At 32.3% G+C, this 72,089-nt stretch overlaps 4 protein-coding genes and 1 long non-coding RNA gene across 5 annotated transcripts; 1 reads left to right on the forward strand and 4 right to left on the reverse strand.

Annotated features, from left to right (window-relative positions):
* Positions 1 to 2,120: 2,120 nt before the first annotated feature.
* Positions 2,121 to 6,156, reverse strand: LOC127700151 (histone-lysine N-methyltransferase, H3 lysine-79 specific-like). The gene is made up of 2 exons (XM_052203569.1): positions 6,070 to 6,156; positions 2,121 to 4,789 (listed from the first exon to the last, which is right to left on the reverse strand). Exon 2 carries the CDS (start codon positions 4,718 to 4,720, stop codon positions 2,381 to 2,383), a length of 2,340 nt encoding a protein of 779 aa, XP_052059529.1. The 5' UTR covers positions 4,721 to 4,789; positions 6,070 to 6,156; the 3' UTR covers positions 2,121 to 2,380.
* A 13,998-nt stretch (positions 6,157 to 20,154) lies between these two features.
* Positions 20,155 to 24,724, reverse strand: LOC127700152 (TNF receptor-associated factor 3-like). Its single transcript, XM_052203571.1, has 3 exons — positions 24,192 to 24,724; positions 22,495 to 23,097; positions 20,155 to 21,617 (listed from the first exon to the last, which is right to left on the reverse strand). The coding sequence occupies exons 1-3, from the start codon at positions 24,284 to 24,286 to the stop codon at positions 21,308 to 21,310; spliced, it is 1,008 nt and encodes a 335-aa protein (XP_052059531.1). The 5' UTR covers positions 24,287 to 24,724; the 3' UTR covers positions 20,155 to 21,307.
* A 1,272-nt stretch (positions 24,725 to 25,996) lies between these two features.
* On the forward strand, positions 25,997 to 44,670 carry LOC127700153 (plancitoxin-1-like). Its single transcript, XM_052203572.1, has 7 exons — positions 25,997 to 26,163; positions 26,695 to 26,869; positions 36,199 to 36,277; positions 37,080 to 37,241; positions 39,966 to 40,297; positions 42,777 to 42,905; positions 44,452 to 44,670. Exons 1-7 carry the CDS (start codon positions 26,066 to 26,068, stop codon positions 44,548 to 44,550), a joined length of 1,074 nt encoding a protein of 357 aa, XP_052059532.1. The 5' UTR covers positions 25,997 to 26,065; the 3' UTR covers positions 44,551 to 44,670.
* A 9,040-nt stretch (positions 44,671 to 53,710) lies between these two features.
* Positions 53,711 to 58,425, reverse strand: LOC127700154 (uncharacterized). Its single transcript, XM_052203573.1, has one exon. It carries the CDS (start codon positions 58,304 to 58,306, stop codon positions 56,462 to 56,464), a length of 1,845 nt encoding a protein of 614 aa, XP_052059533.1. The 5' UTR covers positions 58,307 to 58,425; the 3' UTR covers positions 53,711 to 56,461.
* A 6,809-nt stretch (positions 58,426 to 65,234) lies between these two features.
* Positions 65,235 to 67,558, reverse strand: LOC127700155 (uncharacterized). Its single transcript, XR_007981475.1, has 3 exons — positions 67,053 to 67,558; positions 66,049 to 66,222; positions 65,235 to 65,611 (listed from the first exon to the last, which is right to left on the reverse strand). It is a non-coding gene; the product is annotated as an uncharacterized LOC127700155 (long non-coding RNA).
* Between the last annotated feature and the right edge of the window lie 4,531 nt (positions 67,559 to 72,089).

A 72,089-nucleotide genomic window follows, 5' to 3' on the forward strand; every position in this document is an offset into this window, starting at 1 on the left:
TGAATAACAATGTCCTTATTCTTTTCTAATATATTTTCGCAAATTGATAGATAATAACAGACAAACTTGGGTAAATTTGACATACTGTTTTAGAGCATTTTATTTTAACACTTGAGCTTTAGTATGGTCAGAAATACGTTACAGAAATGTCACATTCTAACAATAAGGCTGTGATACTGAAGACTTTAGTGAGAGTTTACTATACTACATGTAACAAGTAGAAATCATATAATGATATGACCAAAAGAAACCCATCAAAGATACCAGGCTTTGATCAAGCAATCAAATACGGTTTTATCGACATTTCCAATATACTGTTACTGGTGGTGTTAAGGTTAAATTTTGTTAACCCACATGACAATACAGAAAAAGTTGTACTCGACCAATTTTATAACTCTGGTGGCGCTTAATGAATGCCTAAACAAAATGCATGATATATTTTGAATCTACATGAACTATCCCACAGAGGTCGAATTATTCACTAGCAAGTGAACAACGGTGTTTCTTAGCTGATTTTGACAAAATTGAACTAAACTGGATACTAAAAGCAAAGCGAATTATCATTTCACTTTTTCACTTTCATTAATGATTGAACATTAAAAAATCATTTTGTTTTCATATATCTTATATCTAGTGCCCATTTTAACAATAAAGACATATCTTCAATGCAACGCCACTAGTCCATATAAAGATAGATTTGCTATTCATGCTATTATGTTTGTTTGTTTTGTTCCCACATTGTTGTCAATATTATGGAATATTATGCAACTGTCATGCAAGTAAGAGATTAAGCTAGTTTTAAACCCAGGTTTTATCCACCATTTTCTACTTAAGAAAATGTCTGTACCAAGTCAGGAATATGACAGTTGGAATGCATGCGTTTGATGTGTTTGAGCTTTTGATTTTGCCATTATATTAGAGACTTTTCTTTTTGAATTTTCCTCTTAATTCGGTATTTTTGTTATTGAATTTTGTACCTGCTTAACGGTAAGTTTTTTTAACTTCTGTAGTTTGTTGTCATTAACTAAACAAAATAATCCACAATAGTTTATATCTAAATCGTCCAGTGTTTAAAAATGCAGTAAATACATTCGACATAAAGTATGAAAGATCTGACATATATGCAAAAAACGAAAAAAAACCGTCATCATATTGACTAAAACCCATTATTGCCAAGACTTGTAATTAATTTTGGCAACGCGGACCGCTAACATTGGTACCTGTAATGTTTCAAGTAAATAGTCCTCCTCTATATCCTGCATTTACTGTTATTTGAAAACCTTAAAGTCCTGTTATTGATCTAGTTTTTGTATGGACTCAATTGATATTCAGATTGTTGGTATCTGATTTGCTCTTTCATCGGTATTGTTAAGACATAATTTCAGAAGATTGGTTCCTTTTGTGCATTATTAGATACTCAGAGGTATAGTGTCAAATTTCTCAATAATCTGTTTTACTACAAAACCTGCAAAAAACTCATCAATAAGCTTTTGCATTGCATTGGAGACCAGTAGTGTTTGCTTTTTTATTAATAACTGTTATAATGGCTTATTCTCTATTTTTCTTTCGAAATACGTAGAAAAATCTCATCAAAAGTCTTGGCTTATATTAAAGGTTTTGAACGCTCATTTCGACTCTTCATGACTTACTAGTGGTGTTCAATGGAAAACAAATAGATAAATAACGAATTTGAAGAGCTTACACTAAATATTCTATCCATATTTTTGTATTTTAGATGATTTTGATATTTTTATTGTTACTAGTTTTGATATTTTAAATTAAGTAAGTTAGTAAATACTGTAATTGTTAGATGTTGATCAATTAAATTAATTTACTCGAATCCAAAAAATTGAAATCCTAAGAGGTATAATTACTTGAAGAAATTCATGACAAAAATAATTAGCTTAATGTTTGATGAAGATTTTTTGAAGGGTTTTTAAAAAGTACAGAAATGGAGTAACCAGTTCCACCTAAGGTCAACTTTGTCTGAGAACGTTTGAATCTTAGTGTCGGAAAAAGCAGTCCACCAGCAGTAGTACTTACCAATTGCTAGAAAGTGATGAAATCGTTCTTAATATTGTGCATCCAAAATATGTTATGATCAACGTAATAAGATGGAATTAAAATCTAAGTTTTATTACAGGTATATCATTTACATAGTGAACAAAATAATACATACAGTAATTTTAATGAATTTATTTAGAAAATCTTATGAAAAAATCTGTATTCCTTTGACAGCTTAGTAGAATACATGTTATTTTAAAACTATAAGTTTATATATTATAACAATCTAATACCGCTATTCCTCTAGCTAAACGTGAGAAAATAAAAGTATAAAGATAAGTAAAAACTAGAACAAGGATTAAAATACTTGAGAAAATTATGCTACTGATATGTCTGTACTGCTAGTCTTCATCATTTTATCTATCCTTCGTTGTACCTCTGATATTCTTTGATCCACTAGAAACATGCTGGGATAACTATTTACAGAGAGATTTGTTCTTGGTTTTATTGGAACAGTTAGTTTTTGTCTCCTTTCACGACGGTCTTCTATGGTGGAACGCTTAACATTCTCCATTTCGTTATTTTGCAACGTAACTCTCGTTATTTGTTCTACAGTGGTTGTTTTTGGATCCTCTTTTGTGTTAGGATTCCGAAAACCTTCTTCTACTTCAGCCGATTTACCAAAGCGATGTTCTGTTTTGGTGTCATTTTCAAGTTCTTTTATTCTAGTCTTTAGTGACACTTTTGTATTGACTGCCCCTGTTCCCATCTCCGGTGGTTTAACCTGAGTTTTGTCTACAAGAAGTACATTTTTAGTAGTGGGGAGGTTCGGTACATAATCATTCGTTGTCTTTTTATCTGTTTTCTCCTTGTTTTTACTCTCGGTTTCATCGTCTCCCGTTCGTTTCGGCTTTTTAACTGTAGAAAATAGAAACTCGTAACGTTCTTTCTGATCGTTACTCTTTAAAATTTGCCCTTCTTTCATTTTTGAACATTGATTGTTAAATTTTGCATTTTCCTCGTTATATTTGTCACTCTTCGGTTCTATACCTGTCGTTAGTGATTGTTTGCTCTCTGTAAACTTGTTTTCGAAATGGACAGTTTTATTTGTTATACTATCTTTCGCGATTGAGAGAGGCTTAATACCCATAATTTCCTCAACTTCCGGTTGTCTGAGTTCAAGACTTTTTGGAATCAGCGGGTCAGATAATGTGATAATTTGTTTCCTCTCTTGTAAACGGTTTAGTGAGTTGAAATTACCAGTAGGTGTTTGAGTTAAATTTGGTTTAATTTGTCCAGGTTTTGATGTGTCCGTTCGACGTGAATTGTTTGTACGGACGGCATGATTGTACATTTGAATTGGGTTTTCGTTTAATTTCGTTGGTTTTTCTGCAATATCCTCTATTTTTGTTGCTTCTGATTTCTGTTCAAATTCTACTTTGGGATTCTTCGTTTGTTTCATAGAAGTATTTTGATCGGAATGATTGTTTATTCTGTTATCTTTACGGAGATTGTTGGTATTATTACTACTTTTTTGTCTTTGCGTTTCTGTGTTTTGTTGTGTTTTACCAAATTCCGCTTTGTTTGTAACGCTATCGACTTTGTTGAGATGAAAAGTTGTACTGACGTCCGTATCGGTTTTTCTAAAGGTGTTTAGGGTTGTTTGTTTTACTGCATAATTATTCTTTTGTGGAACATAAAAACGTTGAAACCGTTCTGAGTTGGAACGTCGCACTATATCTGTCTGTGACGTAAATTGTTCTGATTTTACAACGGGTTTAGTAATACGTTGTTTTTTTGCGCCTATTCTAGGTGTAATTTTCTTTTTGCCTACGTCAAGTAAAATAGGATCTTCTTCGTTTACAGTGGACAAAATCGTCTTGACAACGCGATTATTTATTGCCTTTTTGTTCATGTTTTTATGCAATTGATCTTTTCCACTAAGATATGTCTTGTTTTCCCATTCTACCTCAACCTTTCGTTGAGATTTATAAACTTTATTGCCCTCTCCTTGTTTTGACTTTTCAAGCGACTGTTTTTTCTTCTCAACTGTCTTTCGTCCAATTTCCCAAAGCTTTTTACCAGATACTTTCTTCCCACTTTCAATTCGTCTTGCGGCCAGAAGTTTGTGTTGCCAAATCATACGCTCCTGTACAATCTTCTTCTCAATGTATGATATTCTGCGTTCAGCTTTTACAATATCTTTATTTCTTTCCTGTTCAGCGGTTGTAACTCTGCGCATAAACAGCTTCCGGTCCTCCGCGTGTTTCTTTTCTATTGTTTTAATTCGTTTTTTCGTCTCCTCTTTTGACTTTTCCGCTCTTTTTTCGATATTCTCTATATTTTTGGCAATTATCTTTGATTCCTTTTTAATGTGTTCTTCCATCTGTCTTGTGCTCCTATTAGAAAGAGAAGAACTCAGTCTTTTCCTTTCCTCAATTTTTCGTTCTCTTAACTTCAATTTTTTCTTGTTTGATATTTTCTCTTTTTCGATATTTTGAACATACATTTCCATCAGTTCTTCGTCTTTTTTCATTCTCTCCTTCTCTTGCTCTTTCCAAGCTTTTTCTTTTCTTTCAGCAATTTCTCTTTTATGTAGTTCCTCTTGTCTGATATTCCAGGCTATACAAGCTTGGAAAATTTGTCGTTCCTTCTCTGTCTGTTTTTTGCGCTCTTCAATTTTCTTACGGTACAAAATGTCAACAGCATTACCCATGGCAGCTTTTCTATCCACTCCATTTCCTTGTCATAACGATTAGTATGCAGTTGTTCTCGATGTGTTCATCTGTCGAAAAGAAAACATTATACACAAAATGTATTTTTCTCTTTGATGATTTAGAAAACTACAATCCATGCTGCACACATGTGTTGGTTTATGACATACTTAGTTATAATAACAGTCTGTAACTACAAGATCTGAATCTAGTAAAGGTATCCAACGCAATAAGCTGAATGAGATGTGAAACATATCATATATAAAATGTGTGGCCTAAACGTGTTTGCTACAGAAATTACTTTATTTACATACTAGTAGCTCTTTTAAATCATTTGACTTGACTTATTGTGTATATATACGTAATATGGTTTTCAAAATAACGATGATTTAACCACATAAGATCAAATACCTTGATGTCTATAATCTGTTTTTAAAGAAATGCGTCTCATCCTCTTTGTCATCATTTCAAAATTTGTAGGGCAGTGGATATGTGAGGGTCCTGATCTGATCTCTTATGTCTTTATTCTTTATTTTTTTAGACCTTTCTTCCATATTTTTTCTATAATTATTTTGCCCAATATTCTCAAGTCTTCATTATTAAGCAACCTAGTATTGTTAATTTGCTTTTCGCTATTCTTCTCTATAATTCAATCTGTGTTTGACCTTCAATCTGCACTGTTAGACCATAACCATTATTCTTTAAACCCAATACAGACCCTTAGAAAAAAGTGATTGTTTGGTTGTCCTTAATTTGAATCTGAACTGTGTTTTAAAGTTCAACAAAAATAATTATTTCAGTTCAAAGCTTCACAAAATCTTCAGTACTTAATAATATTGTGAAGCTCTTGTATTATTTCTTTGTCTACTTGATAAAGATACCCGTAAAGAAAGATGTCTTTCGACATAAAGACAGCATTTGCGGGGTTTTTGTTGTTTTTTTTAGCGGGGGATCTCGTGTGAAATTGATTGTTAAGCAATAACACAATTAAAACGGATTACATATTTGAAACTAACAATTTTTTTTGGGCTCAATATTAACCAAGAATCGTGTCAAAAAAGATTTCAATTGTTTTACATTCTATACTTACACATACTCATGATTTCATGTTTAAATAGATATAGAATGAGCAATGTCATATCAGCTTTGAATATGCGCAATATGTGTTTGTGTTAATGCTTGCATTTCTAAGCTTGATAGAAAAGAGAGAATTCCATTTGTTTACATTTTTTCATTCAATATTTCAACATTTGGACAATGTTATATTTTGATATCAAAGAAAATGCTAGATTTTAATATTTAAAAAATATCTTTATAGATCTTTTACATCCATGAAATTTTTTTTTCTTACCATATTTCCACAAGTTCATAATCTTCCCCCGTATGATAATAATTGCATGTTATTATGCATATGATATTATTGTCCGCCATCTTGTAAACAAAACTAATTTAAACAATGGTTGAACATAAATGCTTACTCACCCTAAACAATCAAACGAAACTTTAAATTAAAATAATTGAGACAATATTTAAAATATGTTGTTTAAAAAATTGTTAATAATACATGAATATTCGAGCTTACACTGCAGTATTTTCAAATACTGCTATTGTTATCTTTGAAATGATTTTGTTTTGTTCATAAAATAGAAGATTATTGGTAATTAGACACTTAATTTTATAATAACTGTGTTTATGACTTTGATAAAATGTCGACAAATTGATGTTTTTATTAATAAGGACAAACAAATTATCTCGCCTTTATGCGATCATGAGTAAATAGTCTGCAGAATATTTTTATGAAATAGTTGTAACGGTTGTTTTTAATTAAATCGGATGGTTACTTACTTTTATTAGCTTTAAAGTCAATATGAGACTATATAATTGCAAGTGATTTGGCTGCATAAATTCATATAGATGAGGGTCTGGATGGAGGTTTACAGAAACGAAAATATTAGGCAAAAAGTGAAGAATAGATGACAAAATAAATTACAGAATAAAAAATATAGAAAAATGGCAAACTAGTAAAGAAACAGTAATGTGCTTGCAAAGTTGCCACGTCAAAACTATGATCGTTAATTAAATTTCGTACAATATTTGCACCTGAAGTTAAAATCATCAAGTATATTTGAAGCATTGAAGACCCATTGGTGGCCATAGGCTGTTGTCGGCTCTTTGGTCGGGTTGTTGTCTCTTTGACACATTCCTCATTTCATTTCTCAATTTTATTTGACAAATATAATCAAGTCTTAAAAATTTCCTATTATTTTAATTTGTTTGTAAATTTATTACGTTGTGTTCGTAATAGTTGCAGCTTCATGGATATGAGAATCTATATGATTTGTACAAACTAGACTAGAGACGTATAATGCAAGACGTTATATAATATATTTCTATATTTTAAATCGCAATATACCCGGTATGTGTCTATTGATGGCCAAACATAGGAAACATATGTATCAAATGTTTAATATCTTGAATTTCAGATTAATACAAAAATATTGATATCTTCAATGCCACGTTTTATCAACTTAGGTGAAGAGCTTTCCCTATAATCATTCAATATAAGTACGTTTATTTATTTTATTATATTTCATTAGGACACGTTAAACATATCATAATTCATAATTCAAGAAAACCAAAAAAAAAATATTCAAAAAGTAAGTGTATTAAGAGCCAATCCGCCAGAAAACCATGCAATATTCAGAAAATCGTCCAAATCGACAATCACAACTAGACAAATTTTTATACATCATCTTAATCCTTGACATAAAATAAAAGAATTTGACCACTTAATTTTTCCCAGAATCGTATCTATTTTTAGTAACAGCCTCATTTGCATAATTCTGTAAATTCATAATGAAACCAAGGAAAAATCCAACTTTTTTATCCCTTTTAAGAATGACTCAGAAGCATATTAAATGGGGTAGTTGAGTTTTTAGAGTAATGTCAGCTGAAACTCATCCATTTTACTATGTTATGATCAAAACAAATGAAAATTTAAACGATTTGGCACATTGCCAGGAGCAGGGACACAAAGGCGGGGTTTTTCATACATGAATTTACGTGGTTTACATTCGCTTCTATCTTGCAAGACCCATTCCGGATTTGTTTGCAACTTATATCGGTTTTAACTATGGGGTATGTTTTATATCAAAACAAAATATTAAGCTTTTCAAATGACTATTATATGTTAGTTTATGCCTTGGAAGAATGGTGATTTTAGTCCCAAATTGACACATTTTGATTTTGATTTTAATTAAATTCTAAACACAATTGGTACTAAAATGGCTCATAAAATCATTCGAACAAGTAAAATCAATTTGTCTGAAAAATTAAATAAGACGTATGTGTACTGCAAGTCCAAAAATCAATAAATTGTCTGAAACCAGGGAGTCCATCTTTTATGCTCTTCCATTGACTTATCTCCCTTGGGTAAGATCTCAAACATGTCAGCTCCCAGTGATGGTTTGGCAGACAAATGTTTACAGTGAAGTTTGTGACTTAAATAATCTAGGATGAGCATGTGGGCTATCCCAGCCTTATACATCTACATATTACAAACTATTTAAGATATCTGAATGCACTAAAGACCAAAATAGCATTTCCAAAAAAAATAATTACTGCCAAGAAATTTGACAATCATGACAATAATTTAGTGAATAAACATGATAAATATTGATTGGAAAGTCCATGAACAGCAAAAATGTTTTTAGATTTCAACGAGCAAAACAAAAGTATTCTAAATCATTCTTCTTAAAAAAAAAGTGAGCGAGTGGAACCACCTTGCTCGCACCAAAATTGAAATTGAGAGTGTCAAAACTGCTCTGGCGCACCATCAATAAATCAACGACACTCTCTCTGCCGTGGTATTGAAACCAGCATTGGTAACCAAACATATTCATACAGATACAGACTACCATTCTTCTACATTTAGGAAGTCTGAATAATACTGAAAACTATGGTGTAGAATTTCCAACAGGACTCCTTATTTTATATAAGACAAGGAGTGGTTTATTTTCCCATGGTTGTTACATCATCTTGTCTTTGAATATGCTCGAAGTACAGGGACTTTTATGGAATTCATTGACATGATAGTCAAGCAAGATGTCAACATCTCGTCCAACCCTCTTCCAGCAAAGCCAAAGCTGACCAAGGATCTTCACCCTTTCAAAACAGGCTGTATACAGGACGAGTTATTCCAGTAGGAACAGGTACAAATCTTACAATCAATTTTCATTTGTTCCATATAGTCAATCTGAAATTAGGGGACCAACAATTGATACATTAGCTAGATTAAAAAAAGGGGGGTGCTGAAGGGGCATGTGAATATTCTTTTACACCTGACCTGTTTCTAAGACATCTTATTTATTTCCTATAGCAAAGTGCAAGCAAATAATATATATCCGTATATACATTGTTCTGTCTTGGGACCATTTGGTTAAAAAAGCAAGGGGGAGGGTTAGAATGGTCAAAATATTTATGTCCTTGTCAGCTTAGGACAGAATTTTAATTTTCAAGCTATTAACCAGGGTACAATATATAATTATTTTCTGCTTTAAAAAATCAATTTATAGACCAGAATCATGATAATAATCAAAATCTATTTCAACATATTCAACGTTTAGCAGGTCATATTTATATTTTCAGTTCTTACTGGAAGTTGTTCAGCTCTTTGTCTACTAAAAAAAACTTTTATCTCGTGGAAAAGACTCCTACAAATACATGTTTTACATACAACATACTGTACATGTAACACTAGACAACTTTATCCAGAGAATAATATTTTTTTAATGAACTAATAGGCCATGGAGACTAAAAAAATCAAAAGCATTGCAAACTTTTGTAAAGTTCAATTTTAGGACCCTACATGTACATGTATGTAGATTACTTATAGAGCCCTTTTTAAAAGAAAAAACATACATTTAAACTACATGCACAGTGATGCTACACTACCCTACATTTCCTGTCTGATATATTTTATTTCATGTAAAACAAAATTGAAGAATTATTTTATAGTTTAACACTTTTTATTTGTAGGGCTATATATATGCAAGCAATGCTCAATTAAGATGAATTTTTGTAAAAGTGACAATAGCCAGATCAAACTAAATACATGTATAGAAGAAGATATTGGTAAGTTATTATTAACTTATATATTAATTTAACTGTTTGTATAACATGGTAATCATACAAAGTATATGTAATCTCTTATATAATAACATAATTATACAATTACATATTATACATTTGTACATCAGTTTCATTAAACAGGTCTTTGTTAACTTGGTTTTCCCATTGAAAAATCACTTTGCTAATTTTAATTTGTAGTACTATATTGGGCGGCTCCTTTAGTTTCCATTCAATAACTAACAATGACTAATGAACTGTTCATATATTCCATTTCAATTATTTTATTTATTAATACGTATTACTTTTACTGTTAAGTCTGTTTTTTGTGACTCTGTATTTATGTATCCCGTCATACTTTGAACGACAAAATTATTTTATGTCTACATTGTATCTGTGCGAATTTCGAACGCGCGATTTTACGCCAGTACTTAAAACCTTCCATCCTTTATGGGTGGATTTTACATAGATATAAAAAAAATCGTATAATATAAGCAAAATGAGGATGTTAAATTTGATGTATGCCTTTTTGTGCTTCTTCGTCACATTTGTTTGTTTTTATAGTGATTAAGATGATAACACAATGTTGACTGCTGTACCCTTATTTTTGACAATTTTACCTATTGTGTCTGTTTGTTTTGTTCACGCATCGTTGTCAATATAATGGAATTTGATGCGACTGTCATACAAGTGAGAGGTTTATTATCTAGCTATAAAACCAGGTTCAATCCACCATTTTCTACATAAGAAAATGTCTGAACCAAGTCAGGAATATGATAGTTGTTATCCATTCGTTTGATGTGTTTGAACTTTTGATTTTGCCATTTGATTGGAGACTTTCCTTTTTGAATTTTCCTCAGAGTCCAGTATTTTTGTGATTTTACTTTTTCAAATATAAAAGGGGGAGATTTTTATTGGTACTTTTGAAGATATTTCACCTGTTCGATTAATTGATTGGTTGTTGGTAATGCTAATGTCCAATGGCAAATGGTTCATGCATGTTTAGGACAAGAACAAATTAAAATAAATACATTATTTGGGTTCTTAATATGCTAAATCTAACAATGTATTTAAATAATTTAAGATGTTGCAAATGGGCCACATTTTAAATTGGTTCTCATTGATTTCAAAATGGTCCAAAATTTTTTTCTTATTTCTACACAACTTGAATTCTTGAGGTTCTTTTGATATACAAAATGCAAATGTTTTATATTTATATTTTTTATTTTGGTCCGGTTTTCAAATTTGTCCACATTTTAAAGTCCAAAGGGTCCAAATTTTAACTTAGTTTAATTTTAACAAAACTTGAACTCTAATTACAATGAATTAGGGTTCTTTGAATGATAAACAGAAATAATCAAATATCCTGAATATAAATATGTACTTAGATTTATGATTTTGGTCCAAGTTTTCAAGTTGGTTCAAATGGGGTCCATAATTTAACTGTGTTTGATTTCAACAATAATTTTAAAGATGCTGATTCAGCATGAATCTAACCTGTATTTAGTTTTTGGGTCCTATTATGAAATTGGTTTACATTGTAGTCCAAAGGGTCCAAAATTAAACTAAATTTTAAATCTTAATTTGATCTTGGGGTTCTCTGATATGCTGAATCTATTAAACTTTATCTTTATACCATATTTATTCTGTGTTAGAAACCTATTCTTTGTCAAATATTTAATCCCATTACAAATTTAGAGCTGTTATAGCTTGAATGTTCTGTCCAAACTTGCATTTTTTCTTCATCTTCCACAAAATTTGTCCTTTTCTGAGATAACTGGTGTTATCTTTTTAAATGAAACTTTAGTGAAAAGAAAAGCACAATATGTGGATGATTATCTGATGTCAAACATTTTCAAGATGGCCACCAATGATGGCACAAATTTCAACACTGGTTAATTTAATGAAAATTGTTAATTAGGGATAGTCGTGGTAGTTTGACTTGCTAAACAAAGTAAGGTTGTTTTTTCTTCCAAAATGGCAAACATTTTTAAGATGGCCTTATATGAAAATTGACATTAAGGAATTATACTTTTGACATGCCAACAAAACAATGAAATTTTTTTTAAAGATGGACACAGCAAATAAAGGGTAAAATTTTCAATTTTGTTGAGTTTGATTTTAAAGAATATTGATATTTAGCTGTACTTTGACACAGAGAACAGATATAAAGATGGCCACCATTTCAAAGATTGTCACTAAAAGCGGTCAAATTATCACCATTGTCTGTTTTCAATGTAAAACTATATTGAGAGGTAATTTGACGTGCCAAACCAAATGGAGGCAATTTTTATTGTTGTAAAGATGTTAAAGGCTATTTGGACATGCTTAAAAGGAATGGATAATAACTATTCTGCAAAAATGATTTAGCTTTAGTTGGGAGAATTTTGTAACTGTATCCACTTACAGTAAAAGTTGTCAATTTTATTTCCTGTCAGTGGTATATATGAAATTAAAAAATGTGGTATGATTGCCAATGAGAACAAATGACATAGAAGTAAAGCTATAGGTCTTCATATGCCATATGGCCTTCAACAATGAGCAAGACCTATACTGCATATATATTCAGCCATAAAAGGCCCCAAAATAAGAAAATGAAAAAATATGAAAACTAACAGCTTGATTTATGTATGTATGTTTTGTGGTTTTCATATCTAGACTCGCAGCTCACCTTTCTGTCAGTGTCAACAACAACTGAACTTTCACAGCAGTCAACATCAGATTGGGAGACTGATAATGCTTCTAACAGAAACAATTTCAACCAACCAAACAAGCAACAGAAAATTTCTAACTTTAAAACATCAGTTAAATCTTCCATGGGATGATGTCTCAAAAAAATAACAGTTCATCATTTATGGAGATTTTAATGTTATGGTTTTTCCTTTACAAGAAAGTTAATGTACACTTGTTTTATAGTAAAACCTATAGCCATTCAAATATAAAAAAACACATTCAACTTTATTGAAATTTGAAGATTCATATGACTTATTTTAATTCTGTTATCTCCGAGGATGTGATGTAGAGCATTATAGGTACAGTAATCTTAACAGCTATCCAATTTCATTCAAAATTCTTTATAAATTTTGCACTGGTATATATAGACTAAGTAATTTGTTTTTCGTCTAGTTATGGGATTTTTTTTTTAGAAGCATTTATGATTTTCATGTTTGTATTGACCACATTGCAGCAACATAGATATAGGTACCTGGCAAATCTTGCCTTGTTAGCATACTAGGCTCAAAGGGTCATAAAAAAATTTCCATCACTAAGTGTCTGTTAAAATCATCTGTTTACAGTTTTCACTTTTAAACCATCATCTTAATAACTTTAGAAGAAGTGTCATACATATATATATGTATACAAAATTTAAAAACTTTTCAATATATATATATATATATATATATATATATAGATTGCCTAACAATGTAATTTTAACACACTATTTAGTATGTAAATATAAGAATGTTTAAAATATTTACAAAATGATGAAAATAAACGCAATATTTCGCTAGACTAACTAGCTTTATCAAGCGTGCATCTATCAAGGTGAAATCGGATGTAGATGATAAGAAACTTTTGCAGCTCAATGTATATGTTGCACTTGAATTTAGCTGCCTTGAAAATAATACATAATTTGGATGAAGTTCAAGATTTTTACAAAATTGGTAGTTGAAGTTAGCAACGTCCATTGGCCAATATTACAGGATAAAAAGGACGATGCTGTGTACTAAATTATTCTTTATCTTTCCTGTATCTTTTCTCATCTTTTTCGTTAAGACCATCAGGTTCTAAAGTGTGGAGTTGGTGGATCCAAAAATTTTCTCTTCTCCTTCTCGCCGTGGTGTCCCACTCGGTATTGACTTCTATGATTTGGAAGGTAACATTATCAAAAGAATGTTTCGTTGAACGAAGATGTCTTGTGAGAGGACAGTTTTTGTTGGTTTTGTACCATGAACGATGGTTATTGAGCCGAATATTAAATTTGTCCATTGTTTCTCCCACATACTGAATGCCACATGTGTCACATGTTAATATATAAATTGAGTTCTCCGTTTTACAGTTGGAATTTGAGTAGATGGTATAATTTTGTTTAGTAACGGAGCTGATGAAAGAACTGCTTGTATTGGCAGCTTTACAACACAAGCAGTTCCTTCGACCACATTGTTTGTAGCAACCGGGAGATGGAGTAGGCTGCTTTGCTAATACAGATGATCTAAATACAGCTTGATAAAGCTAGTTAGTCTAGCGAAATATTGCGTTTATTTTCATCATTTTGTAAATATTTTAAACATTCTTATATTTACATACTAAATAGTGTGTTAAAATTACATTGTTAGGCAATCTATAATTTTATTTGTGTAATTGAATTAATCTCTGTACTGATTAATCCACACTCCCATAGATTTGTATGTCATGTGCTGCTATTTATAGGCACTTATATATATATATATATATATATATATATATATATATATATATAACATCTATGAGCTATTGTCCCTGAAATGTGTAAATTTACAAATTTTCACAGTTTTCTGCTACTATCCGACAACTATATCAATATATTATAAGAAAAAATTGCAAAATTGGTCAGAAGAAACCTTTTTTTTTTACAGTCTGAACTTATTCTGAATTGTTTAACTTCTAATTTAAATTGATTGCGTTTGAAATATGTGTTTTTTATCGTTTTAGGTGCACAATTTGTCAATACGATCTATTTCGGCTCCTGGGAGCCTCTAGATTTATAATGAATAATTTGTATTTATGTATGATTATTTTCTTAATGTTTTAAATGAAACATTAATTATTCTTTTCCATTTGTTGTTAAACTTATTTATAAGTCCAGATCCTATCATATGTCAGTAGTTACAAATTAGACGGCAAAATTGAGAAAATTTGAATATGCAGGTTACCCCATTTTGTTGTGGCATTTACTAGACACCAACATTATTTGCCGAGCTTGATATTCTTTTTGATTGGGTATATATAGTTATACTTTGCAAGTAGATATGTTGTTTTACAATAATATACGGGTCTTGGAGTATTTTGGCTCTGAAAGATGACCAAAATCAGCCATTTTGGACATGTAGCTAAATAAGACATATTGAAACAGTTAGATTATACATACACTTAATAGACAGCATTGTTAATTCTATGCATTCTTACACTTAAAGTGATGTATTACTAGGAACAACTATCAAAAAATTATAAATGTTACCATATTTTTTTATTTAAACCCGCGAAATATGCCAAAAAAGGCTTATTTTTGCTGTTTTCGAGCAATTTCATCTGTTAAAACATGGCGCTCAAAAAATATCCAGATCGGTTCAATATTTTCCCAAAAAAATTTGTGTGGTTATTTACATTACTAAGGTGCACCAATATGCCAAATATGAACTCATTTGGAAAAAGTGACATTCGGACAGTTTTGCATGGTTTTCTGGCAGATTGGCTCTTAAGAAAAATAAACAAGATAAAACTTTATAGTGATGGTTTTTCTTGTTTAGACTTTGTTATGCTGTCCAGCCACATGATTTATGTTTCTGGATTTCCACATACTGGTAATTTTTTGGAGTTATTCTAAAGAAACATTTCGCGTTCATAGAAATCATATCGAACGTTTTTCGCTTCCAGTTGGTCATTACTGATGATAGTATCGTAATTTAAAATAATATTTGCCTTCAAGCCCGTGCTTTAGTATCGGCATAATGCAAATAAATAATGGTCTGTAATTTTTTATTCATAACATCATTTCGGTATATAATATTAAGTCCCCCATTCCCTTAAGAAAAGATGGTTCCGGACACTTTTGGTGTTTTGTGTTCCCTTAAGGAATTAGTGCTTTCAAACATTTACTATATTTCTATCAAAATGTTTGATTCCAGCTTACCTGATGCAAGTTATTCTATAATCACTTGATTCGTGGTATCTTTGATGAGTTAAGTAAACAATTGTATTCCAAACAAAAATGTTTGGCACCTTCGGGTTGATTGTTATATAAGACAAAAACCACAAGACACAACTAGAGATAAAAATACACAAACATGACAAAAGACACGTGACTGTGCAATATGTCTAACCCTATCTCATCTGAGTCCAGAAAAGCCGATAGCTTTTGCATAAGTATCTTTGACTATATGTTAAATATAGGATTCTACACATAACAATAAAATATTACCTTTTACAGTACTGTGTTTGCATACATTGTTCTTGCCAAATGTTTGATTCATTGGACTCGATATGTTCTATAGTAACACAAATGGGTCTGCATGGTTAAGTACCTTTTCTTTCTTCTACAAATTCCACAGAAGAATATAACTTATAAAGACATTGAAATTTGTATAAATGTCTGTTAGAGAATTTGTATTGATTGATTGATTGTTGTTAAAGACCACTTTAAGCACTGTTGTACAGGACGCGACAAGAGAGCTGCTGAAGACTAGTAACCAGTTAACCCAGTGCTATATCGTGGCGGTTAGTTTTTTAATGGTGGAGGAAGCCGGAGTACCCGGATATAACCAATAAACTTCGGTAGGAAAACTGACAATACTAGCATATTAAGAATGGAGTCGAACATAACTGTATCGTGCCGGATTCGAATTCACAACCTCAGTATTGACAGGCTGTGATATACTCTGTATTGATCATATGTGGTACACTTTTAATATCATTGTATATAATATATAGTAGGTTACCTCGATGACAAAATTATTTTTGTTAAATGTAAAAATAGAGAGAAGATACCAAGTAGAAAAATCCTTTTCAACAGACACCGTGGCCAAAATAAACGACGAAAAGACAAACAACATTAAGGATGTTCGCTCCTTTTGTTTTAGATTTTTTGCCAGATATTCGGAATCCTCTGGTTTTATCCATGTAGTGCCATTAAAAATTTTGCCCACTAACCCATACTTTTCTTTTTCATAATTTTATTACATATAGTTTAAAAAGCCATATTTGAAAATACTATAAAATCCTTGTTATGTTCTCATCATTTTTTAAAGAAAACAGGTGCCAATGTTAAATGTACGAAAAGTCTAGAGAGGATTATTTCCCGCCAAATTTTCAATGGCTTTTATCTCGAAAACAAGCACACGGACCCTTCATTTTTTTCTGCTTTTTTAGTTCCTTTATTTATATACTCCCAATTTATAACAGTCTTTTAAAAAGCTTGTTATTTTGAAACAGAGTAGCGAACATCCTTAACAAGACGTTTCACGGAAAATTAAGTATGAGCAACACAAACCCGAATACAACCATTTCAATGATTGAATAGAATATGTTCTATACTACCAAGCATTCAATACCGTTTAATAATTATAGATACTTATTGTCGTGAATACTCTTATTGAGGTTTCTATCCCTTCAAGTTAATCCTACAGCTCTTGTATTGCTCCTTTACGTTAATGTCAACCAAACAAGATGTTGAAAGACTAAATTGAGACAAAATATGTTAGAAACTTCTGCAACGCATATTATTTTATATTATAGTTTAATGATTAAAATTACATTCCTCAAATAAACATTGATATGACTAAAAAGTTATAAGGGGTACATACAAAACACAAAATCATCATAGTTGATTTATTGGTAATTACTATATGTACACATATAACATTTTTAATGTTTATGGTATGATGTGGAGTCTAGAAACGTAAATTCAATTTGATACTGTGACATTTTGTCTTAAATCTTCAGTATTATCTTGTATGCTTCCACTATGTAAAGACTTCTCAGTTGCTGTAACACTTAAATCGCCATAATCTTTTTCCTTTTTCTTTCTTGATTTTGCTCCATCCGTTTTAACCTTACCTATCAGACCTCGTTTTTGGTATTTTAGGAAGCGTTAAGGCACGTGGTGTGATTCGATTACTAACATTTTCCATGACTCTTGCTTGGTCCTTCACGTTCTTAACGATGTTCTGATTATGTAATACTTCTTGGTCACGTGATTGTTCAAATGTATCTGTTGTTCTGGGTTCGCCGTCTAAGGGCTGGACAGACCTCTTGAAAACTTCCTTCTTTAATCCTTCTATCTTTTGAACATGTAAAAGCCAAGCTTTTCTTTCGTTATATTTGCGTTTTTCAATTTCTTGAAAACGTTTTTGTGACGCTTCGAACTCCTCTTCTCTTTTGTGTTCCAATTCTTGCATGCGATGAAGAAATGCTTCCTGTTCTTGTTGTTTCCTCTCTTCAAGGTGACTTACTCTGGTTTTTAATTTTTCAACGTTCTTCTGTTTTTGTTTCTCGATTTCAAGAATTCTTTGTTGTAAAGCATCATTTTCTATTTGGAATTCTTTATCCTTTCTCTGAAGCATTCGACAAAAAGCAAAATTGTTCGCTCTTCGTCTCTTTTCAAATTCAACCATTCTCCTTTTAAGCATTAGATTATCAGTCTTTTTCTTTTTCTCTATTTTTCTTATTTGTGTTTGAATTTCTTCCCTATAAGTTTGTTCTAGTTCCCTTTCGTCATTTTTTCTTGTCAACTTCCGTTCCAATAGCCTCTGCCACTGAATTTCTTCCATTCGGATATGGGACGTGATTGGTTCAAGATTACGTATTGTCCCCACTATCCGACTTTTTTGTTGTTCAAATGGTTCATGCTTCCAAGTGTAAGGTAATATTCTACTATCAGTGTCAGTGTTTTCTTGGTCATCATTTTTTGCGCGAATCATTTCCTTTGCCTTAGTAAGCTTATTTTTGTATGTTAGCTACGTTCATCGCGCGGGTCTTTCTCTTGTTCGTGAACAGCTGGTATTGCAGAGCTACTGTATACTGATTCCTTTCTGTATTGGTTGTTCTTCTCGTTTATGTTTTCCTTAATTTCTTCGTCTTTGACGTTCTTATTTTCGTCTTGTCTTCCCGCCACTTGATGAGCTCCTTTTGCAGAGCCACTATATACAAAATCGTTTCTTTCTCGATTAATCTTTTCATTTACATTTTCTTTCAATGCCTCGTCTTTTTTTATCGGTATTTTCGTCTTTTCGTACTGCCTGTTGGTGTCCAAATTCTTGCTCATCAATAATCGCGCTTATTGAATTGATAGCATTCATTTGTTCTGTAGTAACGTCTCGTAAATTCATTGAACTAACTTTCTTATCACGTGCTTCTTCTTTCTTTCCATTTACCACGTTTCTTGTTTCACTTTGATCGCTAATTTTGTTTACATAATGACTTTCATATTATTCGGTTAAAATAATGTGTATTCTCTGGAAAAAATAAGTCCTTTGTTAATAACTTCGATACATTCTTTGAGATAGGATTTGTTTAATTTAAAAAAAAAAAAGTTTTCTGTATTGTCTTTAGGGTTGGTTTTCAAATTAATTTGCCTGATGCTATTTGTTGTTTACGGAGAAATGACATTTGTATCTACTTTTTAATATACTATTAGCATCTGTCTAGCTCAGGTTGTCCTAAGTATACATGAAATATTTGCCACTGGGCAATAAGCCAACAACAAAAAAGTATCTTACAACTGGTTATCTTTAATTATGTTGATGATTTTGTTATTAAAGGAATTTGGCTTTGATGAAGATATTTTGCACAGGGGCATCGGGCATGGACCTCATTTTTCTAATGTGTTTACATTAAAGAGATTTTCTTATTAAATTTTCTTACTGTCCCTTATTTTATGTCTTCTTGATCTTATTTATACACTCTTACTATAGCTGTAGTTTGTACGTGCTGTCACTCTACTATTACTTTCCAGGATTAGAGGAGCATAACGTATAAATCACGGTTATTGTAAGAATGCACGGATAAAAGCAAAAACAAGTAAAGTAAGAGGAAATAAGTATAGATATAAAGAAAATAAGATAAAAATTAACTTGAAAAGAAACAGAAACGACAACAAAAAAGTAGAAATTTAAAGAGAGGTCGATATCCCAAGCGCATGTGATCTTAGGAAGTCACTGTTAAACTTTTCGACACTCCGAACGATTGAGATGTTGAAATATTATGTAGAGGAATGTTTGCTGACTTTCAAATGTCTTTTATTTCTTGTGTCGTTGGGATGCTGTCTAATTGACGTATACCAGTATCTCCTAATAATCTTTTAGTGTTAATCCAGGTATCATTAATTTTGCAAAACTGTTACTGTAAAAGGTTGTTAAACAACTTGTACTGTATCAGATTTGAAAACAAAGAGGATTGTTCAAAGCGTATTTTTCTTATCCCAAAACACATACGATAAATTTCTGATTTTAAATTTAATTGCTATCCCAAATTTGATTACATTCTGAACTAAATATAATACTTTAAAATTCGCAAAATAACACACAAAAAAAGATGAATAAAGAATAAATCTTCAGGACACGAATAGAAAAACATATAGTTTATTATCATATTATCGTCATAAATAACAGCTGATTACCTCTTACATCAAGTCCATATTTATATAGTCTTTGATAAGATTCATTGATAGTGAAAATATTCAACACAAAGCTACAATGATTACATTTTGTCATACATTTCGTAACATAAGCAACATAATTTCATGTATAATTGAAATGCATGAATAATGAATTACCGAATCGATCTTACAGTTATAATAGGGTATAATTACAAAAACCAATAACTTTCCTTAGTCAAAAAGATAATTATAGTTTAAATTAAAAAAAAAATTGTTTTTAACAGCTGCTCACAAGGAAGCTATTAAACCAAGAGTTCCAAATGGTGAAGTTGAAGTCATCCCTTCGTAAATTTTACGGACGCCATCACGAGTTGGTTGACCGTTATGGAATTACCGTTTCACAGATGATATCGGATATGTTCCTTATGTCGTAACTACAATACCCTTCCCTTTTCACGAATGTGACTTACCGAATTAGACTATTTACCGGATTTGTAATAACATAAGCAACTCGACGGGTGCCACATGTGGAGCAGGATCTGCTTACCCTTCCGGAGCACCTGAGATCACCCCCAGTTTTTGGTGGGGTTCGTGTTGCTTAGTCTTTAGTTTTCTATGTTGTGTCATCTGTACTATTATTTGTCTGTTTGTCTTTTTATTTTTGGCCATGACGTTGTCAGTTTGTTTTCGATCTATGAGTTTGACTGTCCCTCTGGTATCTTTCGTCCCTCTCTTTTAAAGCAATCTGAAACTAAATATTATATATTTGTCGAATATTGTTTTTAAATAAAAGCACTTATAACTGACTAGATATTTCAAAAGTACTTTTGAGTCTTCAACATATTTTCCTCCATACTATTGTGTCCATGACTATTCTATTCAGGTGTGCTTGAGACCAAAGGTTGTATAAATCAATAGCCGTTTGCTTTACGTCAAGTGACAAGTATTACACGCATATTATGGACGACAATGCATTCACTAATAAATCGAAAGTATAAATTCTGCAAAAGCGTTGAAGTTAGAAGATAGGCAATTACAATAAGAAGGACCGTGACTTTTTCTGGAGACGGATTCATCCAAAAACGAAAAACAAAGATTTTCCAGTTTTTTATTACGGTTTGATGGTACTTTTCATATTATGAGGGGTCATTTTATCATTTTTCATTTTGACCTTGATCACACTTATATGTCTCTGCCATGTTGCGTGTCCATCTTTGTTTTTCTTTTCTTTTTCTGAAAGTTTCCTTTGAAAAGCATCTTTTTCCTCCCTCATTTTTCTCTCTATTTGCAAAATTCTTTGTTCAGAGTTATATCTATTTTCCTGTTGTTTTTGTTCAATGTCTTGTATTTTTCTGTATAAACTGTGCCTTTCTGCAACTTTTCGACTTTCGATTTGTTCCAGTTTTTTTCGTGTTATTTCCCTGAAATACGTAATATAAGGTATTTAAAGTATTAGTAACTGTTTTATCTTTATGTATAGGAGTATACACAATTTGAATACTTTTTTCCCAAGTCTTCTCGAAATGGGGTGTTAAATCGGAGGATTCGTGTTGTGAGAGTGTCACCTTGCTAGACGTTAAGGGACCTCAGTGGCCTAGTGGTCTAAGTCGTTCATATCCTTAAACCATAGCCTGTCAACATTACATATATCGAGTCAATTACCAATCCTCCATTGTGTGATACCTAATCACTTGATATAACTAAACAACGCAATTTATAAGACTAACACATCGCTTGTCACATGTGAAGCAGGATCTGAAGTGGGGTTGCTCAGTCTTTAGTTTTCTATGTTGTGTTTTGCAGAGTGCTTTTTGTCTTTTGGTAGTTTTTCGTTTTTTTGCTATGGCTTTGTTAATATAAAAAAGAAGATGTGGTATGATTGCCAATGATACAACTCTCCACAAGAGACCAAATGACACAGCAATTAACAACTATAGGTCACCGTACGGCCTTCAACAATGAGCAAAGCCCATACCGCATGTAAGTTTATCTTCGAATTATGAGTTTGAATATCCCTTTATTATCTCATGCCTCTCTTTTAATTAACCGATTCATTGTTTTATTTTTTCGATTCCTAAATAAACAAGAAATATTTGTCCCTGAACGTTATGCACGAAACTTGCAATCGCAATCGTCTAAGAAAATTAATATACCAATGATCAATAGTTCTTCAAAGGAATAGCATTTGATCATATACTTTTGTAAGATCGCCGTATGATTTAATGTTGCTTTTCATACACGTTTTTATCAAATCATAAACTATAATACGATGAAGTAACCATGGTAAATAAATCTGACCTTTTTTTCTGCTTGACATTTTCAATATCTTCCAGTTTTTGATAGAAGTTCCCTCTGTTAGTATGTGCTTGTTGCAATGCAATCGCAGGCAATTTGTCCGTTTTCCTGTCGGTTATATCCGTAAGTGGTCGGTAATAGTCGGAACGAGAAGTGTTTGATTCTAAAGGAGGTAACGTCTGTGCGCTTTGCCTATCTAACACATTTTGTCTCTTAATCTTTTCCATCTTTTTTATCCGACGTTGGACAACCTCCTTTTTCAAATGGTGTATTTTGTCAACCTCCTTAGCTACTTTGTGATATTCTATTCGGTCGTCAGTTGATAACGTGTCTCTCTCGGTACTAACGCTGGATTCTGACGAATGGTGAGAATCGGCAACATGATGTTTAAGCCTTTCAAGTCTACCTTTCCATGCACACATAGAAGACTCGCATCGTACATATTTGCTCTCTATTTTATTTCTCAAATCAGTATTATCACTGTACGTAGCCTGTGCTCCACAGGTAGGGCACGTTTTGTTCCCCCGTCTAGTCCATTCTTTGACGCATGACAAGCAATATACATGTCCGTTACAACATTGTTGGGGTTGATTCAGAATTAATCGACTGAAAATAAACAAAATGTATACAAGTTATGCTATTAAAAAAAAACTTCATAGATTTTCATTTAACTTTCCTTAAAAAAATATTATAAGGCTTAGTTTAATTTTGTGTTGTTGTATTTATTTATATATTAATAAATTATTTTGTGAAAACTTCTTCCAAAATCAAGGAAAATAGAAAAATAATCACCTTTTTTTGTTTACTCTTTTTTCATTTTTTTTTTTTTTACAATAATGGCATTGATACAAATTCAGAACCACGAATGTCAGTATTTTGCCAAAATTAACGCATTTCTTCAATTTTTTTTGTATTTTTCTTTCAAAAACAAGTTGATTTATTTGTTATTTGTTTAAGGATGTCCTTCGATACGAAATTTCAGACAAAAGACATGTAATTTTATAAAAAGTATATTAAATATGTTTTCAACATTACTGTAAAACGCTATTGAACAGTTTCATTTCATGGACATATGCCAAATAGTTGACACTCTTTTCAGTGTATTTTAAAGACTCTTTTTAAAATCAAGTCGGTCACACAAACTTGTTTATTCTAACCCTGCAAGTGAAACAAGTAATGAGTATATTGGCCCTATCTCTTTGTACTGCAATTTTTTATCATTGTAAACTTACTCAAACAAAGCAGATTACAATGGATTCTCTAGATTCGTTTGGATATTACATAAAACATTAAACGTATTTGCTTGTCTCGTCCGTTCGTTTTTCGTTGACAGGAGAAGGCTTATATAAAATGAACTAGTACTTAGATATATCTTTAAAATTTAACACGCTGTTTAATTAAAAAAAACAACAAAGACACGGAGAGCGCTTTGCAATTTCATAAGTTGTATCAACAGTAAAATAATTCCTCCTACACAATCTTGATTTGAACATATTCATGCACTTTAACTATTTCTTTAGAAAAAATTATTAACTTGACTGTGTAAGTATATTTTTCATATGTTATCTCATCTCACCCTTTTTATGCATGTTAATTCTTATTTGAATTTCTCTTTAATCTTTGTTCCTGCGTGTTTTATGAGAATGAACTATCTATCTATCATATAATTTTGTTTATATAAAGTCTAATAATATTCTTACCAAATAGAACACGTATATTCTAGTCTTTCTCTTTTAGAGAGGTCCAGGAATATTTCATTATCATGTCCGCCTACGTCAACCAGTGTTTCATCCATTTATATCATGAACTCTGAGCGAATTATATCCCATGTATACTAAAAGCAAATCGGTCTTCAATTCATACGAACTCTCTTAATTATAACATTTTGTTTTGTAGAATCATCGAAGAACAGCAAGTCAAATAGCACTCCAATGGTGAAATAAATTATTATTCCATCATTTTTTATGGATGCTGCACATAAAAATAAACTTAATGCACTTGCTTGACCTTTAGACGAACCGAAAATTCAATAAAAATCAAAGTATTAACTGATTTAATTTAGAAATAATCTCCAGAAATACAAAACTAAATTCAGATGAATTTTTTTGTCAAATCGAAACACAAAACTGAAACAAACGAAACAAAATACTAGTATAAATCGTGAATTCTACTTTTTTTCAAATATTTTAGAACACACAATGACAAATTAAAAAGTCCTCATAGATAGTTTTAAACAATAATAGAACGATTATTTGAATATAAACATTAAATACCTTAAGGGTTCAAAATATAATAAATGACTATCAATTTCAGTTTAAAAAGTGTAAAATGTAATTTGATATTTAAAATTATATGCACCGTTTCATCTCGATACCTCTTATTATTATAAACAAATTGAACATAAGGTCAAAATAGTGTTAATAATTCAGTTGAACATAAAGGTGTGCACACAATTCTAAGCCTGTTTTTTCCCTTAAATACGTCATTATTAAAGACTTTGCAATGAGATGCTAGATACTATACCAGTACTCATAATATCAAAAGATTTATTCACATTATAATAAAAAAAATTCTACAAAAGCGGATTCAAGGGGTGGGAGTAAATTTGCCCCTGTACTACACCAATGTATTTCGCAAAAAAAGTTCTTAAACTACACTAATCTGATTGTAATACTTATCCTTTATCCACGCTTAGCTTACAGGTATCTAACAACACTCCGGTATTTACATGCCATATCTGTCATATGAAGGTCACAGCGACCTCGGAATCTTGAGAAACGATCCCTTAAGATTTGAATGTTTTACCACTGAAAGTAACACAGCCTTTAAATTTAGATTTAAAGAGCATCTTTCATGTTTTCATAATAAGTGGCTAGTATCTTGCTTTTTATAAAAGAAAATCAAATTAAAAATACATGTCTTTTTTGAGTGGCAACAAACAATTGTTTCAAAGCATTATGTCCGTTCCCACTGGTAAAAGTTGTAATTGAATCTATTCATATCATGGTTCAAGTATCTAATTACTGTACTTATTGATTGTTGTTTGCTTATCGTCCAGTGGCAAATGCTTTATGCATATTAAGGGCGAGAACAGATTACCAAAAATATCTATAAGTATTTACTACAAAATGGGTCGACCGGAATTAGAACTGCGAAATACGACTTGGAAAATGAGTGTATTTTGGACAGGCGCAGAAATTTTGCCTTGTTACAGGCTATCTACGGACACGTTATTAAAGTTTGAGCGTGGCACTTTCTCTACACAAATTTCCAGCCGGGCATGGCTTCATATTCATACATCCAGCACAACCAAACGAACGATCCTCTTTAGTTTATCTTTTATTGCCGGATAGGGTAAGTTCGGGGATGATCATATTTCTATAGACAATCTATCCTTGGAGATTTAAAAGAGATAAGTTAGTTCAGGATAAATTTATAGAGTGAGAAAACTTTCCCATTTAAACAAGGAAATAATTTAACTGTATTTCCTCAATAACTAAAAACGAGGAAGTAATATTAAAAAATCACATGTCAATTAGTTCCTGTATAAAATGGTGTTCTGATTTTAGCGAACATGTATCGAACGATGTTTGTGTTTGTGTTTCTGTGTATGCTTGTTCATGCTATTTTTTGTATGGAGTGCAGATCGCAGACTAATAAACCAGTTGATTGGTAAGATTTAAGTCAACTTATAACATTTAAAACTTTATATTATCTTACATCTATAGCAACTTTACAGTTGTCATTCTTTTTGTACTTGTTTAAACACTTCGGGGATTTTAATTGACAAAAAACAATTGAAAATTAGATAAAAAACTGAATTCTGAAATTTTTTGCCAAATACGACTTAAGAAATCTATGCCCGGGGGTAGAAAAACCTTAATATTCTGCTAACCTTTCAGTAAAATCACATATAGAATCTAGCTCAGCATATCGGTCTAACACAAAGAACATAAACATGTTAACGACAGGAGCCACATGTGGAGCAGGATCTGTTTACCCGGATCACCTGAGATCATCGCGGTTTCTGGTGGTGTTCGTGTTGCTCAGTCTTTAGTTTTCTATGTTGCGTTTTGTACACTGTCGTTAGTCTTTTGTTAGTTCATTTTCGACTTATGAGTTTGACTTTCCCTTGGGTATCTTTTTGCCTCTCTTTTTTAGTACTGAATATGCCTTCATTAAATATAGATTATATATTGCAAGGTTCATAGTGTACAAGATACCTAAGCTGGGAAGTCATACTCATCCTAATTTCAAAGCTGGGACGGGATTTTATTACATGGATAATGATTCTCCTGAACTGACACTTTCTGACAGAGGATTAGATGCTAAGAGTGATGCCTTGTTCCATACACTCGACCAAATCTACAGTAACAAGGTAAGTTCAATGCAATGTTGCGATGACAAACTGACAACGTCATAGCAGAAAGCGAAAAAGACAAAACAACAGTATACGAACAGTACATAAATATAAGAAATTGTGGTATGAGTGCCAATGAAACAACTCTCCATCCAAGTCACAATTTGTAAAAGTAAACCATTATAGGTCAAAGTACCGTCTTCAACACGGAGCCTCGGCTCGCACCGAACAGCAAGCTATAAAGGGCCCCAAAATGACTAGTGTAAAATAATTCAAACAGGGAAACCAACGGTCTAATCTATATAAAGAAACGAGAAACACTTAAGAACCACATCAACAAACGACAACCACTGAAAAATCATGTCTTAATTCTTATAAAAAAAAATTGTCCATCATTGTGATGAGCAGTGAATTTAACTCAAATAGACTTCCTTATTGGAAGCTTGTTTTGCTGAGTGGTCATGACAGGTGCCACGCACTGAGCAAGATATAACACTGTGCGGGACAAATTTGCCATTCAAGAATTGGCAAATCTGACTTTGTCGGTTTACAAGATATCAAAAATATTTTTTGCCCAAGTGATAGATAATCAAAAAAATTAAATCTCCCCATATGTCCCAACATGTCACCGTTGTCACTGTTGTCACCACAGCTTATTAAAAGTACATTTCCCATGGGAAATTTAAAAATTCCCATGGGAATATTCGAAGTTCCCATGGGAAAAGTTAAAGTTCCCATCGGAAAAAGTACTTTTCCCATGGGAATTTTAAAGTTCCCATCGGAACTACAATTTCCCATGGGAACATAAGTAGATAGTTTCTTCCCATGGGAATTTGTGTTCCCAAGGGAACTAATTTTTCTTCTCATGGGAACACATTTTTCCCTTGGGAACATTTATTCTTCCCATGGGAATTAAAATTCTTCCCATGGGAAGATATATTTTTCCATGGGAACATTATTTCAGAATTTGTACAAGAGCTATGAAATATCGCAATGGACTGGCAGTTACTAGTAACCATGACTGGAACAGTTTAACAAGCATTCCATTTGATAAAAAAAAAATGTAATTTCAATAAATTAAAAGTATTTCTATCATACTTTTACACTCAAAAGTCTTTTATTACCGTTGAATGATTGATAGAAATTCTACCGTCCAGCGGCTGATTTTACAATTTGAATCTCTCACCTTTGTTTTCGATCAATAGCATCGTGCATTTCATGTAATAGTGTTCGCTGAACTGTCAAGTATCGGAGCCATGCCTTTGTATTTCAGAATTTAATTTAAGAATAAAAATTATAAATCTGTTTTAATCTATATACATGGGAAATCACGAGTCGTGTTTAAGATTGTTTTCTAATTATAATCCTATAATTTCATGAAATTGACTTCATAATTATTATTAATGTACTTATTCTTTTTCGTCGACGTAACTCGACATGCGTGGTTTTCGCCACTAGAAAGATGTGCACTTACTTTTTTAAAGTTTATTTCATTCATTTGGTCAAATTTCCTAATCATGCTAATGCAATATTGTTACTCGTCTGCACAAAAATCTTTTATTTCAATTCATTTTTGGCAAACACATTTGAAAGTCTTGTTAGATTTGTCTTTTATGATCTCTCAGGTAAATATCAAAGAGAATCCAGAGTTTTGCATTTACAAGGACGGATGAGGATTTATTATATACTTTATGATATATTCACTTGTACTTTACCGGTAGGCTGTCTTCGTGTAATTTATGGTTTAAAGGAATACGAATACTTTATTTCTCATAAAATTTCAATTACTAGTTATCGAGAACATACATAAACATAACTATAAGGTAAAAGTATTACATGCATGTGTAAACGATACAATTAAATTAACTTGGAGGACTAACTTTCACATTTATAACTTTTACATAGTTTTTCTAATATTACAATATTTGATGAGTTAAATTGTTGATCAACTTTAAAGATATTAGGGTTTGACTAACAGTAGTTTCGTAAATATTTCCTTCTTTCTATAGTTTAAATGTTCTACAATTCATAATGTAATGGTACTGTCTCGTCACCAATGTTGTTTGTGTCACAGAGACGGCAGATTATGTTTTCTCTCTGTAAATCTTGCCACCTTCCAGACTCAATCGGCAAGTGGTGACTACCACATCTATATTTGCATAATATATAAATGAATTTAGTAAGGTAAAAATGAAAAGTATTTTTTCAAATCGTTTAATTCTTTTTAAAAATACGATAACATTACGTTTTATGCGATTCTGCAATAAAAGCAAAGCATTCTTGTTGAAACTGGTCTTTGGGTTTTTGTTTAATAAATTTTGACACCCATTTATCACAAACTATAATATTAGACATAATCATACCGCAGATCATACCGTAATTATCAAAAATATTTTTCATAAATGATATCCACTTAGTTTCTATTCCGTTATTAGCATAATATAAAAACAGAAGTTTGTATAATTCAACACAAATTTTACTTTCTTTTCCATTAAGAAGTGTACTCTAGAAATGTATCATTCGCAACTTTACATAGGACAGTAATGGGTATCTGTCAAGCTCTGCATACGGTATGAAATTTGGAGTAGACTGTTTTAACTGTAAGGAGCATTGTCGTCTTTTGCATCTAGATCAAAGACTAAATTGAATTATTTTTCCGATTGGATACAGGTGAAACAAATATTTGATTTTTTAATTGCTGATGATTTTTTGTACGAATAGACTGAGACTACTATAACACATAGAGAACATTCGAAATAGTTTTAATTTGCACATTTTTTTAAATTTGTATTTTTTCCTCACTAGGTAGGTGAAATTATGTATAAACTTTATTGTAAAATTGCGAAACTTGCATTACGGGCATATTCTATACTTCTAAGTTTGAATTAAGAGTCTAAACTTTTTTCAAATATTGAATACGCAACCAAATCTCTGTAATCTTATCCATGTATTATTTATGTTTCTGTCAAAGGCGTTTGATTGGGTATTAGTTTAAAGTAGGCGAGGTTTTCGGTAACTTTCCTCCAATCAACTGGCCTATTCGACAAACCTGTGTGCGCTGATGCGTGTAAACTGGCTATTTTAACGGTACGTGTCTTACATCGGAATCTGTCGTGCGTGACCAATGTTTATTGTAGAATTTCTTGTCATGTGGTCAAATTATCTGACATACAAGTTTTAAAGGTTAAAACTTAAATTTGCTTTTTGAAAGATTATTTTCGGCAGTGCCCCCGATATACGGTCCTAAAGTGTTTAAGAAAAACAAGACTTTAAAAGAAGGATGCATATTAACAGATAATATAATCTGGGACTATTATACTTAGTATTATAGTCCCAGATATAATACATGTATGATATGGCTCTGATATTAACTATAACGTGTTCTGGAAAAAAATTAAGTGTCCGAGAATTTGAATTACCTAATAAGGGCATCTCGATCACTTTCGACAAAATATTATTGCATGAATGGTAAATCGCTGATTTTTAATTCTAGAAGTGGTTTGTGACTGTTATAATAGTGACATTTATACGCATTCTGGTTTAAGTTTACAATGAACACACTCAGAGAACACACTATACATTTTTCTTTGAAATATCAATCTTTTTTGGGCCGACTTGCCTTATCATACGTTTCATTATATTTGAATGCTTCAAAACTGCTTCAAAATACTATAAGCCTGTATTGTTGTTATGTTTTAGGGTCAATGACTCCCTCCCCCCCCCCCCCCCCTCCAAAAGTAAAATAATTGTATATTTAATTTCAATAATTGTTTTAAAACGTAATATCAATTAAGGTCAGCCAAACCCGAATTCAACAACAAGGAGTGTCATTCACCGGGTTTATTTTCTTTTAGAGGTTTTGATCTTTTTATTGTATTCAATAAATAATAGTAAAATTTACTTTCCATATACATGTTTGACTTCCTAAATAGCACTTGAAAATAAATTTTGAACAACGAATTTGTCACAATTTCGCTTTTGTCGTCTGCCCAACTTAGTTTGGTCTTGCAATATGCATGAGATACTTGTCACTGAACGTTGAACAAACAGTAACTATCCACCAATCCATCTGCAATTGCGATACCTCTGTTACATACCCGTCATTTTGTCACATGCTTGGTACTATTCTTTGAACAAATTTCGTGTTGTAAGCCGATTTTGTCCTACATTTAAATTGTTCTTGTCAAGTAATACATTCCTTGAACAGGTTAAAATGTTTAACTAAATCCTATAAAATCAATTTGGTGCATTGGTTCTTTGAAACACAATTTTGTTAATTTTAGCGTGTCAACCCCTCGTCTAGTAGTGATTTCGGTTTGTATAATCATACAACAAAAGTCTATATTTGTATACTAGTAGTAAGTTATTGTTTCATTTTATATGTTTACTATTGGTGACATCAAATAAAATGTTTTGCAGGTTGTACTAAGCCATACGAAATTTAAATATCATATTTAAATGCAAACTGAAGGATCTAAAATTTAAATGATTTAAGTAAAAACTATAATGAATACGGAGCAGGGGTATTGCACGAAGTCATCCAGACTAGCCGAATTATAAATCCTAGCCTCCGTACTTGTATGATCACTTGATCCAAAATCAAGCTTGTCTGATGGAGAAAAAAACAACGCTTTTGGTTAAGGACTACAGTTGAAAAGTAACATTTGCTACCAATCCATGCAAAATAGTAAGATGTATGTTCCTGGGCGTATAATGCACAAAGAAAGGGTTGTTATGTACTTTTGAACTTAGTAAGGTAGTATGGTTACCATACGCCTTCCTGCTACAGATACGATCGACGTGCACTACAGCAGAATTACGGTTTCAGTTGTTAAAGTACACAAACAAATTAATTGGGCTAATTTGAAATCTCCTGCATAGTTTATTTCATTGGCAATCATATTCAAGAAAAGTTGTAAATCTTGAATATTCTGTTATATCTTTATGAAGCTTGATTGAGACGTAGATTCACTCAGATACCGATCATTGTTATCTTTTCTTCATTTACACAAATGAATGTCCGGGATTCGGAATATGGCAGTTATACATATATTCTCAGTTTACATTTAGTTTGAAGCATTATCGAACTAATACGACTTTCATCTTTAAAATTTACTTTGCATTAAATATCTAAATGAGATTACATAGGAATAACTTGTGGTGTATTCATGTATATGTAATAAAAAAAAAAGAAAAGAAACCAACAGCAATATTTGACGAAGACGAAATTAATGATGGAATTTTAACGTCGAGTGACATATATTACAATGCATGTCGAAACAGAACTTGAAATTGACAATAGGAATTAATAGAACAGTCGCTTTTCCAAAGAATTCACGCTTAGTTGGGATTTCACGTGCTATTTCACATGGTTCGCATTATAGTTATGCATGTACAAAGTAACTAACAATTGTAATGATTTCTTTAACTGTTCTAAAACGTTCTAGTTGAAATAAAAATCTGTGATTTTTCTATATTCGTACTTTCGACGAAGCAAAGTAAGTTCTATATAGATCTGGATATATATGCATAAAACAATATCCAATCGTAGTATAAATTTATTGTAGAACATGTAGAAAAATCCGTCCGTTCGGGTCAAATCTTAACTTAAGTACCATATGCATATACGGACCCTGGATTTAAATCAGATCTGTTCTGGCGGTTTTTGTCTTTTTTTCAAAATACATATTTTTAATTGTGACTATCTTTAGTTCCGAACCTTTCTATCTTTCTAAACCAACGATCGGCAAGTGCGTTCATTTTTGTGAATTAATATTTGAATGTTTTGAAATATCCATTATTATTGACAAGAAGTATAAACTTACATTTTCAAATTTTACCGATGGAAAATATCTCAATAAATTGTTAATTCCTCAAATCTTTGGTTGGAATTAAATATCATTCATTGCACGAGAACTGTATTTCATAAACAACTGGTGGTAAAATTGACCACACGTATGAGTTTAGTAATATATAGTATATCAATGTACACATGATGTATATTATAACAGATGATTTTTTAAAATAAAGTTCCAAATTACCGTCCGCGCGTACACTGCTCAGCAGGCGGTGCGGTGCGTAAACCTGCATTACGTGTAATAAGAGTTTTTAAGCCCGACAGGAAATCGCTTGAATACCTGGAAGTGTCACCTCACAGTACCTCTGGCAATAATTTCTTTAGCCATGCTGATGGTCAAGTTAAGGAATTAAATAAAGGTATTATATAAATACTGTGACATAAAAAGATTTTATAAATGTATATTAGTCCCAGATAAAAAAAATATTGGAAACAATTTTACACGGAACACCGCTAGTTAATTAGGGTTTCTAACTATATATGAGAGAATCCATAAAAGAAATTGCTCTCAATTAATTCCCCTATATTTACTTGAAAACTTGAAATATGCATTATAAAGAAATAAACTTGATCGCATAAACTTAACCTTTATTATACTAATTATGGAATATGCATAGTTTTACATATGTCAGTCGTTAATCTACATATTTCGTTTAGGTGTCAGACCACCAATTACTCCTTCCAATTTAGAACGTATGTAAAAGTAGCCCTACTCTGACACAAAATAGTGCTTTTGATGTCATTGTTTACTTAAACTAACCAACAAATTTGCAGAAATGAAACTTTTGGTGAAAGGGAAATATATTTAGACTGGGAATTATACTAACGGGATTGGAAACGTTACACCAATCAGTGTAATAATACTCACATCACTGTAGTTAGAACGAGACTTTACGTTAGTATATTAGTCCCAGATTTAGACCATTTTGAGCCAAAATTCACTTGTCTATGAGTTTGCATTAAAAATTCAGGATTATTGTGCTACATAGTATACATATTTCCAGAAAACCGGGAGTTATTAGTACCTGTGTTTTCAAGATCAGAATTTTCTTATAAGACTTTAAAAATGAGTTGAAAATTGGCATGTAGAAAGCACGGTGATACATGTACAATTCAGGATATACCTGGTTTCTTTGAAGTTATACTTAAGGTTAAATATTTAGAAAGCTGTGAAAATTGAAAAATTTGGTTGAACAGATTGGATTTTTAATTGGTGGTCTGACACCTCGAAATAGGCCGGAAATTGCTAGTAGACAGAAGAAAGTCAAGAAAGCTCATTGTGTTATATTCTTTACATAAAGAGACTGCCCTTGATTATCTCTGAGATTAAATGCTCCCAATTATTGGTCAAATTCAAATTATGATTTACGAATTAGTAACAACTATGTAGTACCCCGCGTCATAGACTAGATATAATTAAAACATCTTTTTTTCCCATCTACTTCTATTGAATGGAATTTTAAACCCCGACATATGGACTTTCTGAAATCTAAAAACACCCACCCTTCTTCTTTAGTTGTGGTGTAAGAAAACTTAATATCATTAATGGTTCAGAAGTATGCGAAGCTCCTCAAATGCAGATCTGTGTTAATATTAAACTAAATCCTGCATGCATGTAGCCATGCTGTTTAGGATTGTATTTACAATTTTTTCGAGTGCCCATTTCACAATGAAGTAAGAGAAATATTGTTTTTGATTTTAAAAAGATATGTTATACCAATTGAGCTGTTCACTGTGACCTTTATACATTTCAGCGAAGTAAAGCAACTTTTGAATCTGTGCAATCTTATATCAGAATTACACAAAGATTCAGAACTTCGCATACAATTAAAATTCTGCCTTCCTACTTTTCACGCCAGTTCATATTACAAAAAATATCATATTGCGTTTTCGTTTTTGTTTATAGTTTGTATTACATCTATTTCTATTTTGTTTTTCGTTATTATCTTATGTATTTTGTGTTCAATCCCATATGCTACTTTTGAAAATAAAATGTGTTTAAACAAAAACAAAACAAAAACGAAGATAAGTCACACAAAAAAAACCTCAAAATAACAAACTTGTACATTTGATACATGTACATGTATATGTCACAGAAATCACTAATCCATGTCAATGTTAAGTTTTTAAAACAATACAACGGAGACTAATAATATGACTTCAATTTACTTTGTTTCTGTTCTTGTAATTCATCTACATAAACTGCCTATACAAAATATAATACGAAAGGAATCAAAATATTGAAATAAAGACGTCCGTAGAAATACCACAAATGACCACCTCAATAATACGCACTAGAGACTTGATGTGATGATACAGTTGCCACAAAGGACATGAAATATAAAAGTAGGCTATGTTATTTTAAATTAAAAAAATAAAAAAATAATTCCAAATTATATAATCACATCTTAAGTAATTACCATGTAAATGTTTTAACGACATGTGCCACACTCTATTGATCGTCATCTGTGTGTAATCGATCGAAATTCATGTTCATTCAACCAGAACCCGTTAATTACGCACGTGTATACAGATTGTAAATGAATATTATCTCAGCATGTTATCATGGTTATAGTGTTTTTGTTTTATGGGCCTTGTATTTTGCAAAAAAAAAAATTTTAAATGGAGTTTTTCTAAGCACCGGAAAAAAGTTGTTAAACATTTATTATCTATTTTCCAATAAGTTCAATAATAGAAATTTGTATTCACAACACACACGCACAACTTATTTAAAAACTTACTTGCCATTACTTCATATTTAACTGGATAATCAGAGTTTTTATGGAAGTTGCATGTTGAGAGCAGCTTTAGATTTGAAACCATATTGACATTTTGTAGAAAACCTGCATACTGCAATAATTTAACATAAATCCTGCATTTTCAACAAATTTTTATTTTTCTAGGAGAAACACAATCAAACGGAAAACATGTTCCATACATAAAATATCTGTTTCAATGAAAAGAAAAATTGTTCCCATAGGTAGACAAATTTTTCCATGGGAAGAAAAATTGTTCCCGTGGAAAGAAAAATTGTTCCCATGGGAAGATAAACTATTCCCATCGGAAAAGTTAAATTCCCATGGGAACTCTCTGTATTCGTCTTTTCCCATGGGAACTGTAAAGTTCCGATGGGAACTTTAAAATTCCCATGGGAAAAGTACTTTCCCACGGGAATTTTTAAATATCCCATGGGAAATGTACTTTTAATCAGCTGTGGTGACAACAGTGACATGTTGGGACATATGGGGAAATTTAATTTTTTTGATTATCTATCACTTGGGCAAAAAATATTTTTGATATCTTGTAAACCGACAAAGTCAGATTTGCCAATTCTGGAATGGCAAATTTGTCCCGCACAGTGTTATATACTTTCCTTTCGGTGCATTTATAATATTCTATTTTTTTTAATCTTTAATTGCACAAGCTTTAGTGGCTTGATAACCTAATAGTTTTGAAATTTCCTGCTCAACTTGAGTGATTTGTATTTCAGACAGACGTTGGCTATTTTATGTATAGTGATCACACACCAGACAATAGAACTGGCGCTGACCCAAGAGGACATTCTAAAGGTAAAAAATGACAAATGTAGAGAGGCTTGTTTTCTTAAGCTGTGTCATTTTAAATGATTCTTTGTAGGAAATTGTATTTTGTATAATCATGATAACGGCCATTTGACATGATATGCTCCAAAACCTTGTTTCATATGCATTTTATCAGAGACATATAATACAAATGTATAAGTTGTCTCTAATTTCATGCAAAACTGGAAGTTGACGCCGATCTCGCAGCATTTCAAAAAGTTGAGATTGCTCCTGAAACAACGTTTTTTTTTACAGTTTACCTTGCAGACTTTTATGAAAAACAATGTGTGAACATTTTATTCTTACTATTTGGAAGTTAGAAGTTATAAGTTGTAACTTTATAAAATGGAGAAGGGTAGGTAAGGCGCAAATAGGAATAAATAAAATATGAAACAAACCGCTGCTCTGGGCTGTCTTCCCCCGCCGGAGGGTTGACCCTAGTGTAACCAGCTTTTAGATACCAACTAGATTCAAATGACAGTTTAGTTAGTTTAAACACATTGTATTGCGAAATACACAAAAAATTCGGACAATAAATGTTCCAAATTATTAATAAACAAACACACTAATACACATGCATCAGCGATAAGTATATAAAGAAATGATACATTCGTAGTAATTTCATGCAGTATTAATCATTTTTAATTCTAAACTTATATCAAGAATTTATATAGTTGCAGCTAGCACACCAAACCAAAAATACATCTGATAAAGGCTATTTTTGAAATACGCTTTACGCGCACTCAATTAAATTGATAAAAAAAATGTATAGCAATGTTTTGTTTTTCAGGAGTTTTGGGATTTGAACAATCAGGTGGATTTTGGATGGTACATAGCGCGCCTCAATTCCCGCCATTGAGGTCTGATGGCTACAAATGGCAAGATAAGGCCTCTAAAAATGGACAGACTTTCCTGTGTATATCTTTAGACTACGCCATCGTTAATCGTACAGGTACGACACATATAAATGTAGAGTGTACTCAATAGAGATACATGTATGCAAGTATATATAAATTATAGGCCGTGCTTTTGTATATTGCTTCGCATAAATTAAAAAGCACATTTTGATTATCAGTTTTTCCGAATTCAAGTCATATAATATAATATATATAAACAATGTAATTATGATAACATTATCACAAGTCAAGTTGTTCTTATAAATATGGTTTTGGTTGTTCTGTGTATGTACTGTTGGGTCTTACGCTTATAAACATGAAAAAGGTTTTGAGCACATGGATTCCAAAATTTTTGTCAAAAGCTTGCCTTAAAAAGTAGGTGTTGTATGATTGCCAATGAGACAACTAAACATCAAACACCCAAGGTCGAGAGTGTAAATAAGTACAAGTCAACGCATGATGGTGATACCAAAAACGCATATCGTTCGCACTAGGTTTCATAAATCAAGGTCAGATATCGTAACAAGAATTGCAGTCTGGTAACCTCAGTATTTTTGTGGTAAGATTTCGTCTCAAGATGTGTGGTTAGATATCCTCACACGTATTGTTGTTATATATATCCTTACAATGATTGTTTCCAGATATCGTTTCATGTATTTTCTCCAGATTTATAATTTGTATCTCCAGATATCGTCACACGTATTTTCTTCGGATATAATCACACGTATTGTCGTGCGATGTATAGATCAAAAAGTTTCCTTCAGCCAACAGCCAGAATGCGAAATGTTTTGTCTAGTAAACGCATCGAACGAGACAAAAAAGCTTTACATTGTGTCGCGTGGTTGATATTTAACAATATTCCTTTCGCAGAAAACTCGTAAATTATAACTAACCATATCCTTACGCGGGAAAAACGAAAATCTATTTAACGTAACTTCCTAGTCTCCATTAAATACAGTGTGATGCTTGGATGTCCTAACGAAAGTAAACTTGATAAGTTACGCTCTCATTTTATGACGTCTATAAAGTCTCATCACACACGCTTATCACTTCACCTCATACGATAAGTTCTGATGAGGTCTGAATGTCGTGATACGATAATTACGAAACGACTGAGCAGGATGATATAGGCATGTGGAAAGTCTTAATTAACGGTTTGTTCACTTATATCTTCATTCTTTTGTCTTATGATAATAACTGGAGTGTATTCCTTCGTCTTGTGTTTTAAAACTTCATTACTTTGTCTTGTGTTTATTTGTAAATTTGTGTTAAGATATCTATTTATTTATAAATTTGTGTTAATATTTCTATATTCATTTGAATTGTCTTTAGATATCTTTATTCCTTTGAATTGTCTTTAGATATCTGTATTTCTTTGTATTTTTTAAAAATATCCTTATTTCGTTGATTTGTGTTCAGATATCTTTATTTCTTTGATTTGTGTTCAGATAAAATTGAGAATGGAAATGGGGAATATCTTTATTCCTTTTTATCCTGCAATTAGCCAACTATTGTACAAATAACAGGTACACAAATAATTTTTTGCTTTATTTGTACTTGTACAAATAAAGTCTCCTGTTACTCCTCTTCCATGTTGAGCAAGCGGTAATGTGGATATTTCTTTTTGCGTACCAGTTCATTTTGGGGTCCTCTTCGTGGTCCGCGTTTAAACTATGTCGATTTCTTTGAAAAAAATAGAGACAATGATTTAGATTTTAACAACTAAAGTTTCAAGTGTTGGGTGTATATTTCAGGATAAAAACAATATATGTACATTGTCGGAAATATAAAATTTATTTGTACTCGCTGTGAAACAGGAGAAAAACTCGGCGAGCCTCGCTTTTCGTCCTGTTTCTAAAGCTCATACAAATAAATTTTATATTTTCCGACAATGTACATATATTGTATTTGTATTGTGTTAAGATATCTTTATTCCTTTGTGTTGGGCTAATATATCTTTATTTCTTTGTATCGTGCTAATGTATCTTGAGTTTTGTGTTGTGGTAATATATCTTCATTCCTTTGTATTGTGCTAAGAAATATTTATTCCTTTGTATTTTGCCAAGATATCTTCATTCCTTTTGTGTCGTACTCCTTCGTATTGTGTGTATATATCTTTATGCTTTTGCATTGTGCTAATACTAGTATATGGTTATTCCTTTGAATTTTGTTTAACATCTTTATTCCTTTGTATCGTGCTGAGACATCTTTATTCCTATGTATTGTGCTAAGATATCTTTATTCTTTGTACTGTGCTCAGGTATATTTATTCTTCATTCACATGTTTTGTCTATAGATATATTTATATGCTCATTGCTGCATGGTAATGCATTGACAATTGTCTCTTGATGGGTTGTTGACTTATTGGTACATACCCATTACTCATCATTTAGCTTTATGTATGTATATTCAAATGAATTGTGCTTAGATATAGACTTCATTAACGATTATTGTTTTCAGACGTCTTTATTCAAATATATGAGGGTCTGGATGGGGTTTACAGAATAGAGAATAATGCGCCAATACTGTAGAAAAGAGAGCCAACAAATAAAGAATAGAAAAAAATAGGCAAACAAGTAAAGAATAGAGCATAACGGAGTGCTGATATATCAAGAATAGAGAATAATAAACAAAATTTATAAAGAATAGAGAAAAATGGTTTAAAATTTTAAAGAATACAGTATTGAAGGAAACCTTATCCACATCCTCACATATGCTTTCTCACAGATACATTTTTTAAAACATTTTTTATATTAGTCCTAATAATATTCTATTCACAGGAACGGTATTTAGATACATTTTCCCTTATATATACGATGTTGCCTTTCCTGCAATGTTCAACAAAGATTATCCGATGTTAAGACGTTTTAGTGTAGACAAAGGTACAAGGCAGCTTCATGTACAAAAGCCGCCATGGTGTGACGTCAATGAATTGCCAACAAAAGATGGTGTGGGTTTCTTTAGTTTTTCTAAGTATGGAAAGTTCGGGAATGATTTATATGATGGCTTCTTATCAAAAGAACTTCAGCAGGACTTACTTGTGCAGTCATGGATAGAGGCCCAAAAAACAGCGGGAGATAAGCTACCTTCAAACTGTTCAATACAGTACAAAGTAAGTGCAGTCATACATAGAGACCAAAAAACAGCGGGAGATAAGCTGTCTTCAAACTGATCTATAAAGTACAAAGTAAGTGGAGTCACGGATAGAGACCCAGAAAATACAACGAGACAGGCTGCCTTCCAACTTTTCTATTAAGTACAAAGTAAGAGCAGTCATGGATAGAAACAAAAACAAAAAGAAATCAGCGGAAGATAAGCTGCCTTCCAACTGTTCTATACAGTGCAAGTTAAGTGCAGTCATAGATAGAAACTAGGGATGTCAACGAGTACTCGAGTACTCGAGTATCGCTCGGTAGTACCGAGTATCGAATACCAAAACGATACTCGACTAATCGTTTTCCTGTTAGAATGTGTTGCATTCTTAAAGAAATAATATTTTTATTAGGAGCACCTACCTGGAAATTAGATATTAATCAAAATCAGTCAAAATTGAAATACGTTTCGAATGTTTACGTTCATTGTCATTTAAAATTCCTCCGAGCATATGTAGGCTATGAGCAAGTGCACCTTTCTAATGCTAACACTTTTGGTTAATCTTGTCTTAGTCATTATCTGTATCGACAGAGCAAATATTTTCATTAGCAGAACTGTGAATTACGTAACAAAGTTGAGATATCAACTCGTCACAGAAAAAAGCTTACAAGTTAATATTTCTAAATATAAATCAATTCGTTGAACCCTGTGTCAACCCTCAGAAAATGGTTAAAGGCATTAGTAAGTTTTAATCAGCACCCCTTTGTTGATCATTAAATGTGTTTTTTAAGATTTTCAAATACTATTGTTTGAGTAATCATTTTTCTATAGATGTTTATATTATTAATTAATTGATTAAATCATTGCCAGTTTACATATTTAGTACATGTTGTAAATGAGCTATTAATTATGGTATAAAATTCCTGAAACTATAATCTATCGGGTTTGGGTAATCATGTTGAGGGTTTTACGTCCATAAGACAACGTCCCACAATACGTGAAATGTGTATAATTTTGTGTTTCCATTTTGTGGATGTTTTTCCGAGCGAGTACTCGATTATCTCTAATAGAAACCCCCAAAAAACAGCGGGAGATAAGCTGCCTTGCCTTCCAACTGTTCTATACAGTACAAAGTAAGTGCAGTCACGGATAGAGACTCAGAAAACAGTAGGAGATAAACTGCCTTCTTACTGTTTGAAGAACGGTCACGAATAGTGACTAAAAAACACCTTGAGATAAGCTGTCTTCAAACTGTTCTTTACAGTACAAGGTAAGTGCAGTCACGGATAGAGACTCAGGAAACAGCAGGAGATGAGCTGCCTTTTTACTGTTCTAAGTACAATCATGAATAGTGACTAAAAACACCTAGAGATAAGCTGCCTTCCAACTGTTCTATACAGTACAAGGTAAGTGCAGTCGCTGATAGAGACTCAGAAAACAACAGGAGATAAGCTGCCTTCTTACTGTTCGAAGAACAGTCCCGAATAGTTATTAAAACACCATGAGATAAGTAAGCTGCCTTCCAACTGTTCTATACAGTACAAAGTAAGTGAAGTTACGGATAGAGACTCAGAAAACAGCAGGAGATAAGCTGCCTTCTTACTGTTCTAAATTTAGTCATTGAAAGAGACTCAAAACAACTCGAGACAACCTGCCTTCTAATTGTCATATACAGTACAATTTTAATGCAGTCATGGATAGAAGAAAAAACACCTTAAGAAAAGCTCCCTTCAACCTGTTCTCTACAGAACTAGGTAAGTGCAGTCTAGGATGGAGACACAGAAAATACCTTGAACCAAAATGCCTTCTAACTGCTCTATATAGTACAAGGTAAGTGCATTCATGGATAGATACAAACAAACAAAAAAACACCTTGCGACAAACTGCCTTTTAACTGTTCTATACAGCACAAGTTTAATGAGGTCTTAGAAAGAGAGTCAGAAATTAAAAAAAAATTGCAACAACAAAAAAAATTACAACAACAAAAATTAAAAAAAAATAAATTAATAAATCATCAAATGAGCTGCATCGGATAGAAATCGACCTTATGCAATTGCACGTATACATGTACATTTATGAGACTTTGATTCCTTTTTGAACATTCAAATACGAGATAAAAGATGAATTTAGGTCCGTTGTGTAGGGTTCTTATATCAACTCAATTTTGAAACAGTTACAGACTTTTCATAGAATATTTTTAACCTGAAGTAAGTTAACAGATGCATTGATATTCATTTGCATAAGGTCGATTTCTATCCGACGCAGCTCAAATGTTAAAAAGATCAGACACATATCAACAGACTGCCCGGAGTTAGCACTTTAATCAAAATTGAATTATGAAATTGTCAGAATTAGTCGGTTTACAGTTTTACAAGTATATTGTATGAAGGAAGCTCGATAGATTACGTTGCTTAGTTTTTTCTCAGTATTTTACAAAGTGATTTTTTTAAAATTTATATTTATTTTAATGAAATTCAAAGAAAATTGTACATTTACAGGTTTACAATGTCAAAACAATGAAGTTTCCAGATAAGAACATAGAATTTTCAACATCCAAAGACCACTCTAAATGGGTTGTCTCTAAAGACAATGGGAACTGGTTGTGTATCGGCGATATAAATAGACAGGTTAGTATTTGACTCAAAGACGGGTCAATCCGAATGTATTAAGATCTATAAAGGTGTCAGACCACCTATTCAACCACTTCAATTTAGGACGTATGTAAAAGTAGCTCTTTAGATGTCATTGTTTACTTAAACCAGAGACATATATATACATATAAAAAAGAAGATGTGGTATGATTGCCAATGAGACAACTCTCCACAAGAGACCAAATGACACAGAAATTAACAACTGTAGGTCACCGTACGGCCTTCAACAATGAGCAAAGCCCATACCGCATAGTCAGCTATAAAAGGCCCCGAAATGACAAATGTTAAACAATTCAAACGAGAAAACTAACGGCCCAATTTATGTACAAAGTAATGAACGAAAAACAAATATGTAACACAGCAACAAACGACATCCACTGAATTAAAGGCTCCTGACTTGGGACAGGCACATACAGAATGTGGCGGGGTTAAACTAGTTTGAAGGTGCCAACCCTCCCCTTAACCTGGGACAGTGGTATAACAGTACAACATAAGAACAAACTATAAAAATCAGTTGAAAAAGGCTTAACTCATCAGATGGATACAAATAGAAATACATCTAACAAAAACACAGAGTGGACGTGGACGGGTACTTGTACATCCAAACAACAAAAAGATGATAAGTACAGATCTGAGAGTACTCTGGAAATACCCCAAAACATATTCTTCTTTCAGATGGAAATACTCTAATATTTTGAAGGTTTTTATTCTTGAAATAACACAATACTTAGGTCCTTCATATGGAAATAGCCCAATCTTTTGAAGGTTTTTATTCTAGAAATAACACAATACTTAGGTCCTTCATATGGAAATAGCCCAATCTTTTGAAGGTCCTCATTCTCAAAATTGCCCAATATATACGTCCTTCGTATGGAAACAATCCAATGTTTAGAAGATCCGTAATGAACAATATATTGCAGGTCCTTTATGTGAGGGTCAGGATGGATGTCCTTAATTTCTGTATTCTTTAAATTTGCAAAAACACATTTTCTGTAAATTTTCATGAAAAACCTTTCTATTAAAATTTTCTGAAACAATTTAGATGATTTCTTTAGTCTGTACATTGTTCATATTTGTATTCAGTATTGTATTACATTACCTAATTCTTTTATTTTTTTCCAGTTATTCTTTATACTTTTACGTCCCATTATTCTCTATTCTTTATATTCTTTGCTCAGTTTTCTCTATTCAATATTTGTTTGCCATTATCTATTCTGTAAACCCCATCCTGACCCTCATTTTCTCTCCTTTTTTTCATGGCATTGTCTGTTTGTTTACGACTTGGGAGTTTGAATATCCTTCGATATCTTTTGCCTTTCTTTTTTAAATGGAAATAACCATTTTCTATATGAAATTAACTTAAACTATGGACGTTTTTTTTTTATATATGAAAACGATATAAAATATAAGTATCTCGTGATCAAATTTGAAATGCCTCTGTATTCTGATTATAGCCTGTATGCCTTTAGAACTTGTGTTAGGTCTGCAGCTGTATGTTTTCACTCTTTTGTTTCCATTTTAGATGCCACAGAAGAATAGAGCTGGAGGGCAGGTTTGTTTTCAGAATAAATCTGCTTGGAACAGTTTCAAAAAGATTGTCAAAGAATTTGCACCATGTTAAGCATTGAGGAAGTTGTGAAAGATTGTCTAAATTGCCTAAAACTTAACAAAGAACTGACAATTGTGTGAAGAAAAAGATATTTGTACAGGATTTATTTTGTAATAAAGTATATGCCTACAAGTTTTGCTTTGTAACCGCATGTAAACAATAGGATTTAATTTTTATGCCCCACTTAGGGGCATTATGTTTTTTCGGACTGTGCGTCCGTTCGTTTGTTCGTCCGTCCGTCCGTCTGTCCCGCTTCAGGTTAAAGTTTTTGGTCAAGGTAGTTTTTGATGAAGTTGAAGTCTAACTTGAAACTTACTACACATGTTCCCCATGATATGATCTTTCTAATTTGAATGCCTGATAAGAGTTTTGACCCCAATTTCACGGTCAACTGAACATAGAAAATGATAGTGCGAGTGAGGCATCTGTGTACTATGGACACATTCTTGTTTTAACATGGGATAATACTTACTTGAAAACATACTGAAATTTGATTGCTGTCGCAGTCTGTATCCATTATGTTAGGATGGTAAACATTATTCTAAAGTTGCAATTTGTTTGTAAACACAATTTTGATTAAATGACATCATCTGAAAGGGTAATACCATTAATACCAATAGTTTGTTTGTCTGTAACTTAGGGAAGCAGCCATTTTGAAATCCAGAATTTACTTTCTCCAATACTGAACAAAATAATCAGCTAAAATTACAATGTATCTCCTAATTGTATCATAAGACTTCAAGTATAGTATTTTAAGCTTTATAAGGATGGTGCAATCATTAGTGAAGGAGTAGGTTTTGTTAGACCCTTTTTACCCACAAATATATAGTCTATCATTTCAATTTTGAATTATTAAGAACCATTTTATTCGAGTTGTATTTTACACTAAAACTTTGGAACAAACTTAGTGTTGAAAAAACTTATCAAATTTAACTGGATATCAACTTGGTAAGCGAGACGCTAAACCTGACGATTCTTTATATGGGCATGATGGATGCAGCATGTATAAGATGTGATACCAACGCATTCTGTCCCCACCTGTCTTTATATCACAACTTACTATTCTTCTGTTATACATATCAGTCAAAGCCATTGCTGGTGGGCGTTTCTTCTCGAGTTTATAACTAGCCCAGTAGTTAGCACTTTTTTGTTGACATGAAAAATCATTGATATATTTTTTTTCTGAAAATTTACTGTTTATAAAATGTTGAATCATTCTAAACACAAAGGCTTTCTAACAACAAGCATAAATTGCCTTAACCGTATTTGGCACAACTTTTCTAATTTGATTTATCATTCCACATATTTTTTTCGAGTGCCTCGGATGAGTCTGATGTAGACGAAACGCACTAATGGCGTGTCAATTAACAAACCCGATCTCTTTGATGAATTTTTGCTTTAACACGCCTAAATAACTCGGCCAAGAACATGATGAACACAATGTTCAAAATTTTGCAAAATGAATTTAGACAACAGTAGTCTACCGATCTGAACATCTCATATATCAACCTAGACGATACAAATCAAGACCAGAAACAAAAACTAAAGGAATAGCATGAAATCAAATATGTGCGTCGATAGCGTAAGTGTTTCCTATGATGCAGGCATCGCCGTCAATGAAATCCACATTCAGTTAAAATATCACAATCGGAAATAGGACACAATGGGGTAAAGTTACAGAGCAGACGACCATTGTGGTATATAAAGATCTAAAATATTTGTCATTGTTGAAGGCCGTACGGTTGCCTTTAATTGCTTACATCCACTCCATTTGAACTTTGTTGGGTAGTTGTTTCATTGGTAATCATACCAGATCTCCTTATTTTTATATCAAAACGTTTTCAAAAATAACAAATAGAAAAAATGTGGGAAAAGAATCTACTTTAACATATTTTTTCTAGATATAAACAAAAGAAGAGGCACATATTAATGAGACAGCAACCAAACGACACGCAAAAAACAACCAAATCACATCTGTCCTGTTTCTTTTATTTTAACAGAACTAATATTCGATTTCTAGATGTAAGTAGGGCGTCCGTATCTGTATATCTGTATCTATGTTATCCCTTATCTGTTGAAATAAATGCGTTCAACCTAGTCAGCAAATTTTGAACTATTTAGTGAGAGGACATTTTCTACATAGCCAAACGAGACGTAAAACATGTTAAATGTATACACTTCTTATTCACAATACATAACTCGAGCGCAAACATGTTCTCATTTAGTTATATTTAAAATACGTATACAATCATTCTTCTACGATTACTAACGCCCATTGACTACCCAACTCTATACACATAACACTAATAAAAACCAAACTAAAGTTCAAATTGAATATCCACACGACAGTGCCATGTGCTGATTTTAATTGCACATTATGATACATAATATCATGTCGACAAAATATAGTCAGTAATTAATAAATACTACTGAAATCAAAACAGTAAATATAACATCAAATAAATTCACATAAGCAAGATAAAAATTTTAACTGGGAAACACGTCTAATCGAATCGGCCCTGTCGTGCTGAATGGTTATATCCCATGAAGCGCGGGAATACAAATAACGGTCTATGGACAGACAACTAGAAGAAATTAATTTCAATCTAATTCAGTTCCTTCAAACGGTTGAAATTACATTTATATTTACTTATACATAATTGACGATACAATTTCTACGATGACGATTATCGTTTGATAAACTGCGTGTCGTCATGGTAATCATTAAAATACCATGAATTAGATTCTAATATTTAAAGTATAGGTATTTATCTGTATATTAACTTCCGTTATCAAGCATCATAATTAACGAATCCCTTACAAACAATTATGGGAATTGACATCTACAGATCAGCCTTGTCATTCTCTCTGTTTATTTGGTTACTACCTCAATATCACTTGAACTATTTAAAGCAGTCGTTTAAGGAAGATGAAACAAAGAGAAAAACCAAACTTCCCGGTAAACGAATTGTTAAGTACTTGTTCAGATCATATCTGCTATTGTTTTTTTTTAGTCAGAATGGTGTAGACTCAGCTAATTTGCATAGGTCAAGGGTGGATGATTTGAAAAAGTAAAATAACAAAAATACCGAACTCCAAGGAAATTTCAAAACGGAAATTCCCTTATCAAATGGCAAAATCAAAAGATCAAACAAAAGAAACGAATGGAAAACAACTGTCATATTCCTGACTTGGTACAGGCTTTACCTTATGTAGAAAATGGTGGATTAAACCTGGTTTTATAACTAACTAAACCTCTCATTTGTATGACAGTCGCATAAAATTACATTATGTTGACCACAATGTGTGAACAAAACAAACAGACATAAAAGTTAAAAATGTCAAAAATTGGGGTACATCAGTCAACATCGAAATATCGAAGATCAGCGTAAAGCTTCAACAAATGAGTAAAATGCCACATAAATAGCCTCAAAATAAGAAAAGGATGTAATAATTCAAAATTAAAACCAACGATCTCTTTATACTACATCACTGAAAAATACACATAACAGACAGCAATTAAAAACCATAGGAGAACGGATTCATGAATTGGGACAGGCACTTCAGGAAGACGAAACGGATCATTTATTCCATCTTAATGTCTCAAATTGTCTTAGAATCAATGGTAAAGTTAAGAGGATTGCAAATCTACGCGTAAAATATATCGTTAGTTCATTGTATCAACGAAAATTAAACAAGTCGGCCAGTAGAAGTGCACAATAAGTAAACGACTAACTTGCTTAATCGACGATTTCCTTTTTGAGACTAAGAAAAATATACTATATACAAAACATTCTATAAATAACATATAACGATTTGACTCTAGACGAAAAGCAATATGTATATATATTCAAAGAGTTTTTCTATGAAACCTGTTCACGCTTGGTAATTGTTTGAGTTTGACACGTTTACGTCATTTTAAGAAGCAATGTACTTCGCTTGAAGAATTTAAGAATACATTACAACCGTAATCTCTCGGAGATGATCTTATTCCATGCGATGTTATATTTCTTGTCTGATATGATGTATTGCAAAGATATAAACCCAACCTGTCTGTCATATACATTCGTTGCTTGATACTTCAATATCACTTGAATTATTTAAAACAGTCGTTTAAGGAAGCAGAAACAAAGAGACAAACACAACTTCATTTTAAAGGAATTGTAATAATTATCCAGATAAAATCTGCTTTTGTTAACAATGAGAAGAAAAACTTTATCGTAAGTGTTGAACACTTGTTTCCATAGGATTAAACGGTCATATGCTAATATTGGAAACTGCTAACTTTTGTGCACAAAGAAATATTTGTTTTAGGTCAGACGTTTCATAGTAGCGGATAATTTTCAAAATAAATGAATGCACCATCTACCATGCTAAACCAGACTTAGTTTAAATGTCACAATCGGGAACAGGAAAATGTCGTTACAATTACAGATTAGACGACTATTCTGGTATCAAAAGATTTAACTAAGACTGTGAAAACACGCGGCTAGTGAGTTTAGACACAGACATATTGTGTCGATGTTGACCGTATAACTTATGTATAACTTTCAGTCGTTACTCATCATAACTCTGTTGGAGCAGTTTTTATATAAAGAGCACACCCATGTGAATCAATTCCGTATTGTGTTAACATGTATGAGCGTAAAGTTTCAACTGAGATATTTAATTTCCATACGATGGCCATATGGTATGTTTTGAGGAACTGTAAGTTGACAATTTGAAAGTTGAAATCATCACCTGTTCCATAGATTCTTGTTTGATGTCGTCCCTCTTTGTTAGCATCGAGGAAACTATCAAGATATGACCTTTTACTTTCGGAATTATCCTTAATCTGAAGTTCACTAGAACATATGAGATTTAAGCATTCACTGAAGTGTTTGTTATTGTGTGAGAGGACATTATCAATATCTCTGAAAGGGAAATAAAAGAACATTTCATGATAATTGTTTTTGTCTTTGAGAAGGTTATGTGTGAGTTTACAAAAGAAAGTCGCTCTGTAGTGATGCTACACTACGGGTACCACATGTGTAGCAGGATCTGCTTACCCTTCCGGCGCACCTGTGATCACCCCCTGTTTTTGCTGGACTTCGTGTTGCTCACTGTTAGTGTTCTATTTTGTATTTTGTATACTTTTGTTTGTTATTTTGTTGTTTGTCGTTTGTCAGTTTGTCATCGACTTATAGGTTTGAATAAACATTTGGAAATCCAACCATTCCTTTATCAGGAGTTAATAAAATAGCTCTGTAGTAAAACGTACATGATGATATATTTAGGCGAACGAATGTTGCCTTAATTATGACTGTTAACAAGTCCAGTAAATCTGGAAAGACAAGCCTGTATTGTTCCAGATCAATGATTGATTAATTGATTGTTTGTAACGCCATTTTCAGCACTCTTGTCTATATGGTGGCGATCATGTTTTGTGGTGGGAAAAGCCGGAGTGCCCAAAGAGAAACAACGACCTTCAGCTGGAAAACGTTCAATTCTACGCGATTGAGATCGGAGTCGAACGCACTTGAAACGTGCGGGTTCGAACTTAAAACTACAGAGTTTACAGGCTGATGCTACTATAGATGAACTACATAGACTACTTTGCCACCGAGGTCACCTTTTTTATTAAAAGGCAAACATGTATTCATCAACAACAGTGCCTTTACAAAGTCAGGAATATGACAGTTGTTTTCTATTTATTCCACTGGTTGATATAGTCGAACCTTTGATTTTGTCATGTTTTAAAGACTTCCCCCTTTTAGAATTTACCATGGATTTCGTCATTTTTTGTTGCTACTCTTTTTTTCTTTTTCAAGCATACTAGAGCTAGTGCGTGACATGTTAAAACAATACACGAAATAGGACGAGTAAAGTCCCGTAACCATGCAGTGAGGAATTTTTATGTCAAAATAGAACAGTATCTTTCTTTCGCAAATTCACACAACAAGAAAAAAAAAAACTCAATTTATCAGTTAAAATCAAGTATCCATAACCAAAAAATACAATATCGTAATGAAGCTTTTTAGTACAGTTTTGTAAAACACTATTTCAGCACACTTGAGTATGTGAAAAGTGTTCAATTGTCATTAGTTAAGTCCCATAACTCTTGATTGACAAAAGTTAAAATCATCATAAATAAAAAGCAGCTTTCTTTGAATAATTCTAGGTTCTTGATAAAATTTCACGAAAACATATTACAGCAAAGTTGAGTTATTGTACGACTTTTGGGAAAATATCAAATTGTTCATCAATAAGTCCCATAACTGTGGAATTATCAAAGGAGAAGTCCCGTTAAGACCCCCCTTTTGACCCCAAAATATAGCGTTTTTACAAAGTTGTTGAAAATGTAAACTTTTAGATATTAATTGGAAAGTAGAATACTTTTGTTACATAAATATGAGCTGTTTTTGACAATACAATGGACATGCATCAGGTAAAAGCATCATTATTTCATGCAAAAATACTTAAATCTTCACAATTTTAGTATTTGTGCTAACTTTAAGACGGTTTTTGTTTAGAATGGAAGTGGCCGCACTTGTGTTCAGTCTTAATATTTAAATATATTTTGTATTTAATGAAAATACATAACATATATAAAGGTTGAGACTGAACACGAATGCGGCCACTTCCATTTTAGACAAAAAACCATTTGATGACAACTGCCATATTCCTGACTTGGTACAGGACATTTTAAGAAAAAAATGGTGGGTTGAACCTGGTTTTATGGCTAGCCAAACATCCCGCTTATATAGCAATGTTAATAGATATATATCGCTAAAATGACAACACTACGTGACAGGAATACAGTACAAACAAACGCAAGAACACTCAGCACAGAAAAATGCATAAATGAATAATATAATAGAATATTACAACATGTAAACCATAGAATAACAACGGACATCACAAACAGTGACGTATTTTTGTGACGTGTATATAATCTTGAAATTCCTACAATTCTATGGAATGAGATTCAAAAATTCACAATTATTTTCACAATACTAGTCCAAATAATTATCATGATTATGACGGTCTTGAAAGGCTATTTTAATTTAATGCTGTGACAATCATAATTTTTTGGACTAACACAATACTTTATCCATGGAAAATGTAAATTAACTCAACTATACTGACAAATAAGACATATGTGAAATGTACCGAAAATACAGAAACCACAAACGATAAGACATAACACAATATTCAACCGTAATTACAAAAAAATCATCATAACTAAATACATGAATGTTGGATGTATGAATACCGAGACACTTCATAAGCAATGCGAAGTCACACTCGGCAAAACAGTCATATTCGGTACTTAGCAGACAGACGACGTAGATGGTAAACCATAATCTAAGAAGTGGCAAAAATGTCGTTGGTTAGTTTAGACACAAACACATCGTAAAAATCAACCAATGCGTGATGGTGTCCATAAAATTTACGGAGTGTCATTTTTAATCTATCCTCCTCATAACTTTGTTGGAGCAGTTTCTGCGTAAGGAGCACACTTCTGTATATGAAGTTCGTATAATGTGAACATGCACGGACATAACGTATCAATTGAGATGTGTAAACACCATACTTTATAGAATAAACTTTTGCAAATAAACAAATCGATATGACTAAAGAGAATTATCTAACAGGTTCGTATAAACTTTTGGTTTTCAACTCGATGTCGACTTTTGTTTGATGATCATGAACATGAATTAGATTTTGATTGTCGATGAGAATGGATGAAATAGACTTCTCTAGAAGTATCAAGAATGATTAGGGGTAGCTCAAAAGAATATCTTATTGTTTTTTAAGTTTGATTATAGAATTAATGCGTCCGAAGCGCTTTTCTGGATTAATCTTCATCAGGAACGCTCAAAGCCGAATATTTGAAAGCTAAGGATGTATAAGAATCGACACTGGTGAAGAACTATACGACCAAACAGGATCTTAAACTTTGCCTGAGGGAGTTGAAAAGTCAGTTTCTTTATAATTTCAAAATTTATAAACAGACTTCAATTAAGGCGAAGTATACGTAATTGCACGCCTCTAGCGGAATTCGGGATACAAAACGTGCGTCGTTAGTTACGCAAGTTATCTCCCCTACTCCAAGAACCGGAAATGGGCACATGAAAGAGAAATCATCATTTTAATGACTTTGTGCGGTCTATCATGAACCCAAACAAGTATTCCTGTGCTATGTCAAAATTTCAAAGAAATTAGCTGACTCCAATCAGAAATCTTAGTATCCTATTGTGTGTTACTGTTAGTCTGCAACTGTTTTTGTTTTAGGCTCACGCAGGAGCGAGTACATAGTACCGCTCATATTTATTTTAACAGAAATTAACAATAACAGAAATTAAAAATAAACAAATAAACAAGTGACAAAGTAATTTCAAATTTCAATATAAAAACTGGGGATCGCGGACCTTGTTTTTTCGTAACAATACATTGAAATTAACCACATTTTGGGTATTTTATTTTGTTTATATAGGGTAAAATTAAGATTTCCCTATAGAAGAAACATTAAACGATAGAATTGTCTAAAATTCGAAGAGATAATTTCGTTAATTAATACTTCTGAAATATATATATATAACACGGGCCTAATTTTCTTGAAAAATAAATATTGATAGTGTAATCTTTAAATTTCAAGTTGTAGGTATTTTGTTGTATATTGAATGATACTTGGTAAACTATTTGTAAAACAAATAAGTAATTTTGCAACATGACCAGAAAGGACGCTCAGAAAAAATACACCCGATAGATCTACCTTAAACTGTGGCAAATAGTTGTCCAATTTGCAATGATACCACATCTCCTTATTTTTATATCACATTAAAAAACCCAATTTATTTGCATTAGATACAGGCACTATCGCAAGGTAAACTCGTATAGCATAACATTATGAACAGTCTCCTTGCCAATTTCCGAAGCAAGGTTGTCGGCTCTCCGAACTTTCTAGAGGTCCTGATTTTATTGCCGAGTTTATGAGCTTCGATCCTTGCTTAAAAGTGGTCTCCTTACATTATACTGGATACAATCTGATGAATTTACACTAGAAAAATTTTAGCATCATACTGGATGATTACATTCTCATAACATCGCCCTTGGTACATTCGTATAGCATTACATACGTACATTCATATAGCATTACATACGTGCATTCGTATATCATTATATAGGTACATTCGTATAGCATTACATACGTACATTCGTATAGCATTACATACGTACATTTATTTCATGACACCAGTACATTTATATCATGACACCAGTACATTTATATCATGACACCAGCACATTTACAGCATATAACTATAGTACACAAAGCTTTAGACTTAGACTTAACAATACGGCTTTAGCATTACTATACACACAATGCTAAGGCATAACACAGGCAGTGATCTATGCAACGGAAAGTTATATAAAAAACTCCGATCTGTTTTATTTTGCTGAAATTCATATACGGGTTCTTCTTTTGACCTTATTACAGCCATTCTCAAGATAATATGCATTTGCAGATTTTTTATTTTTTATTAGTCGTACATGTGGAAATTTAAGAAATAATGGTACAAGAAATTATTTCCTTTGTTAATGAATTTCCAGCAAACATTATACCATGTATAATGCCTTGTCGTGTAATTGAAGAAAAGGGAAAGCTATCGAGACAGGAAATTTTCAAGTAAAATTGTAGAATCACATGACGTGTGTGAACTTGACAAATAGAATGGGTTGTGTACGCAATACCTCGCATAGTGCCGGAAATGGTGAGGATGAAAAGAAGCGATCCCAATATCATAACCGAATTTTTCGAATATGTATAGAATCATTCTGTACTAATCTGGACAACTCGATATTTTATTTAAAATTATTAGAACAATACAAATATTTAAAAAAAAGATGTGAATCCCTGTCTAATCAAGAAAAGATGGAGTTAAAGTCTATACAGTAACTTTCTTTCACTTGCAGTATATTTATTTGCCAATTTGCATTATTTTGGCAGCAGAAATATCCATAAACATTTTTAAGTTTGTATCATTATCAACCATGTCAACCGATTACGCTTTTATTTTTTTTAGCATTTCCAATACTCAGGAAAATGTGTTACACACACTCACGAATTGTATGACAATACTGTACAGTTCAATGGGTATACTAGCGTTATAGAGTACAATTTGTGGTGACGTTACAGCAGACATCAATAACGTTGCCGAATATTTTATAATTTTCCTCTAAAAATCAAACTTCAACAGAATATAGCTTGAAAACTAGCACGGTTGCTACGGACTTTCTTTGCACCAATGGATTCGTCGTTTATTTTTGAATCGTATTTCGAATTTAAAAAAAATTCTGTTGACCAACGAATAAGGAAAAAATTATAAAGTAAAAATATCTGCCGTTTTTAATGATTTTCCCTATCTATCCTTTGTATTTCTGGCGTATCATGCTGTTAGTTGTAACAGCTTGTATCTGAAAAACGAAAACGGTTACTCCCTTTTTTTTATTTTATATTCTGATGTAATTTTACAAGCAGAATCCACATGTAAAATATAAAAAAATTCTGTGGAGTAGTTATATTACGTACACTTCGCCTTAATAACGAGGAAAAATATTTGATATGAAACATGTTTCCGAATAAATTGCAATGTAGCTATCTTTGTTGATTTACCATATAAAATATTATACGCATTTAAATAATTTATTACAAAATTAGCATAAAATTATTAAATGGTGTGTTGGATTATCTGGTATTAAGTAGGTCTCCATTAACATATAATTATAAAATGTTGTGTTGGATTAACTGGTATTAAGTAGGTCTCCATTAACATATAATTATTAAATTTTGTGTTGGATTAATTGCTATTAAGTAGGTCTCCATTAACATATAATTATTTAAAGGTTGTGTTGGATTATCTGGTAATAAGTAGGTCTCCATTAACACGTAATGATAAATGTTGTGTTGAATTAACTGCTATTAAATAGGTCTCCATTAACATATAATTATAAAATGTTGTGTTGGATTATCTGGTATTAAGTAGGTCTCCATTAGCATGATTATAGAAATAACACTTGTACACTGTCTTGACGAAATAAACACTCATTTCAGATGAAGACTTAGTAAAATTTATTGTAGAATAACATTAACGGTACCAATTAGTTTCTGCACCAGATGTGCATTTCGACAATAAATGTCTCTTCAGTGATGCTCGAGGCCAAAATATTTGAAAATTAAAAAAGGTTATTAAAAATATGAAGACCTAATTAACCAAAGTGGACAAAACAAAATAGCCAAATTCGGGCAAGGACCAGAGCTTTGCATGAGGGAGATATATTCCTTAATCTAAAATAATTTCAAGCATTATGAAATAGCAAATTCTAATAACAGAAAATCCGTATTTTCATTCCAGTACCGAAGTACTGGCTACATTGCTGGTGATACCCTAGGGAATCAACCGTCCACCAGGAGAGGTATCAACCCTGTGATAGTAATAAAATTATTACATAACAAATAAACCGTGCCTTTCCAAATATATCACAATATAGCAAATGGATTAGAAAACTCACACAAATCATCACGGTTTCTCTTTGCTATTTGTAAATGCATATCAATTAGCCAACATCACTGCAATGATAAAAGATATATCATATTCCAAGAATTTTTTTTTCCCAAGTTTCGTTTTTGCACATATACAAAAATCACATTGCAAACTTTTCTCGGAACACTTATACTATATATCCTAATCAACTGATATATCATAACATACTGGATGTTATTCAAGGAATCAGATAATTCATTTACTGAAATAAAATATTCATTATCAGTTGTTAGGTATAGCTAATGTATTTCTGCTGCTTGTTGTCAGTATCAACAAGTTAAGAGTTTTATAATTGATAAGAAGTCTGATATAATAAAGCACAATATGAATTTACACAATCAAGTTTCATATAAGTTGCCATCCAGTTTTGAAATCCTTTTTTCTGCTGAGAGACTTGAGAGCAATTTATTACGTTGCAAAGCTTCTCCGTAACACTGGTAAGCTCTGTCTTTATCGCCAGATATCTCATAGCATACACCAAGTATGGTTAAGGAAATAGATATATGTGAACCTGTAATTGAACAATTGTCCACCACTATTAAATATAAATCACGTAAAGCCTGTTGTCTGTTCAATATATCACCAAGATGATGAAAGCATATATATCTTAGACAATGAGACATTACATTAGGCGGTATGTGTATTTCTGCATCTTCAACCTCCAGCTTTAGTTCTAATGGAATTAATGATGAATGCTTAATGTATCTGACATTAGATACAGTAGCTATTTTCATCCTGTCATTCAATGTCATTGTAGAATGTACATTTTGTCGGTAACAATTTGTGTGTTTTTCACAGTCGTAGTCAAAGTCCTTAAACAGCATATCAGGTGAACATCTTGAAAGAACATAATCCGTTAGTCTTAGTGTAACACTAAACTGTCCTGTTACATAATAAAACGACGCGTATAACAACCAACCCGATACAGCATCTGTTTTGATGCCGTTTTGTAAGAGTCTATGATAACGAGCAGGTATGTTGTACGTTTTACTTATTGATTTTGGTGGAGGTAGTAATTGTGCTACAATTTGACTGATTTTAGCATAATTATATTTACATACATCAGTTATAAAAGTAGACGATTCAGACATTAGTAAAGATTCGGTAAATGATAGACATTTATGGCAACCTGAAATGTCTTTTGGTACTGGTATCTTGTTAGCAATCTTGTAAAATAAACAGTCTAACATAAAGAACGAAGATTCCCTCTGTGTAATTTCATTGTCAGGTGGAAATAAATTCATTAGCAATCCGTCAATCCCTCCATGCTTTATACTTTCAAGAACATGCAGTAATGTCTTATTGTTACTTTCATTTATTGTTCCAAGGAACATATTGTGTCCAGGTATAAAATAGTTCGGACAGTAGCAGATCTTTACCCATGATATTAATTTATCAAAACATAGTGAAAAACAATAACTCAATTTAAGTAATTGAAAAGTGTCAATATCCACCTCCTCCGAGACCCAGAATAAAGCAGTCTTCAGAAAGTAAGAACACACTAAGTCCTTGACACCATTGTCTGTGTTAACGATACGCTTAAATGTTAGTTTGAGGAGACCGTAACATAGGAGTTGAATGAAATTAAACGAATGCACAAGTATTTTTTCTGCTACAGAGAAAGAAAATCTCCATAAGTAACTATCTGATATAGTCTTGGGACCTATAGGTACTAACAAGCATCCATAATTTTTGATCCTGTCAATTGTAAAATTAGGCGGCCATTGCCGTCGATGACGGACTGTCCATTGAAGTGCATTGTGAGGTAGATGTTTACTCCTTATGCAGTATGTGTTGTCTACAGTCTTACTTAGGTTCGATATACATGGACCGTGTATACATACACGCTCGTCACGCTCGTAGAATTGCAAATAGAAATCAAGAATGTGGTTTACTGATATATATAGGTTACCGTACCATGTATTTGGAGGACAGCCGTCACAGAGTACACGGAAGAAGGAATTTCGATCCGATTGTGCTACCAATCTGATTCTAGTAAATCCAGGATGATCAATGTCTGTCTCCATAACTAATATATCACGGTTTATTGGGTGGTTGATATTCCTTACATTCTGTATTAATTCTAACTTATTGATAACGTACATTGTATCTATGTCACTTTCTGGCAAGGCAAGTCCTTCTGCCAAACTTCCACTTGTTATTTGTGTACAACCATGATTCATGGCACATGCATTGGCGATTCTATCATGTACGATACATAGTCGTTGTTTGTTTCGTATATCTAATTCAGTACCAATTGTTATTACTAGTTGTTCGTATAAGTATTTCTCTCTGGAGTCATTTCCAAGCGAAAGCAAAGCATCTATAAAAATATTTGTATTTACTAATCATCTTAAAACCATTATATAACGTTGGTACATATATTATTATCCTCCCTTAGATTTATTCAAAGCTTTCTGTCTTGTCTGATAGTCAATGTTGAGCGTTAAGGAATGGTCATTATTTATCAGCTGACGGGCTTATTTCAAATTTGTTTTCACATTCAAAAGGTTTGTTAGCAATTAAAAATTTAATTGTGTAACCCCCTAAGTAAACAAAGTATTTTTTGATCGCAAACACACCCCTCCCCCCAACTCGTATGATATTTTTGGTAATGACCCCCCTCAACTGATAAATAATGATTGTTCCCTTATGTAGACGCAATTGACGTCTTGCGTCGACTTTGTTTAGCCAGGTATGGCAAATTACAACCTTATATACTTATACCTTATATACCATAATGACAATTTCGTCCTCGATGTATCATCGTCCCAATTATTCAAAACTATTACTTTAACATAACATAAAACAATCAATCGTTTGGCTGTTTGTAGCTATAGTAAATAGTAAATTTACTGTTGTCAAAATGTTGAATGTTGATATGAAGTATCCCCAATACTTTTATATTTTGTTAATTTACTCTTAATCAACAGTTGAAATATTATAAAAAAAAAAATGTTTTTAAAGCATAACCTGTATTTTTACTTGAAATCTTTGATCTTTAATGTTAAGCGCTTCTGATTAAGGTTGATTTAGAAAAGCGGTTTAGCACACTTAATGTATAAAGAGTTATTTCATGACTCGTGTAGATTTTACTGCAACCCTAATAATTGATAGAATTTGCATTTCATGTTATTGTTGAAAATTGACCTATACATTTTTAAATCTTATATATGTTGTGTACAAGTTATCATTTTGTACAAATTATAATTTGTACAACAAATTCGTACAAATTCTAATTTGTATTTTGACTTTGTACAAATTACAATTTGTACAAATTTTGACTAAATTTCGCTTATAACTTGTACAATAATCTAAAGTACGGATTTTGTTATAAAAAAGTACTGATACACACTATAGATTGTTTATTCTGTTCACAAAATAAACATAATTTACAAAATACAAAATTACCCAGACGGAGACAGGAATTATAATTGATACATGCATGCCAGTTAATTCTGATTGTATACTAGAAATTTGCCCCAGTGAAAATTCTGATAGAATAATCAAAATTGTCCTCAGTTACAATTCTGAATATAATAGAAATTGGCCTCTGTGACAATTCTGATAGTATAATAGAAATTGGCCTCAGTGACAATTCTGATAGATAATAGAAATTGAACTCAGTAATAGAAATTGTCCTCAGTGACATTAAAACACCAATAATACGTGCCAGGAACACACGGCAAGAAAGCGTGCGCTGTCTGTCCAACAGATCCAAGTCAAATATCTAACCACGAAAACGAAACGGAAATTATCAGAACTTGTTGAAGGGTGTAATGTCATTATACCAATTCCTCAGTATGATCGTTCTCCAACAATATCTTATGTGTACTTATTGGATCTCGGGAATTTGGATACCGCATTGGAAAAGCTTATGAATTTTAACATGACATTTGTCGAGAAATCAAATTGAAGCTGTTAAAGACACATCTTTATTCGCAGCAACAATTCCTGAGCTTCAACTTTCGCTACGTGAAGCAGTTAAAAACCCGTTAAAAACTGGTGGTCAGGGGTTTCTTTCATGTAAATGCAAAGGGGATGCAGTACTTATAAATATAAACGAAAAATCATCAAAAGATGTTGTTCAATTCCCGATGCCATAATTCACTCAAATGCTCAAACAAATAATACATAACTATCTTTGCATTTTTTAAATAAGGTTAATTGTGTCGTCATTGAAAAAACTTCTATAGAGTGTATCAACGCTTTTTTATAACAAAATCCAAACTATAAATTATTGTACAAGTTATTAGTGAATTTTAGTCAAATTTATACAAATTGTAATTTGTAGAGGCACTTTTTGTACTTATTACAATTTGTACAAAGTCAAAATACAAATTATAATTTGTACAATTTTTTTTGTACAAAATGATAACTTGTAACCAACATATGTTGTCCCGTTGCCATAATTCACTCACATGCTCAAACAAATGATACATAACTATCTTTGCAGTTTGTAAATAAGGTTAATTTGTAGAGGCACTTTTTGTACAAATTACAATTTGTACAAAGTCAAAATACAAATTATAATTTGTACAATTTTTTTGTACAAATTATAATTTGTACAATTTTTTTGTACAAATTATAATTTGTACAAAATGATAACTTGTACACAACATATACATCAATATTCATGTTGATATTTTAAAGTATTGTATTATTGTAACAAATAGCATACCTGTTCTTGAAAAGATTCTCAACCTTAAGCTTGCTTTTTAATTGACATTTACATTGAGTCTACCTCTTTCGAAGAATACGTTTCAACGTGTAATACTGATTTTTCTTCACAAATAGAATTTATATATAATATTGTCAATTTAATTCATCCCGTCCACTGGTCTACGATTGTAGGTAATAAAAAAGTGAATGGTGACCAATTTGTGTTCTCATTATCTTTGTTCTTTCGCGTTATGGTCATGGTGTTGCCTGTTTGTATTTTCCCTTTCTCAGTCATGGTGTTGCCTGTTTGTCATTTACATTTCTTAGTCATTGTGTGGGCTGTTTGTTGTTTCCCTTTCTTAGTCATGGTGTTGCATGTTTGTCATGTCAATTTCGTAGTCATGGTGTTGGTTGTTTTTCATATCATTTCTTATTCATCGTGTTGGCTGTTTGTGATTTCCTTTTTTAAGTCATGGTGTCGCCTGTATGTCCCTTGGTATTAGCTATTTGTCATTTCCTTTTCTCAGTCATGGTGTCGCCTATTTGTCATTTCCCTTTCTTAGTCATGGTGTTGTCTGTTTGTCATTTCACTTTAATAGTCTTTGTGTTGTCTGTTTGTCATTTCCTTCTCTTTGTCATGATGTCGGCTATTTGTCTGTTCCCTTTCTTAGTCATGGTGCTACATGTTTTTCATTTCCATTACTTAGTCATAGTGTTTGTTGTTTGTCATTCCCTATTTAGTTAACGCGTTGGCTGTTTGTCCTTTCCATTTCTTAGTCATGGTTTCGCCTGTTTGTCTTTTCCTTTTCTTAGTTTTGGTGTCGCCAGTTTTTCATTTCCTTTTCTTAGTTATGTTGCGGGCTTTTTGGCCTTTCCCTTTCATAGTCATTGTGTCGCCTAATGGTGATTTCCCTATTTTAATCATGGTGTTGCCGTATTGTCATTATATTTTCTTATTCTTAGATTGGGTTGTTTGTCATTTCAATATCTTAATCATGGTGTCACCTGTTTGTCATTTCTCTGTCTTAGTCATGATGTTGTCTTTTTGTCATTTCCCTTTCTTAGTCATGTTGTTGTCTGTTTGTCATTTCCATCTCTGAGTCATGGTGTTGTCTGTTTGTCATTTCACTTTCTTGGTAATGGTGTTGTCTTTTTATCATTTTCTTTTCTTGGTCATGGTGTTGTCTGTTTGTCATTTAACTTTCTTATTGTCATGGTGTCGACTGTTTGTCATTTCGCTTTCCTAGTCATGGTGTTGTCTGTTAGTCAGTTTCCTTTCTTAGTCATACTGTTGTCTGTCGGTTCTGTTTTAATGCCATGGTATTGTCTGATTGTCTTTGGCGTACGGTTTTCGATTTAAATCATGGCATCGTTTCCTCTCATAACACTGTTTTTTTATTTGTATTACATCAAGACCTCGTTTACACTTACATTTTCTAAAGCTTTAGAAATTAATATTACAAATGCTTTACCTTTGTTACTGTCTGTACAGTTTTGTAAGTATTCCAGATATTCATTTGAAGATTTGTCAGGATATCTAAGGTTCAGTATCCACTGTTCTCTTGTTTTCCTTCTTTCTAAACATGACTTATACATTCGTTCAAACTGTCTGATTTTTAGTCCAATAACGTCATTTGTGATCATCATTCCACCATCTAAAGATTGATATAGTAATGGTGTATACTTATTACCACTTTCACGGTATGGAAAACGTTTTACACCCGTACTTTTTTTAAGCAAAATATATTTCATCAACAGATTTGTCTTGTTTTCTGGAGTTTCCGTTCATGATGCCTGTATGAAAAATACGATTACACAGATTCAATTATGGATTAAAACATTTTATGCAATGAATTCAAAGTTTTATATATGGAATGTATTCTTCTGAGGTTTCAGTCTCGTTGAAATCTTGATTGGGAATTCTTTCCAAAAGATGTGACACAAGTGGAGAATATCAATGAATATGCAAAATATTATTTATAATCAAACTAAACTCTGTGAAAACATTTTGTAATTACAATAACCAATCTGGTGAGTGTCATCAGCCAAAATGTTGAGAAAATAGGTGATGGTACAAAGAAATGATTTTACCAAAAATATATAAATCCCGTATGATTTGTTTTTCAAAAATCTTGGATATGTATTTTTTCAATCATTTATAACAAAGAAGTTGAAATAACATGCTTTTTGTGAAAAAAAAGACAAAAATCACAAATTTACATACTTGACAGCATGATCAACTTGACACGAAAAAGCAACAAAATTTGATAAAATTTTCTAATATTAACACCAACCTTTAGTTTTTTATAGTTCAATTTATTCAGATTGGTCCACTTCATCTTTAGTGAAAGTATGAACAAAAGTCTAATTATAAAATTGTGATGTTTTTAATGATAATAACTCCAATATGAGTAAAAAATTTATGAAAAAAAGGGAAAATCATAAAAAATGGGTACTTTCAATTGGCTGTAGCAAAACAAAAAGAGAAGTGTACCACCATGTGATTTTTTATGATTAATCAGGTTAAGAAAAAAGTTTAATTCTAGAAATGTTTGGCTCATCAGAAGTCTACCTCCTAAATGTTTAATATTTATTATATTGCAGTTTTTTTTTTATCCCCTACAAATGAAACAGAACAAGAAACTTACTTGACCAATCAAATGAACAAAACTACAAAAATATGTGCTTTAAATCACAAACAGTAGTGAACATTCATTTCATCAAACGTTTAAAAGATTTACCGCTGCAACTGATTAACATGCATTTTATTAACTAATTTGTTTCTAACATTTAACAAAAAGAATATTAGAATATTCGTATCTACTTTTTTTTTTATCAAGATACTGTATCAACATTAGATAAGCTCCTACAACAACATGACGGACATAGACAGATCATTTATCTTTCTGTCCGACTTTTTGTGTGGTATATGTAATGACATCAGTCTAGTTAAAAGTGTAAGTACAAATCTAATTCACTGCTGTCTAAACGTCATAAAAGTTTTATAAAAATATATATTGGAGATACGTTGTTGTTGTAGATTTTCTGATATGATTTAATAGTTCCAATGATAACATGGACATATCTTTCTTGTCTGATAGATTAAAATGATTAAGACAACAGTAGTTTATCGATGTTCAAATCTCGTTAATTGACTAAGAAGAGAAGAAAAAGGTAACAAACACACCCTAGGTTAATCTCTTCAATGCCAAAAGGAGCGAGATCGGGTGTGTCGACATGATGAGCGACTGCTGCTGTGCATGCTTTATGCTGTCATACAAGTGAGAGGTTTAGCTAGCTATGAAACCAGGTTTAACCTACCATTTTCTACATTGCAAAATGCCTGTACCAAGTCAGGAATATGACAGTTGTTATCCATTCGTTTAGTGGGTTTGAGCTTTTGATTTGGCCATTTACTTAGAGACTTTCCGTTTAGAATTTACCTCGAGTTCGTTTTTTTTGTTATTTTACATTTTACAAAGATGTATATCTTACCTTTTTCCACTTGGCCGCAAGAGATACACTTTTTGCTTCACACTATTACTTGACTGATTAAAACTAGGAGTTTAGGGAAGCTGAAACAAAGAGACAAAAACTTCCTGATGAAAATTTGTTAATACTTGTACTGATGCTATCTGATTTTGTTTGTTTTTAAACAAGGATGGGCGGCCACTCAACAAAAGTGTAAAATAAGATTACAAGGAAATCGAAACACAACGTAAGTGAATTTCACATCATCCGAAACCTCTCTCTTCTCATTATTCTAATACATATATTTCCCAGTGGTCATTTGATAACGTGTCCCAGACAACATTGGTACGTTGGCACAACATTGGCCCAACGTATCTACATGCATTGGCCCGACGTTGTTTTTAAACGTTGGCCCAATGTATAAGTGCAAAGTGGCCCTATGTTGGCCCAACGTGATGGCTAAACGTTGGCACAACGTTGTAAGGTTTTATACAATACATTGGCCCAACGTTGGTCCAATGATGGAATAATACTTGCCGATGTTGAACAAACGTTGGGCCAACGTAGTAAAACAAACTGTTAACAAACGTTGGCACTCTGTTGGTTCAATCTGTAAACTTTTCTATCCATATGAAGGATACTAAAATCCCTTCCAGACAACAACTGCAATAATTCCTGGTTCTTACATCAGTTCAAAATGGCGAAAGTAATACTTTTTTTAAATGTTGCAATTATTGCGTTTTACAGATCCACTATACCATGTTGTGTCTTATATACTACCCGAAAATTTTGTATTTTGCAATTTTCTCTCAATCTTCCTGAACATACATGAAATATTTGTCAATGGACGTTTCAGTAACCAACAACCAATCAATCTCTTTCCAGGAATTGTACTTCTGAATTTTATACCCATATTTGTATGAACTCAATCAACGTATCCATGTTACCTATTTTTCTTAAATAATATAAATACAAAGGTATGATTAAATATAATTTATTATTAGCTAGACAACCAGCAAATTTTAAAAAAGTCTTTTTTTGTATCTATACGTTGCTAAATCAGATCTATAGAATGAAAATTTTAAAGTCTATTCATGATAATTCATTTATCCCATTCGATAATATCATTACAGTTTATGTTGCAATATCCAAGTTCTGTATGACGGCCTTGATAATTCATTTTATACAGCTATTTTTCTAGTTCTGTATTCCAACATGGTTTTTATTCACAAGAGTGTTCCTTTTGTTTTCTGCTACACTTTGTTTTGTCACTATTTCTGGCTCCGTCTAATGTTACATCCTTTTAATATCCAGTTTAGCATATCTTTATAAAAGTTATTTCACTACATGTACCTCTGTAATAAAGTAATGAATAAATGAGTACTCAATGTATGTATATTTAGAATATATTAAATCCTCCTAAAAAATAAACAAAGAGACAAAAAATGCATTGTTTCCGGTGCCCTGGCACATTACAATAGTTAGAAAAAATACTCTTTTTTGATATTTTCCCTAGCCTATACAATCCAAGGCAAAAGGCATATTGCATGCTTTACCATAATGGCTAGACTTAACCTCCCTAGCTAGGTTAAGCAGGACAATTGAGTGTAGAAATGGATACAGGAAACTTTGTCAAAAACGTTCTAAGTAAATAAATAAAACTTGTTGAAAAAAAACACAGAGTCAAATCTAAATACACTAGCATTAACGGTAGTATTAAACATTTTATGCATATATATCTGTAAAATTCGAATCCGATGTAGCATAAATGATGGCTATTATGTTAACTTACTTTCTTAAACTTATTCATTCTAGGCTATCAAATGGTAGAATGCATTTTTTCCCATCTCCATTCCCATGCATTTTCTAGCCAGGATGTTGTCAATAATTTCTATTATTCCTAGCCCTGTATTATTCCTTTTGCCCTCTGAATTATTTTGTCTTCTGTAGTACTCAAATACCTAACCTATAAATTTATATTTAAATGTAAAATTGTATATCAAAAAGAAAAGCTACTTCAAGTAATTCAGACAATAATCTTTATAGTCTTTTTCTTTTATAAATATCCTTATGTGTGGTATAGTCTTTTTTTTTTACATCCCCCCTATTTTTTTTTAAATTTCAAGCGTCAGCTGTTGGGACTGATATTTACTCCTACAAACTATTCAAATATCGGTTTTCTTTTGCAAAAGTTTTGCCGAGGAAAAAAAACTAAATTCAGTCGAGTCCGTATAATTATATATAAATTACAACATTCTTGCAATGAATTTAATAAATAAATACTCTATTTGATATCTAAAACACTGTTACACATGCAAGTGTGTATATGATCAGGTTTCACAAATATATCCTATATGTTTGCATGCGATTTAGAAATAATAAAACTAACAAATTCATTTATATTTCTATGAAGTAGAAATCATTATACCACATTTCTGAAACATTACGGAACAAGGTACATCTTAAGACAGATTTTTTCCATTAACTTCAGTATTGGTGATAAATGCAATCGTTATAGATTTCACAAATAAAACATTAAAATATTAACAATTTACAATTTGTTTGATGATACTAATGTTCAGTGGCAAATATTTCATGATTATTTAGGATTGAAATGGTTTAAACAAAATCTAGAAAATATTTCGCCAGAAACGTATAAACTTCAAGATCAACATTATAAAATGATAGAAATTATATGTTTTAATTTTGAACAACATCCCTCAGATTAAAAAAAAAACATATAAGTTTGTCATCCACAATCGTATATATAACAGAATTTTTAAAGTTATAACTTACATGTCACTTTCTTTTTCTTTGAACCTCAGATAATATGATTTTCTCTTTTTGTTTTCTTCGTTTCACTGCTTTCTTACAAATACACAACAGGAAATAACAACAAAAGTGACCATCCCATTACATTCAGATTTCCTATAAACTTAATTACCATAGCAACTATCTTTGAAATTTGTCTAACATATGGTCAACCTTATCAGAATGTGCTTGATTAACAGACTGGCTGTATCAAATATCACTCTGTATATAATTGCTAAATTATTATGTTTCACAAAGTTTAATGAATAAAGTTATAATAAATAATGATTGCAATAAATTTAAACTTTTAACCAGGCAATCTATGTTAACGATATATTTTTTTTTATTACAGTAATGATATTCCAGTATAAATTTTACCTGACTTATATATAGAGTATAATATAGGATCAACGTTGGCCTAGCATTGGCCCAACATAGAGTTGTAAATGTAATTTCAGTTGATAAACCCTTTCGGTATAACATTAACTTTTTATAAAGCATACAGCAATCGAAATCATCCGCCTTCCCAAGAGAAATAAAGCGTAAAATATTTCATAATCAATTTTTATTAACAAAATTTCATATCGGCCCTATGTTGCTACTAACGTAATGCCAACGTTGGCCCGATTATTTATAACCAACATGAGATAATAATATGGATTGTACAGCCAACACCAACGGTCGACCAACGGACCGACAATTTGCCAACGTTGGGCCAATGTTGTGCAGCCAACACCAACGGTCGACCAACGGACCGACAATTTGCCAACGTTGGCCCACTGTTAGTCTGTTGACTGGGGTCCAATGCATTTACGTACTTCTTATCGATTGATAACAGATACTTTATTCACGCATATAAATGATTGAAGCCAGACACGTTATGCAATAGCTTTTTTTACATTTAATAGAAAATTATCAATCAAAGCCCGAACATATATACAATAAGAAAATTTGGTATGATTCCACATGTGGCAACGAGACTGGTCAAGACTGAGTGGAGAATCGTCGAGACTGGTAGAGACTGGTAGAGCATTTGTAGAGAACATATTCAGGCTATACCAAGATTATCAAGTACTAAATCAGACTTATTAAGTAAAGTCGAGACCAAAGTCGAGTACAGTTTAGTACAGTTAAGTACTGTCGAGATTATGTAGAGTCTTGTCAGATAAAATCTGTGCTCGACCTTATCGGTGGAGCACCAAAAAAAAAAATCTTTTCAGAATCTATGCAGTTTGTAATGAGAGGGCTCAAAGTGCCAGTTTGATATTCAAAATATATAGTAAAAATCTACCGGAGACCGTTGAAAAAACATTGAGACCTCCTGGTCTTTCAATGTCTATAAACATATTTAATCTTTTAGACAACGTATATATACAGATCCTATCAAAAGGATTTCCCAGAAAAAATGTCATATTCGATATGCACAGACGGTGTCAATTTTTAATTTGAAATCTTCGAAAATTCAGGTAAAAGGGCCTAGTGCGTTGGTTAAATCTTCCTAATCTCTCTATCGTCATAATATTATGCATATAGTTACAATGTAATTAATATATAGATAAAATTATATCAACAGGAATTTGGGTAAACTTCTTGACGTCTATGTTTATGGAGGGATCAAAGTGCCAGTTTGATATTCAAAATAAATAGAAAATCTACTGCAGACCGTTGAAAAAACAGTGAGACCCCTGGTCGTTCAATGTCCATACAATTTAATATTCTTTTAAATTGTGTATATATAGACGGATACTATCAAATTTATTTCTACAAACGTAGTCTAAACGATTATAAAATGTTATTGATATTGAACGATCAGGGGGTGTCACTGGTTTTTCAACGGTCTCCGGTAGATTGTTACTATATATTTTGAAAATCAAAGTGGCACCTTGAGCCCTCCGTAAACATAGAAGACGAGAAGTTTACCCAAATTCCTTTGATGTCATTTTTATCTATGTATTAGTTAAATATATGCACAATATTAGGAAGTTCTAGCCAACGCACTGGGCCCTTTTAACAGTATATATATTTTGTAAATTAGGTCAAATGAAAATTAAAAAAATCGGCTTTCCATATGTGGGTTGGTTTTCTAGTGGTTAAGACAGGCGGCTACAGTGCTGAAAGTCCCGGGTTTCATCCTGACTCGGGGCGCTGGAAATTTCATTACATTAGATCACCCTTCCACACACATCCCTGGTACCTAGATCAGAGTTTAAACTAGAATGTGTACTTTGGGTGCCTCGATTGGTCAAAGTGGCCCCCGACTTTGATCAGGGGATCAATCTTCAGACATCTCTTCGGTTTATCTGTTCCCGCCAAGTTTCCCGCTGATTATCTCTGATAACTTCGGCTTCATCCACCAAAATAACAGACTTCCCAGAGTCCTAGCACTCCCGTGGTGTTGGGTTGGGGATATTTCCTTGGTGGTGGGTTGTACATATGTTAGTAACACATCTCCATTAATCCGGTTAAGGAGTGTACATGGAACTCGGGAGTTCTGAATAACGGAGGTATCAACCAGTTCATACATGCATAGTTGTTTCTATTTAATAATTGATCTTTCATTTGTTCAACAATACATATTTTCGAACATCCTGGCACTTCAAATTTCTAGGAGGTGAGATTCTCGGGGTTTTACCTCAAACTCTAGAACATCATCAATATATCTGAATGTGAAATTAAATTATCTTACTTCTTTGGTCTTCTTGTTTTTGACAAGTGTGTGAAGGAACTCCGACTCATATGAAAATAAAAATGGTCGGCAAGGAGAGGCGCACAGTTCGTTCCCATAGGAATGCCGACAATTTGTTGAAAAAGTCTACCTCCGAATTCAACAAATATGTTGTCAATAAGTAACTCCAGCATATTGATTACTTGATCCTCTGTGTAGCATGTTTTACTTTTTTATTCACTATTAACAAAATATGCCGTATGCTACCATTTTTATGTTGAAAAGCATTGTGGATTACTTCTTTTAGATTTAAAATTATTAAGAATTTCTTTAGAGTTTTTTTTTAGAATCCACATATGGTTAATACCACTACGCGAGTAAACAGTTTCACAGTATTTCCGAAAAGCTTCTTAAACTGCGGACGGAATTTTTGTCAATCTAATGGACAATTCTTTCGTCGAACATGCAATGAACCGTTGTTTGTTAGGAATATTTAAAGTTTAGGTATCCAATACAAACAAGGTAAGTCATCCGATTTGCTGTTCAATGTAATGTTCATTGAAGCCATGAAGGACTTATGATTTGCCAAAATCTCATCCTTGTTAAATTATGATTTTTTTTTGGTATGTGGGATAACCTGAGTGCTCATTTATTCCTAATTCTTTTAAAGACATTCGTAATAGTACGATTTACATACAGAGACAAGCGGGGCCTTGGTGGTCGAGTGGTCTAAGTAGTTACTTACCGTAATCACTAGCAAGTCAACACTGAGGTTGTGAGTTCGAACCCCGCTCGTGTCGGTGCACTCTTCTCCAGTCTTAATTGGCTAGGGTTGTCAGTTTCCCTATCGAAGGTCGGTGGTTTTCTCCGGGCACTCCGGCTTCCTCCACTAATAATACTGGCCGCCACGATATAGCCCAAAAGTGGCGTTAAAAGACAATATTATTTGAAACTTTCTCCGCAGGTACAACAACATACTTATCGTGAAGAGATTATAGACATTTCACAGCCTCTTTGTCTTTGAAAACGGACTTTGCATTGTTGATCATCATAACTTATGAATGCGACGTTTTATCAGAGACCCGATTGTTTTGACCCATTCTGACAACGTGTCCAGTTCAACTTCTTCGTGTTTGGCCCATGCTCTAGCGTAGATCTCAATGGAATCCATAATTATTTTGAAGCTATAGTTCTAATTTATGTGTTGGGGTTCATTAAACTTAGGACCATGAGATATCACCTTTCGGAGATGTTCATGTTGAATTATTTTCAGATCCCCAGTAATAACATGGCCAGAGGGGCTGTAAATATAAGGCGAGTGGGAACAGTCACATGTCAGAGGTTTTTTTTAAGGTATTGTACTAAATCAAGGTCATGCAATGCTTGCTTATAGTTAAATACTTTAGGTGCAATGGTTTGGTGTAACTGTAGGATACAATAGGAACAGACTGATTTTGAGAATAAAGTGGAATTTTAGATGTTACTTTCTTGTGATGTAGAACGTTGCTAATGTTGATTACATCTGATTGTTGATTGGTAAACTGAACAGGAAGGAATTTCCTCTTTTTCTCATGTAAAGGTTCCGATCTAACTTTTTTAAAGAGACGAAAAATAGCTACATAACAAATCATACTGACCAGTCTGTATATTGGAGAAAATGTATTTATGCATCCTTTGCCAAGTGCATAATCTTTCAAACATTTTAGAACATTAACAGGCATTAAAAAAGAATAGTTCTAATGTAATGTCACCCTTACGGATGATGAAAATGTGAAAGAAAATCATCAAAGCTCCTAGAGGGCGATCTAGATTTTGAAGACTTTTTTACATTAAGCCGATGATAATGTTTTTGCCCATGACTATATTTGTGTCTTAAAGTAGTATTAAATAAGCTCATTACATTTACATCACTGTAGACTGGACTTGATTAACTGATTATTTAAGTGAATTGTCTATGCCCAAGGACCATAACTCTGCACAAAATCATCAGACAGGAACAAAATTCAATCTTGATCTGTAAATTAACATTATAAAACTATATACATGTACCAATTATTAAATCAATATTTTCAAGAATGACGAAAAAAGTGAGGAAAACTGATTATAAGAGTGAAGGACCATGACTCTGCACCGGATCAAACCGGAACAAAATTGTAACTTGATATCTAACTTGTTATATATGATAGAACTATGTACCAATTATCAAATCAATATCAAATCATTATCAAATTTCTTCAAGCATGACGAAAAAAGTGGAAAACTGATTTGACGGACTGACAGATGGACCGAAGACAGACTCACAGACAGACAGACAGACAAACAGACAGACAGACAGACGGACAGAGTGCAAACCTAAA

This window comes from Mytilus californianus, unplaced genomic scaffold, assembly GCF_021869535.1.
Source record: "Mytilus californianus isolate M0D057914Y unplaced genomic scaffold, xbMytCali1.0.p SCAF_49, whole genome shotgun sequence".
In the NCBI taxonomy this organism is placed as follows: domain Eukaryota; kingdom Metazoa; phylum Mollusca; class Bivalvia; order Mytilida; family Mytilidae; genus Mytilus; species Mytilus californianus.

Excerpts from the sequence above, each read along its gene's own strand:
- LOC127700151 (XM_052203569.1), bottom strand. The coding sequence starts at position 4,720 with ATGGGTAATGCTGTTGACATTTTGTACCGTAAGAAAATTGAAGAGCGC.
- LOC127700152 (XM_052203571.1), bottom strand. The coding sequence starts at position 24,286 with ATGGATGAAACACTGGTTGACGTAGGCGGACATGATAATGAAATATTC. Across the intron at positions 23,098-24,191 it reads GAATATACGTGTTCTATTTG|TCGATTAATTCTGAATCAAC; the intron begins GTAAGAATATTA and ends GTTTATTTTCAG. Across the intron at positions 21,618-22,494 it reads AATGTCAAGCAGAAAAAAAG|GGAAATAACACGAAAAAAAC; the intron begins GTCAGATTTATT and ends TACGTATTTCAG.
- LOC127700153 (XM_052203572.1), top strand. The coding sequence starts at position 26,066 with ATGTATCGAACGATGTTTGTGTTTGTGTTTCTGTGTATGCTTGTTCAT. Across the intron at positions 26,870-36,198 it reads ACCAAATCTACAGTAACAAG|ACAGACGTTGGCTATTTTAT; the intron begins GTAAGTTCAATG and ends TTTGTATTTCAG. Across the intron at positions 40,298-42,776 it reads ACTGTTCAATACAGTACAAA|GTTTACAATGTCAAAACAAT; the intron begins GTAAGTGCAGTC and ends GTACATTTACAG.
- LOC127700154 (XM_052203573.1), bottom strand. The coding sequence starts at position 58,306 with ATGAATCATGGTTGTACACAAATAACAAGTGGAAGTTTGGCAGAAGGA.